General features: G+C 48.7%; 1 protein-coding gene across 4 annotated transcripts; it reads left to right on the plus strand.

Annotated features, from left to right (window-relative positions):
• Window positions 1–10736: 10736 nt before the first annotated feature.
• On the plus strand, window positions 10737–50741 carry LOC137434210 (aurora kinase C). Of its 4 annotated transcripts, none has more exons than XM_068126994.2 (9): window positions 10737–10794; window positions 12153–12218; window positions 12779–12911; window positions 24913–24952; window positions 27980–28171; window positions 29432–29570; window positions 29953–30101; window positions 38241–38415; window positions 49955–50741. In XM_068126994.2, exons 1-9 carry the CDS (start codon window positions 10741–10743, stop codon window positions 50156–50158), a joined length of 1152 nt encoding a protein of 383 aa, XP_067983095.2. In that variant the 5' UTR covers window positions 10737–10740; the 3' UTR covers window positions 50159–50741. The 4 variants fall into 4 exon arrangements, with proteins under 4 accessions (XP_067983095.2, XP_067983096.2, XP_067983097.2 ...); XM_068126995.2 differs by having other exon boundaries at window positions 10762–10926; window positions 12156–12218; XM_068126996.2 differs by having other exon boundaries at window positions 10775–10794; window positions 12156–12218.
• Window positions 50742–72089: the final 21348 nt, after the last annotated feature.

The following is a 72089-nucleotide window of genomic DNA, read 5'->3' on the forward strand; positions in this document are numbered from 1 at the left end:
GGTGCCAGACAGCATTCTTCATTTGCAACAGTTCAGCTGACGTCCCGTCTAGTCGTTTATGAATCTGTACATAATCAGCGTCCTGTAAAGTGGATCGCTCCTGTATTGTCTCTATCAAATGGCGGAATGACTCGACTTTTGCTTGCAACACCAAGGCTCCTTTCTGGGAAGAATCATCTTGGCACAGAACGCATTTTGACCAGTTCGTTGATTCTTTCACCTGGCAGGGATCCGCGCCACTCAGTGGTACCTCATCCATCCTGTCGTTGGTCCTACAAATATTATAAAAATTCATTAGCTCAAAACAGAAAATCCATGTTTCAGATTTGTACCCCAAAAGCGTTTTTACCACAAAACTACTGTTACCATGGCAACCAACAGTTAAAATGCAACATTTCATTATCTTATAAAATCCATTGTTAGCTATTTAAGTGTAATCCATCATCAGTTGGTTATCTTGTATTGTTTAAGAATTCTTTAAATTTAAATTTAGAAAAAAGTGATTTTCACCCCAAATCTGCTGTTTCCATGGCAACCAACAGATTGAAAAAATCTGAAACATCATTTTTTAATTTAAATAGATCCTAAACTTCTCAAAAATCTATAGGTTTGCTACTCTCCAAGAAATTCCGGCGAAATTACACAAGGAACATGACTACTTCCTTGCCTTCCTCTGCTGCTCTGTCTCATCAGCTCTAGTCTCTAGGCCATATAAATACGACACCATGCTGCATAGAAATACCACACCATTCTGCATAGAAATACCACACCATGCTGCATAGAAATACCACACCATGCTGCATAGAAATACCACACCATTCTGCATAGAAATACCACACCATGCTGCATAGAAATACCACACCATGCTGCATAGAAATACCACACCATGCTGCATAGGAATACAACACCATGCTGCATAGAAATACAACACCATGCTGCATAGAAATACCACACCATGCTGCATAGAAATACCACACCATGCTGCATAGAAATACCACACCATGCTGCATAGAAATACCACACCATGCTGCATAGAAATACAACACCATGCTGCATAGAAATACCACACCATGCTGCATAGAAATACAACACCATGCTGCATAGAATTACCACACCATGCTGCATAGAATTACCACACCATGCTGCATAGAAATACCACACCATGCTGCATCGAAATACCACACCTTGCTGCAGAGAAATACCACACCTTGCTGCATAGAAATACCACACCATGCTGCATAGAAATACCACACCTTGCTGCATAGAAATACCACACCATGCTGCATAGAAATACCACACCATGCTGCATTGAAATACCACACCATGCTGCATATAAATACCACACCATGCTGCATAGAAATACCACACCATGCTGCATAGAAATACCACACCATGCTGCATAGAAATACCACACCATGCTGCATAGAAATACCACACCATGCTGCATCGAAATACCACACCTTGCTGCAGAGAAATACCACACCTTGCTGCATAGAAATACCACACCATGCTGCATAGAAATACCACACCTTGCTGCATAGAAATACCACACCATGCTGCATAGAAATACCACACCATGCTGCATTGAAATACCACACCATGCTGCATATAAATACCACACCATGCTGCATAGAAATACCACACCATGCTGCATAGAAATACCACACCATGCTGCATAGAAATACCACACCATGCTGCATAGAAATACAACACCATGCTGCATAGAAATACCACACCATGCTGCATAGAAATACCACACCATGCTGCATAGAAATACCACACCATGCTGCATAGAAATACCACACTATGCTGCATAGAAATACCACACCATGCTGCATAGAAATACCACACCATGCTGCATAGAAATACCACACCATGCTGCATGCATGTTTGATGTAGTTTTTGTTAACGGCCTTGTGGCATACCTGCCTGCTGTACTGCTTCAGCACTAGTTTACCTTTCACCAAGCCCAGGTATGCTTGGACCAGGGCGGGGATTATACGTTCGTTTTATTATTGCCAAACGGTACGAATATTATTATTGTTGTTAATACTAGGGCATGCCCGTACTATATATATATCTAAAATTATATCCCCCCCCCTATTTACATGAAATGGTTTGGTCCAAAGCGAACGGCTTGCGAGTGGTGACAATCCCCCCCCTCTATTTACATGCAATGGTTCGGTCCAAAGCGAACGGCTTCCGGAGTTTGGTAAAGAAATCGCCATCGCGTACACAAACGCGCAGGAAAGCGAATGAATCGCAAATTCGTTTTTATTAGTTGTAAAACATAATGCCCAATTATTCAATTAGCGCCAACGTATTTTGGCTTTTTGCAATTTAATCGCAAGGAAAAGTAGAAAGAGAAGAGGGAAAAAAAGAAAAGCCTTGCCTTGCTGCAAACAGCTGCTGCAAACAACAACAACATGGAAGGCTGCACTGTCCGGAAGTTGGCATATCGCAGTTACGATTATTTTAGTGTTAATGGCCAATTATTCAATTAGCGCCAACGTATTTTGGCTGTTTGCAATTTAATCGCAAGGAAAAGTAGAAAGAGAAGAGGGAAAAAAAGAAAAGCCTTGCATTAACGCATTAACGCTTGCATTGCATTAACGGTTCGGCACACGTGATAGCTCGCTGCTCTCTGATTGGTTGAAGCGTTTTTTGGACATAGCTCGGTAGGTACTTGTCCGATTAATTTCAAACCTTGAAAAGGCACATCCTCGGGTCCCCAGCAATATACCTGGCAAGTTTCAAGTATATCGGACCCGTGGTTGTCGAGAAACAGCGGTCACAGACAAACACACAGACACACAGACACACAGACACACAGACACACAGACACACAGACACACAGACACACAGACACACAGACACACAGACACACAGAGATTGCTGGAATTATAGATAGATTATTCGTATGAATAAATGCTTTGTTACGTTATCATTGTTTTTGTTATTACCCTCGCCAGAGGAGAGGGTATTGCATTTGAGTCCGTTTGTCTCTTTGTCTGTTTGTTACTTGGCAAAATTTTTTTTGCATGCATGTTGATCATTCCAGTTTGTGTGTTTGTTTGTTTGTGTGTGTGTGTGTTTGTCTGTCCGCTCACTTATACTTGCCTACAGGTCACAATTTTAAACCGATGTTCACGAAACTTCACCAAATGGTAGAGTTCGTGGTCTCTCAAAATCCTATATATTTTTGGGGTCAAAAGGTCAAAAGGTCAACATAGGCCAAAGTTCAACCACTTTTTTCAAATTTCTAAAATCCTCAATTTTCATCCGATTCACTTGAACTTTGAATGGGATTTACATATCGGCAAACTGAATTCAATCACCAACTATTTTTGAGATCAGCATAGGCCAAAAGGTCAAAATAGGCCAAAGGTCAACCACTTTTTTCAAATTTCTAAAATCCTCAATTTTCTCCGATTCACTTGAACTTTGAATGGGATTTACACATCAGCAAACTGAATTCAACCACCAACTATTTTTGAGATCACCATAGGCCAAAAGAGCAACATAGGCCAAAGGTCAACAACAATTTCTAATTTCTAAAATCTTCAATTTTTATCCAATTGACTTGAAAATTTAATGGGATTTACATATCAGTTCACTGAATTCAAGCAACAACTCTTTTTCAAACCAACATAGGTCACAAGGTCAACATAGGCCAAAGGTCAACCACTTTTTCACATTTTTTAAATCCTCAATTTTCATCTGATTGATTTGAAATTTTTAATAGGATTTTCACATCAGTTAACTGAATTCAACCACCAACTATTTTTGAGATCAACATCGACCAAAAGGTCAACATAGGCCAAAAGGTCAACGAAGGCCAAATTTCAAAAATTGTCAGTTTTCATCCGATTAACTTAAACTTTGAAGACTATTTGCATACCAGGTCACTGAATTCAACCACTAATTATTTTTGAGGTCAAAAGGATGCTCTACCGAGTGCCATTCTACTTTGTCCTGTTTTGCCAAGTGTCACTCTATGAGTGATTTTTCATCTGTTTTTGTTTGTTTGTCCGCACAGAATATATGATTTTCTCTACAACCGTTGGTTCGATTGACGGGAAATTTTCACGATAGGTGCAACTCCTGTAGAATTTTTAAATTATAATTATGACGTCAAACGTCGCGAGGTTCGGCCGCCATCTTGGAAAAATCGAAAAACTTTGCACCTCTATATCTCGGAAAGCGATGAATAGAAAAAATTGAGACATGGCTCATTGTAAAGAACTCTCCATGGGGAATAAAATATGTAATGATGATGTCATAGGTGCCTCCATTATGACGTCATAAATCGACGAGTACAAAACTTCAACCGATCAAGATGAAATTTCTTGAGCATAATCTAGGAATAAATTCGTTTAGAAAAACAATAATGACGTCATCGGTCACGTAGTTTGGCCGCCATATTTGTTTTAACACAAAAGCCTTAAAACCCACTGAAAATACATCCTGGCGAGGGTTTGCAATCTCTGATTGCTCTTTTTCTTGTTGGTTCACGAGTTATCAAGTGACCACTATATTCGTCATGTGTGTGCGTCTGTCTGAGTGTGTGTCTGTCTGTCTGTCCGCAGCATAACTACCCGATGATATCATCCGATCTTGATTAAACTTGGGTGGAAGGTTGATATCATGATCTAGTTGTGTCCTGCCTAGAGTGGGCATATTGCGCCCATTGTGGGCGGAGCCACGCCCGAAAAAGATGTCTTTTTAGGGGGTAATCGAGTTCAAGCGACATCTTCTCCAAGGGAGTTGGTGGAATCTGACAGGGGTTTCAGTATTTGGTTAGGCCAATGTCATGTGTCTAGCCCCACGGAGCTCAATTTTTCATTTTCGCCCCAAGGTCAAGGTCACAAGGTCACGAAATTTAGAAAAGTCGATTTTTGATGGTTTTATTACACTGTTCGCTTCCTGATAGGGTGAAATGTCGTACATGATCTTATATTATCACATACATCATTAAATACAAGTTTTCCAACAAATTTCAGAATCCTGGACCTTTGACCTTTGAAGGTCACAAAGGTCAAATTTTCAAAGTTGTCGGAATCGAACCGAATTTTCGGTATTGTGTAGCTAACTAACCTCATAACTGATTATACTGTAGTGCGGTGCTATGCGCACGACTTGTTTTGCCAATAAAGGAAGCAACAACGATGTAACCACAAGTGTCTTTATTCCACGGATCAAACTATAGCACTGCCGTGCTTGGGGCTGTGAGCCCCGTGTATATCCCGAGGCCACGCCTACCCCTCGGGCGTGGCCGACACCCTCCTGGTGCGCGGAATGATGTCATCGCGCCAGCGAGCCATCGTGTCCGCCACACGTGCCCCCACAGAATTCCTGCACACCTGAAGGGTCAGTTTGCGGGGCAAACGGATGACCCGGCCGAAGCGCCCTCTGGCGGCTGGCGGCGTCTGGGATGCCGGGATGCCACCGGCTGCCCCTGGTATGGGTGCAGGGCCGGGGGGCGGCGTGCTGGCGGGGTTGGGCGGTGCCGGGGGGCGGCCCCGACGCGGGGGCTGAGCCACTGGCGGGGGGTGGTCCACGTCGAGGTGGGCCGGTTTGAGGCGGTCCACGGACACGCGGTCAGGAGTACCGCCGATGTCCAGGGTGAAGTGCTTCGCCCCGGTCTCCAGCACACGGAAGGGCCCGTCGTACGGGGGCCACAGCGGTGTCCGGTGGGCGTCGTGGCGGACGAACACATACTCCGCCGTGCGAAGCTCCGGGGCGACGTGCGTTGGCGGGCGCCCGTGGTGCGCCATCGGCACCGGGGCGAACCTCTGGGCGGTCTCCTGCAGCGCGCAGCGCTGCTGCGCCGTGGACCATGGTGCCGTGGAGTCGGGGAGGAACTCGCCCGGCACCCGCAGCGGTTGTCCGAAGACCAACTCCGCCGTGGATGTGTGCAGGTCGTCCTTGGGCACCGTCCGGAGGCCCAGCAGGACTCAGGGGAGCCTGTCGACCCAGCTGCCGTCGCGGAGGGTGGCCCGGAGCGCGGCCTTTAAGGAGCGGTGGAAACGCTCGCACAGGCCGTTGGCCTGGGGATGATAGGCCATGGTACGGTGCAGCTGGACACCGAGCCGCCGCGCGACCGCCCCCCAGAGCTCTGAGGTGAACTGGGGGCCGCGGTCGGACGAGATGTCCGAGGGGGCGCCGAACCGGGCAACCCAGGTGGCGATGAACGCCTGCGCGATGTCCGCCGCCGTCGTCGCCGCCAAAGGCACGGCCTCCGGCCACCGGGTGGTGCGGTCCACCATGGTGAGGACGTGGGTGAAACCCCGCAAGGGGGGCAGAGGTCCCACCAAGTCCACATGAACGTGGTCGAACCGACGTTCGGGCACCGTAAACGGGGCCAGCGGGGCCCGGTTGTGGCGGTGGACCTTCGCGCGCTGGCATGCGAGGCACGTCCTGGTCCAATCGCGGACGACCTTCCAGAGGCCATGCCAGACGAACTTGTCGGCGACCAGCCTCTGGGAGGCCTTCGTGCCCGGGTGGGACAGGCCGTGGATGGCGTCAAAAACCCGGCGCTGCCAGCCCGCGGGCACGATGGCGCGAGGCCGCCCGAGGGAGACGTCGCACAAGAGGGCCGTGCCCGCACCGTCGAATGGCACCTCGGTGACGCGGAGGCCCGTGACGGCGGTCCGCAAGGCCTGGATGTCGGGGTCGGCGGTCTGGTCCGCCGCCATCCGGGCATAGTCGATGCCGAGGTGGACCGCGTGGGCGACGGACCGGGAAAGGCAATCCGACACCTGGGTTGTCCTTCCCCGCGACATGCCGGATGTCCGTCGTGTACTCGGACACGGCCGAGAGGTGACGCTGCTGCCGGGCCGACCACGGCTCGGCGACCTTGGCCATCGCCAAGACCAGGGGCTTGTGGTCGACGAAGGCCGTGAACGAACGGCCCTCGAGCAGATGGCGAAAGTGCCTGACCGCCAGGTGAAGCCCGAGCAACTCGCGGTCGAAGGTACTGTACCGGCGTTCGTGCGGGCGAAGCTGCCGGCTGAAAAACGCCAGCGGTTGCCAAGCTCCACGCACCCATTGCTCGTGCACCGCGCCCCCCCGCGTAGTCCGATGCGTCGGTGGTGAGGGCGATCGGTGCATGGGGCGCCGGGTGCGCGAGCATGGTGGCGTTAACCAGGGCGAACTTCGCGCCCGCGAACGCCGCGTCCATCTGCTCGGTCCAAACAACGTCACCTTTGCCCGGCTTCCCCCGGAGGGCCTCGTGCAGGGGGCGCAGGAGCTGGGCGATGCGGGGCAGGAAACGGTGGTAAAAGTTTACCATGCCCAGGAACTCCTGGAGCCCCCTGATCATGCGGGGCGCAGAAACCCCTTGACCACCTCCACCTTTGCTGGTAAGGGGATGGCCCCGTGCCTGGTGACGCGGTGCCCCAAAAAGTCGATCTCGGCGACGCCGAACCGGCACTTGGGGGGGGTTCACGATCAGGCCATGCTGGCCCAGGCATTCGAAGAGCGTGCGGAGATGGCGGAGGTGCTCTTCACGGGACGCGCTTGCGATGAGGATGTCGTCCAGGTAGAGAGACGAAATCCAGGTCGCGCAAGACGCTGTCCATCAGACGTTGGAACGCCTGAGCCGCATTCTTCAAATCGAAGGGCATCCGAAGGAACTCGAAAAGGCCGAATGGCATAATGACGGCCATCTTCGGGATGTCCTCTGGCCTGACGGGGACCTGGTGGTAGCCGCGTATGAGGTCCACCTTAGAGAAGCAGGACATGTTCGCCAACCGGGCGGAAAAGTCCTGGATGTGAGGGACCGGGTAATGGTCGGGGGTGGTGGCATCGATGAGGCGGCGGTAGTCCCCGCACGGCCGCCATCCCCCGCCAGGCTTCGGCACGATGTGTAGCGGCGACGCCCAAGCACTCTTGGAGCGCCGCACGATGCCCAGCCGCTCCAGCGCAGCGAACTCCGCTCTCGCCACCGCGAGCTTCATCGGTTCGAGGCGGCGGGCCCGGGCGTAGACCGGTGGCCCGACGGTGGGTATGTGATGTTCCACACCGTGCTTTACGGCCACCGCCGAGAAGGTGGGCCACGTGAGGGCTGGGAAACTGGCGAGGAGGCGGGTGAACTCGTCCGCTGCCGGGAGCGTACAAACCAACCTCGCCGGGACCGAACCGCTCAGCAAGCCACTTGGCGAGCCGCTCGGTGAGCTGCTCAGTGAGCCGCTCAACGAGCTGCTCAGCACGCAAGCAAGCGAGCTGAACGTTTCAGCCTGGACGAGGCGTCTGTTCTTTACGTCTACCAACAACCCGTTTGCACAGAGGAAGTCCGCACCGAGCAATGCCATGGGCACTCCGGCGGTTACGATCGACCACTTGAAGCGTTGACCTCCGAACCGCAGGGAGAGGCAGCGCTTCCCGAACGTGCGTATGGGTGTTCCGTTGGCTGCAAGCAACGCGGGGCCCCGGCCCGCGGTTCGCTTGTCGGACGTAGAGGCAGGGATAATGCTCACCTGTGCACCCGTGTCGCATAGGAAACTGCGCCCGGACAAGGTGTCCGTTATAAAAAGAAGGCTGCCGGAATGGCCGACGCTCAGGGCCGCTACCGAGCGCTGGCTTGTCAGTTTCCCGACTTGCTGAACGAGCACGGCGGGCGACAACTCCTCGCCTTGTGGCCAAACCTGGCGTGGAAATAGCACCAGGTTTGCGGCGAAGGCGGAGGCCGTGGTTTTCACGGTGGTGGTGGGCGGGGCGTGGCGGCGGCCACGCGGTGTGCATCAGCCTCGAGATCCACGAGGTGTGGTGCATCAGCATCAGCGCCAGCCCCGGGATCCGCGACGGCCGCACCGAAGCTCGCCCGCGTGTCACATGCCGCGAAAAACTTGTCGGCCTCGACGGCCAGCGCGCGGGGCTCCTTTATCGTGGAACCGGCCAACGCGAGGCATACCTGTGCCGGCAGCTGGCGTAAAAAGAGCGCCCGGAATAAAAAATCCGGTGCTTTGTCCCCCAGTAGCGACAGCATGTGATCCATTCGGACCGATGGTCGTGTGTCACCGAGGTCGGGAAGGTCCAGGAGACGGTCGGCCCGTTCGTCCTCTGTGAGGCCGAATGTGGCGATGAGGCGACGCTTGAGCGCCTCGTACCTGTGGTCGGCCGGTGGGTTCCGCAGGACGGACACGACGCGGGCGGCTGTGCCGGGCCCGAGGGTGGCGATGACGTGGAAATAGCGCGTCTCGTCCGCCGTTATGCCACGAAGCCGAAACTGGGCTTCTGCCTGCATAAACCATATCTCCGCCTGAGCTTCCCAAAACTCGGGGAGTTTCACCGGTACCACGTTGCTGCTCATCATGGCGCGTTCTGTAGTTCAGCGTCGGTTGAACTAGTCGAGGTCACCAATGTAGTGCGGTGCTATGCGCACGACTTGTTTTGCCAATAAAGGAAGCAACAACGATGTAACCACAAGTGTCTTTATTCCACGGATCAAACTATAGCACTGCTGTGCTCAGGGCTGTGAGCCCCGTGTATATCCCGAGGCCACGCCTACCCCTCGGGCGTGGCCGACACCCTCCTGGTGCGCGGCATGATGTCATCGCGCCAGCGAGCCATAGTGTCTGCCACAATACCTTATTTTCTATCTCATTTCCAGGCCAGCACCACACAATTACGTACAGCTGGGTCTTAAAGGCCTGCGCACGCAGCGCATTGGGGCCCCTTGTAAATAGGCATGTACACCGCATGTCGAGGGCCGACACCTGCCACGTGGGCCCCCGACCCCCCAATCCGGGCCTGTTGTTACGGTTATAGTCCGTCCTTTGTCATTGAATACCGCTCGCTCGTGAACCATCGTCGTCTCCTGACTTGTTTATTTTGTAATAGGAATACCATGCCATAGAATGACCTATTAAACTGCTCTATACACCTTAACAAGGCACGTGTTTCCAAACATCAGAATTTTTTCCGGATTCTTTGTTGTTAATAAGCCAAATCATCTCAGGAGATCATATCTAAATCTATTCTCATTTTGAACAGGTTCCAGGGCTCTGCTGCTGAGCCCGCTGGGCCCCTCAATAGGAATTTCTGACTACGTCAGTGCCTGCAGGGGGCGAATTTTTGACCTTCGCCCCGAGCGCCACAAACCATCACTATGCCACTGCACTGCACACATTGATGAATATCCCTGCCTCTGAAACAGCGGGATGACAGACGACAGTTCGTAGCCGGGTTGAGATTCGAACCCAGGCTAGACAGCTTAGAAACAAGACGGACATCGAAAAACTCGCACTACTCTCCCATTAGTACTTACTACTTAGTAATATTATTAGGTAATTCACCAGATCCATATGCAACGGGACTATATGTATATTTATGTCGAAACTGGTCAAACACATTTTGGAGCTATCTATTTATAACGTACGCAAATACAGACCGAACGAGATGATCCATAGAAAACAACACCCCCCACTGCGCAAGAACCGAGCGTCGTACCTAATATATAGATGTCCTCTTCACCAATTCTTTCGAGAAATGAAATACAAATAATATTAGCTAAGAGATTTTACATGTGAGCTACAAATTGGCCTAATCTTGGGGACGACCATTTTCACAAAAAACACAAGTTCATTTAATGTAATATTTATACAGATCTTCAACTCCACCCTCTAATTTTAAATCTGAACAACCAATCACGTCGATCAATATTTCGTAAACTTCAAACGGATGGCTTTCATTTCAGCCAATCAGCGCATGGAATACGGCATTTCGCGATTTGAACCAATGAAAGGCGCGAATACTGTCGACTTAGGTTTAAAGAAGAGTGCGGCAGTTTGTGTGAGTGGGGCTGTTTTTGGTCAGCTTGAGAACGCGGTTACAAGTTATTTTCGGTGTTTTGACGTTCAGGCTCTGCATTTTACTTTGTGTTTTTAGTGCTTTGCCTTTTTGTTATTTTAATTTTCTAATCGGGTAAGTCATTATCGTAATCCAGTATGTTAACGGCATTTTTTTGAATTGCTCACCTCAGGTCCCGCTCTCATTCTCTCCAAACTTGTTAATGTTATTCTGTTGACGTTATTAAATGCTTTCCTCAATAAGCTGGTCAAGTATGGGGTAGTTGAGTTTAGAAGAATGGATCATTAATGTAAACACGCATTCGTTTAATATTAATGGGGTCCGTCGCACGCACTCATTTAAGTAAGTAAGGGCGTCCGTCGCACGCACTCATTTCAGGGGGTCCGTCGCACGCACTCATTTAAGGGCGTCCGTCGCACGCACTCTTAAGGGCGTCCGTCGCACGCACTCTTAAGGGCGTCCGTCGCACGTACTCATTTAAGGGCGTCCGTCGCACGCACTCATTTAAGCCAAAGGGGGTCCGTCGCACGCACTCATTTAAGCCAAAGGGGGTCCGTCGCACGCACTCATTTAAGCCAAAGGGGGTCCGTCGCACGCACTCATTTAAGGGGGTCCGTCGCACGCACTCATTTAAGGGGGTCCGTCGCACGCACTCATTTAAGCCAAAGGGGGTCCGTCGCACGCACTCATTTAAGGGGGTCCGTCGCACGCACTCATTTAAGGGGGTCCGTCGCACGCACTCATTTAAGGGGGTCCGTCGCACGCACTCATTTAAGGGGGTCCGTCGCACGCACTCATTTAAGGGGGTCCGTCGCACGCACTCATTTAAGGGGGTCCGTCGCACGCACTCATTTAAGGGGGTCCGTCGCACGCACTCATTTAAGGGGGTCCGTCGCACGCACTCATTTAAGGGGGTCCGTCGCACGCACTCATTTAAGGGGGTCCGGCGCACGCACTCATTTAAGGGGGTCTGTCGCACGCACTAATTTAAGGGGGTCTGTCGCATGCACTCATTTAAGGGGGTCCGTCGCACGCACTCATTTAAGTGGGTCTGTCGCACGCACTCATTTAAGTGGGTCTGTCGCACACACTCATTTAAGGGGGTCCGTCGCGCGCACTCATTTAAGGGGGTCTGTCGCGCGCACTCGATTAAGGGGGTCCGTCGCACACATTCGTTTATGTGGGTCCATTGCACGCACTCATTTAAGGGGGTCCGGCACACTCATTTAAGGGGGTCTGTCGTAGGCATTCATTTGAGTGGGGGAGGGGGCACAAAGCGAAAATGAAATACTATTCCCGGTGGATGTTTGTGATCTCATTTGTCTTTCCTGCTTTGACAGCAGGACCAGAACGGACGTCACATTGAGATGAGCAAGAAAGAGAACTTGGCGCCCCTTTCTGGTCCTGTGAGTGCAAATAGGCCTTTCACTTTGGCCTTGCTTGTTGCTTGTCCAACGACTTTTATTAACATCCATGTTGCATCTTGTATCTGATGTCATGTGTCACATCAAGAATGCCCGTGACGTGTCCCTGAACACACGATATTCTTAATGTGAAAGATCATTCACCACCAAGTCCAATCGGTTGAGAAAGCAATGCAAAGCAATCCCAGAACATTTTGTTGTGGATTGATCATTATCATTAGTTGTGGTGGTGCTAAAAGACACAACGGCAAGCTTGCCTTTGCTTCCAGTGGTTGGAAGAACATTGTTGGAGAGAAGAGGAGAGCAGGCCTGTGCTGAAATGGATAGATTTTTAAAAAGTGTGCTGATGAATGAAACGAGTGGAGGTTCGGTGGGGTGGACAAGGGTGGTCATTGCTGAGAAGTGTGCAAGATGTTCACTGTGGAGAATCATTATTAAGTAGAATTTGAAACTTGTTTTACCTTTACAAAAAATGACATTTGTTTCTGTAAAATGCAAACTTAGTTTCTCATAATATGTGTGCATCGACATGTTCCACACAGGGCACCGCAAACAATATCCAGAAGGTTGCGTGCGAGACGCGGGTAATGTTGGCACAACGCGAATGTCAAGTAAAAACTGCAGGGGAAAGAAATGTGGTTATCAAACCTCAAGCTCCTCCCACTGCACCACCAGGTTGTTATGAGTAGTTCATGGTTGTAATTTAAATTTTTTATTTATTTTATTGTTATTCCTGTTTTCAAGCAAATATACATGAGGGGGTAGTTCAAGGTTTTGTTGGACTTGTTATTTTCGAATGTGTAACGTTTAATCATTCAGTTGTTGAAAGTTTGCTCAGTGATGCTGTGTGCTGCCATAAAAGCAAGATGGCGACTGACATAGTCACGTGTTCTCAACGAAAGGTGTATTTATACCTTCCTTGTGAAGGGGAGCATCAAGTTACCTGTAATTCACTGGACCCAGTGTGCAAAATTCTGTGCTGCCCCATTTAAACAACTACATGAAACACGTGCAGCGGGTTTTAAAATGTCCTTCGATTGCTGATGAATCTTGAGCGTTCTCACGTGCGCCCATCTGCGAACGATGTTGAATGGAGAATTGCTTGGTTCCTGTGTGGGGGTTGAATAAAATGTGACTGTTAAAAGTATAGAAACTGTCGTTTATTTTTACTTTAAATTCAATAAGGTGCGTAATGAAGCAACTCTGCTCCTGCAGGCCTCAAACGGTTTGGATCATGGGGGGGGGGGGGGGGGGGGGAATGGATTGGGAAGTTTTAAATCATTCACCATGTAGTTGAAATTGTCACCTTGTAATTTTCATTTATTTATATCACTCAAAGAACATCTGTCTGGTATTAAGTTTACAATTGGTGGCTGCGTACCTGGCCTAAAGATTTCACAGGTTGCACCAACATGCTGCCCCTTGTGTAGGACGAGTGTATATTGAGGGAAATGCCTTGCTAAATGGGTTGTTTAAACTACTTCAATATCGCTGTCTATTTTCCATGAATCAGTAAGTTCACATCCTGGTGTTGGCTTAGTGGTTAGGGTGCCGGCTTGGGATCCTAGGATCCTGGGTTCGAATCCCGGTCGATCGCTGAATTAACGCCAGAGGGGTTGACTCAGCCTGTCATCCTTCCGAGGTCGGCAAATTGAGTACCAGCTTGCTGGGATGAATGATCCCGGTGTGTACCCCGGTTTAGAATAGGTACACCGTATCCCTGCGCATCGTAAGAGGCGACCAAGGGTTGGCGTCAGGAAGGGCATCCGGCCATAAAAACATTGCCTCAAACAGGGAACCATGATTGTCATGGGGCCCGCAAGGCTAACCCCCGCTCTAGCGGGGAAAATGGCCTTGAAACGATCATTCATTCATTTTCATTCAGTAAGTTCACATCAACCTTGAATTTCCTTTCCTGACATGAGATTTTAAATATATATATATATATATATATATATATATATATATATATATATATATATATATTGTTGCGAATATGGAATTTGACCTCCATATCCGCTTGTAAATATTCCCCTATCTTCTCCGATACTCCCCAACTCTCCCCTTACCCCATTCCCTAGTCCCATTGTCTGTAAACAACACCCATTAGAGCCGATCTTCCCCTTCATTCCCCCATTAAATGTCGTGCCCAGGTCCCCCGCACCACACGTAGACAATTATAGGACATCTTGCTAGTTATTCTTAATCTATGTCAGTTAAGGACTTGTTTCCATTAATTATGACTCTTCGTTGCACCAGAATGTGATGATATGGCACCAGTAGGAGTTTAGGACCTTCCCATACCTCCCCGCATCTCTTCCCATCATCTCAAGCTCCAACAACAACCACAACAACAGCGGCTTTGCGTCCTCACTCCGGCTCGGTTGGCCGCCATTGAACATGTGCTCGACGGGGTTACCCAGAAGGGGGCTCCCTGTCGGCCCCTCGTCAAGGGCGGAGCCGGTAACCCCCGCACCCAATGAGAAGCCATGGGCCGATGCCATATGGGGCGGAGCTAACGAGCGAGGGCGTGACTCCCCGCCGGATATACGCGGCCCCGCGCCGGACGTGACGTCAGATGCGCCCCGAGCTTGGAAGGACAAGACGCCACCCTCCCGAGCGCTGAGCGACCTCCCCGGCATCTCCACCAAAGTCGCGACCCACGAGCGCTGAGCGACCTCCCCGCATCTGCTGGACACCACCGTACGTGATTCTGTCCCTGAGCCAGGTGCACCTGAGCCATCGACTGCCGCTTTCCTTGCCATCAAATCCCGTGTGAGTCAGCGTTGTCCCGTTTATCTGTGGTCTGTCTAGGGTTAATATAAGAGTGTGTCTAAGTGCCTGTCTTCCTATGCTGTCCCTCTTGTAGTTGTAATCTAACCTTTTTCCGTACGAATATACTTGAGAACTGAACCCCTGGTGTCGTATTGTGTCATTATAACCCAGCCGGGTGTCTTCTTTTTCTTATTGAGCCAGCATAGCGCGATTAGTCAACCCCGGGTGCAATCGGGGTAACTTGTACGGATACGGCGGCCATCCCGCTCGGCCCACCATACCATCAAAGTCGTATCTGTAACAATTGGTGTCGGGAGTGAGATTCGAGGCCCGACCAAATTTTTGAAAAAAAAAAAAAAAAACGAATAGAGGAAAAAAAAAATTTGGTCAAAATTTGGAGCGGCCGAAATTTGTTTTGTTTTACGAAACTCGAATTTTGCAAGTCGCGCTATGGCGGATCAAGACGGCTGGGGTCCGGTAGGGGAGAGTGAAGTAGGGTCGATCCAGGACCAAAATGAGGGACAGGAGGAGAGCGAAGCAGTGAGGGCGGCAGGTTCGCAAAATAGCGCCGTCACGCACGAAGAAGCGGGCGCGCAAAATGGCGCCTCGCTGATCACCGCGCCAGCGACCGTGGCAGCGCCCCCGGTGGATTTGAACTTGTTTTTTATACAAATAAAGGCGCTCATGGTCCAGACAAGTGAAGACCTGAGGAATGACTTGGGAAACCAAATGGGGGTAATGGGAAACCAAATGGGGGTAATGAGGGACGAAGCGAGGGCTCGGAGTGAGCAATTGGGGGTAATGAGGGACGAAGCGAGGGGTACCGGTGAGAAGTTAGACAATAATTTTGAGGAGTTAGACAAGAAAATTGGGAAGTTAGACAATAATTTTGAGGAGTTAGACAAGAAAATTGGGAAGTTAGACAAAAATTTTGAGGGGTTAGACAATGGGATAAAAGAGGTGAGAAATGGGTTAGAGGGGGTAGAAAATAGAATGGCTGCCCAGGAGAATCAGATAGAGGGAGTGAAAACTGGGTTAACGGGGGTAGAAAACAGAATGGCCGCTCAAGAGAATCAAATGGAAGGGATGCAAAAAGGGTTAGAGGGGTTAGAAAACACCATGGAAGGCAAATTGAGGGACATGAGGGACCAAGCGGAAAGGGAAGTTAACCAAATGGGGCAGCAGATAGAGGGGGTCAGAATGGGGGTAGAAACCAAACTGGATGCTCACAGGGAGGAAATGGAGCAGATGAGGGTGGCATCTGGGCAGGAGATGCAAGAGATGGGAGAGGAGATCAGAGGAGGAGTGAGTGAGGAGGTCGGAGGAGTGCGCGAGGAGGTGAGGCACTGTAGGGAGCACATGGAGAAGGAGGTGAGAAAGGGGACTGTAAAGTTACAGGGGGGCATAGAGGTCCTGACGCAGGAGGTGGAACAGCTGACGGAGGGACAAAAAGAACTAACGGAGCAGGTTCAAAGGAACACTGCGGTATTAGGAGGGTTAAAAGTGACACAGAAAGAACTAAAAGACGACTTAATAGCGACAAAGAGGGAATGTCAGATGGTACGTGAGGGACTGACAACAAGGCTGGACGAGGTGATAGAGGTAATGGAGACGAAGGACCGACAGGTAAGGACGCACATGGAAACGGTCAAGGTAGCCTTGGAGGACGAGCTTGAGGAGACATACCAGGGAATAAAAGAAGTGAAGCACAAATTAGAAGAAGTGGAAGAAGGGATGAGCGAAATTAAGAAGCGACGGAGAGGGGATAAGAAAGAGATAAAAGAGGAGATAAAAGAATTGGTCCAAAGTCTGTGTTTGGATCGTGATGATGTGCTCATTAACCGGATGAGGGATTCGCAGGTGATGGAGGAGAAGCGAAGAGGAAGAGGACCCGGTGTAAGTGGTGACCAATATGGTCGTGCGTATGATGCGCCAGGGGATTTAAGGAGCTTGGGGGTCGAGATGGACCCGGGTGTTCGTGAGAGGCCGTTGGTGAAGTGTGCGACAGGTCTGGTGTGCGAAAGAGGAGGTGTGCGAGAAAGTCCGACGCTGGGGTGTGTGAGGAAAAAGTGCGTGCCAAGGAGTGAGGGTGCTGGCGAGAGTGAGTCGGTCGTAGCGCGTGTGCGAGGGGGCACATGGAAGCGCGGTGTGGTGAGTGTTACAGAGGGTGTAACGGGAGAGTGTGCGCGAGAAAGGTGTGTGACGGACAGGTGCATGGGGAAAGAGTGTGCTGTCAAGAGGAAGGGTGAGTGCGCTGTCAGGAATGGAGGTGGAAGTAGTGAGAGTGACATGGAGCGTGAGTTAGTTGTGACAGGTGAGCGAGGATGTACACCTGGGATGGAAGGATGCACACCTGGAATGGTAGAGCGTGAGTGGGAATGCACGCTGGAGTTGGTGGTGAGGCACGTGGTTGGGTGTGCGAATGAGAGCACACCTGTGATTGTCACAGAGGAGGTGACCGAGGAGGGGGCGCGAAGAGGTGTATTGGTGAGGTGTGCTACCAACGAGTGTGTGCCAAAGTGTTCGGTGGTCAGGTGTGTGACCAAGGCAGTGAGTGGAATGGGTGTACCTGGGTGTGTAAGGAACGGTACGAGGGGCATGGAAACGGCTGGATGTGTGAGCAAGGAACGGGCTGCGGGATGTAAGCATGCAGGTGAAGCATCGACGTTAGACGGGAAAGAGTTTAGAACGACTTATAGCCGAATCGGGCCCTCGGTGCGTGCCGGGCCTCGCTTTGAACGGCCGCGTCCGTGCTCCACTAGGCGGAGCGGGCGGCTGGATAGGAAGGGTCGTCATGGCGACCACGTTGTGTTGAGACGTGCCGGCAGGTCGAGATCGGGACATTGGATGGCTCCACGCCGAGGTGGTGTGTGGGATCTCGGCACGGGTAAGCCCCCGTCCCTGCACCGAGTGCCGGACGCATCCAGCCGCTGGCACAAAACAACCAGCATCCATTGCTTGGCTTTACGAAGCCGGGCTTTGGACAGGGATTGGCGCACCGAGAGGTATTAGTGAGTAGACTGGGTGATGAGGTTAGTGTTTTGGCCCCGAAATTAGAAAAAAAACAAAATTTGATGATTGGCAAAGGATTGGCAGTAGTGATTGGCAGATGATGGGCAGTGATTGGCAAATTTTTAATTTGTTGAAATTCGATGTGCAAAATTGGTAGTGAGAGACCCCCGATGTGGTGGGATGGCATCCCTGCCACCCTTCCCATGAGGGGGGCAAAGGAGCAATAGTTTATGGGGTGTATGGCAGTGAAAACTAGCCCGGGTGGGTTAGGTTATATCAATAGGGCCCTAGAAGATGACAGTAGGTAACGTTAAGTTTAGTTAGTGACTGATACCTGTAGTGGGGACGCAGGTAGATTAGTATGGATGATAATGACGAGGGAGCGCAATAGTTTAAAGGGACGACTGGGAAGCGCAAGTTTCAGAAGGGAGTAGTTAGCTGAGATGATGCCGTGTTTGTGAGAATTGGACAGGTGTGATTGCACAGGTGTGCAACTGGACAGGTGTGTGGAGCAGTGTATGAGTAGTGAGTGTTGTGGATCAGCGCGAATGCGCTTGGGGAGAGAAGGGTGCAGGTGGCACCAGGTGTGAGAGCACAGGGTGCAAGTACAGGTGTGTGGAGAGAGTTGGAGTAAGTGGTATGGAGTGGTGTGCGTGGTGCGAAGGTGTGGATGGGGGAAGAGTGGACCCCTTTCACGAGTACCCGGGGCGGGTAGTGTAAGTGTTAGGTAGAGGGTACAGGTAAATTGTGGTTGGATATTGGCATTTGTGGTGCGGTTGCAGAATGGTGTTGTGAATGGGTGCATTAGTGTTGTGGAAATGGCTGGGCGTGTAGCCTGTTAGTGTGTGTAGTTGGTTGGGCACTCCACCACTGTGAGGATGTCGGCCAGGTGAGGCCGCAGGTGGGCTCTGGGAGCCGGTAGTTGTGAGTGGGTGCCTGAGGGTCCCGGGTGTGGATCGGGCAGCCCAGTGCCAGAGAGGGCACGGAGTGGGGAGAGAGCCAGAGGGCCTTCCCCAGGTAGTTAGGTTAGGGTGAGGAGCAGGTAAGCTCGGAGGCAACTGCAGTGGTGGAGGTGTGCAGGTGGGTAGACCCACTGGGAGAGGTACACGCCGCAGCCCAGAAATTGTGCGAGGGCACCGGGAGATGAATCGGGGGAGTGAGACCCCAAATTGAAGAGCACCACAGTTTGGCCAATGGGAATTGGTTTTTAGAACCCATAGTGTAAGAGGGCCAATGGTTTGGCCGGAGGAAGACCCCGGGTAGTGTAAAGTTGTTAAAGTCATTTAGGAGATAGTTAGGATTGATGAACCTGCCGCACCATGCGCAGCCACTTGCCTGTGGTGATGATGATGACTCCACACCTGTGTTTTCTTTGTTTGTGTTGCAGAAATGAGATTGCTGTGAGGATTTGTGAGACGCATCACGACGTGGATGAGACATTGGGGTGATTCCATCTCTCCCTCCTTAGGAGGGACTGATGATGAATTGGTGATGGCAAATTTTGATGTGCAGTTGGAGATGGCAAATTTTGATGAGAGTTGAAAATGGCAAATTTGATTGGTTAGGAGGGAGAGAAGACGAATTTGGTTTATGGGAGGAACGGGGAAGACAGTAGGGATGTTGTCGATTTGTAAAGTGGATGTTTATGGGTAGTGTTGTGTTTTGTGGATACAGTAAGGGGTAAGGGAGGGGCCATGTAGGTTACCTGGTGGGGGGGGGGCGTACGATAGGAACGTACCTGTCTCACCTGGTTCCCATGTGCCCCCAATGTGCATCATCTTGTATTGCGTGCACTTTTGCGCCCTTACCACCTTACTCACTTGTCTGCTTCTTTTGTCTCCCACCTCCGAGGATCTGGCTTTGGGGTAGAGAGAGAGGAGAGAGAGGTGCTGGCTACGCAGTTGTGGGCCTGCACTTTCGCTGTTCGCTGCCTGGATCGATACACCATATGGACCGCAATGTTTGTGGCCACCCACAATGGACCGCAGCTCTTTTGCGGCCAAGCACCACCCGTGGAAGGACCTATGGGTCAACGTGGCACCTATGCCATACAGGTGAACCACTTTTAATTAACACCACTGAAGGCCACACGAAGAGCAAGAGACACCTGCAGGGTTAGGGGTTGTCGCATTTATTTTTAATCATTGAACAATGGTGACTGCACCGATTGGTGGTGGGGTGGTGCTGTTGATGCTCGGGAAAGGGTGCTCTGCACGTTATTAAAGGCCGTCGGCCACAGAGCACTCGTGGGTTGGTGTATCGATGTTGGCAAGCGCGCTCTCTCTATGCATAACATCTGCATGTGTTCCTCCAAAAACAGGTCCTGGATCGTAGTGTAAATAGCAGCGTAGTCTTGTAAATAATGCTCCCTACCGGCTGTATGTTTAGTTTGAGGATTCTTTCCGGATTCGGTTATCCTGTGGGTGTGTTTCTGAGAGGAGAAGGGTGCAACGTCGCAGGGGGACATATTTACTCATTTGTGAATATCTATAAAACTGTCGCACTCAGGGTAGAGTTAATAGTAGAGGGAACTACATTGCGTGCCACACTAAAGTAGGTAAAAATTTATCGGGTCGGGACGCCCCGAGGGTAGAGAAGGGTGCAATGTTGCGAATATGGAATTTGACCTCCATATCCGCTTGTAAATATTCCCCTATCTTCTCCGATACTCCCCAACTCTCCCCTTACCCCATTCCCTAGTCCCATTGTCTGTAAACAACACCCATTAGAGCCGATCTTCCCCTTCATTCCCCCATTAAATGTCGTGCCCAGGTCCCCCGCACCACACGTAGACAATTATAGGACATCTTGCTAGTTATTCTTAATCTATGTCAGTTAAGGACTTGTTTCCATTAATTATGACTCTTCGTTGCACCAGAATGTGATGATATGGCACCAGTAGGAGTTTAGGACCTTCCCATACCTCCCCGCATCTCTTCCCATCATCTCAAGCTCCAACAACAACCACAACAACAGCGGCTTTGCGTCCTCACTCCGGCTCGGTTGGCCGCCATTGAACATGTGCTCGACGGGGTTACCCAGAAGGGGGCTCCCTGTCGGCCCCTCGTCAAGGGCGGAGCCGGTAACCCCCGCACCCAATGAGAAGCCATGGGCCGATGCCATATGGGGCGGAGCTAACGAGCGAGGGCGTGACTCCCCGCCGGATATACGCGGCCCCGCGCCGGACGTGACGTCAGATGCGCCCCGAGCTTGGAAGGACAAGACGCCACCCTCCCGAGCGCTGAGCGACCTCCCCGGCATCTCCACCAAAGTCGCGACCCACGAGCGCTGAGCGACCTCCCCGCATCTGCTGGACACCACCGTACGTGATTCTGTCCCTGAGCCAGGTGCACCTGAGCCATCGACTGCCGCTTTCCTTGCCATCAAATCCCGTGTGAGTCAGCGTTGTCCCGTTTATCTGTGGTCTGTCTAGGGTTAATATAAGAGTGTGTCTAAGTGCCTGTCTTCCTATGCTGTCCCTCTTGTAGTTGTAATCTAACCTTTTTCCGTACGAATATACTTGAGAACTGAACCCCTGGTGTCGTATTGTGTCATTATAACCCAGCCGGGTGTCTTCTTTTTCTTATTGAGCCAGCATAGCGCGATTAGTCAACCCCGGGTGCAATCGGGGTAACTTGTACGGATACGGCGGCCATCCCGCTCGGCCCACCATACCATCAAAGTCGTATCTGTAACAATATATATATATTTATATATATATATATATATATATATATATATATATATATATATATATATATATATATATATATATATATATATATATATATATATATATATATATATATATATATATATATATATATATATATATATATATATATATGTCACCTTTTTGGATTGTGTCAAAATATGATATTGTTGAAGCATTGACATTTTAAACTATTGTTTAACATGAGTATGCACTAAGATGCTTGGACCAGTTAAGGATAGACCTCAATCCCAAGCAGTTTATCAATTGGTGGACTGCCTGAGCCACTCCTTTTTGTGGTTGAGATATATGGGTAAAGAATATTCACCTGAATGGTTCGGAAAGGCTGCGGACTCTTGCCTACCCTCTTGGGGTGCAGTAACACTCTGGTTTGTGTAAAGGATAGGTTCCTGAGAAAGTCGCACAACGGGGCTCCTAGAACATCGTGTTAATGAGGATACGTGGACCGGACACACTGGAGGTAGATGCTCTACCTCCTGGGACATAAGAATGGTGTATATTAATTGTGATAACTTGAATCATTTAATGAACACGAGACAAATAAATATTAGTAATTAGTAATAAACAAGAATGACTGCACTTATGGTCACAGCCTATGACAAAATTCGGTAATGGGCAGATTGGGAAACTTACATTTAAAGCACTTGTAAAAGATGAACAGCACAAATACAACAACAGGCATTTTAAGGCCATTTTCCCTTCAAGAGCGGGGGTTAGCTATGCGGTCCCCATGACAATCTTCTCCATTTTGCCCTATTTTCTGCATCTCCCCTTGTTAACCCCCTTGCCCGCATTTCTTCTTCGACCATCTTTAGCCAAGTCTTTCTCGGTCTTCCCCGTCCTCTACTTCCTTCTACATTCATTTCCATCACTCTTCTCAACCAGTCACCTTCATCCTTCCTCAACACATGACCAAACCATCTCAACCTGTTTCTCTTCACAGCATCAATCACAGGCTCCATTCCCATCATCTTTTGCAATTCATCATTTGTCTTCCCCTCTCTCTCTCAACGATACTCCACACATCCATCGAACCATTCGCATTTCCATGCTTTCCAGCCTTCGTTGCTGCTCTACGTTCATTACCCATGTCTCGCTCCCAGAAATCATAACACTTCTCACACATTCATCATACACCTTTCCCTTCAGCTTCAACGACACTCCCCTCCTAGTCAGCACGCCACTCAGTTCCCGAAACTTATTCCATGTACATCTCACTCTAGCAACCGTTGCCGAGTCTGATCCACCTTCTCCATTCAGCATGTCTCCTAGGTAACAAAATGTTTTCACACCTTCCAGCTTCACGCCGTCTCCAAGATCCAACTCAACATTTCCTCCATCTGCAGCTCCCTCTGTGCACACCTTACACTTGAATGTAGCTGCCACACTGGTTAATGACCCTCTCAAACCTCTACATTTTAGATGAACCCACTCAGCGCAGATTGTACATTGAATGGAATTCACTCCGACACCCTTCCTGCACACAGCACAGGGCCAATTCCCAGTTCTTTCCACCTCACCACATGCTTTACCACTTGCAATCACCTTTGTTTTTCCGATATTCACCTTCAGACCTTTTGTCTCCATACATTCCTTCCACTTGTTTATCTTCTCCTTCAGTCCATCCATACTTTCTGCAATCAACACCAGATCATCTGCATACAACAACTCCCACGGTAAACCCTCCTTGACGTTCCGAGCCAGCACCTCCATCACAGCTACAAATAGTAGTGGACTTAGTTCCGATCCCTGATGCACTGCCACCTTCACCTCAAACTCACCACTGTTCCCGTCCTTCATCCTTACAGCTGTGCGCGCTCTTTTGTACATTGCCATCACTACTCTGATCAACCATTCCTCCACTCCTAACTTCCTCAATGCCCATGTCACCACTTCACGTGGAACCCTATCGAATGCTTTCTTCAGAACAACAAACCCAAGAAACAACTTCTTCCTCTTCTCCATGTACTTCTCCTGCAACTGCCTCACAATAAAAAGCGCGTCTGTCGTTCCTCTTCCTGGTATAAATCCAAACTGCATTTCGTCGATCTTCACTTTCTTCCTTATCCTCCTCTCCAACACCCTTTCCAATACCTTCATTCCATGCTCCAATAACTTTATCCCACAGTCCAGAGGGTCACCTTTCCCCTTGTATAGAGGGATGAGAGTACTCGATTCCCAATTCACTGGAATGCGGCTTAAATGGGAAACGCATTTAATTTTAATTTTAATAAAACGCATTTAAGGCTGGGTAGACACGTAGGTACATGAGGGGGCTTTAACTTCATGTCTCGTGTGGCATTGCCACCAAGGGGTGTCAGGCAGTCGGTCTTTTGCTACCTTGAAGCCAGAGGCATGCTGCTCTTCCTTGGAAATGAACGTACGGGACGATATTCTCTTCCAAAAAGAGCCCCGTTTTGTCCACATTAAAAACATCTGGGGAGGTTAAGCTGTCCACAATGGCTTTAAACCTAGATGGGGATTCAGCTGCTGCCTTGCTCGTCTGCTTGCAACTTCACCAGTTCAACGAAGACTAGGGCAAGAGTTAATTAGAGTTGTGAAGGGAGGGATTATTAGGGTGAGGAAGGAGGACATTCAGTTATGGTCCGGTCCATGAGAGAAAGGGACATTAACCACCTTTAGAGGCCATTTTTCCCCGCAAAGCGGGTGTTGGCCTTTTTCGGGCACCGTGGTTGTTGTTGTTTTTGTTAGTCCCCTTTTTGAAGCAATGTTTTACGGCCGGATGCCCTTCCTGCCACCAACCCTTTTTGTCGCCTTTTACGACAAACAGGGAATTACCAGTGAACTGATACTCAATTAGCCGACCTCGGAAGGATGACAGGCTGAGTCGACCCCCCTGGCGTTAATTCAGCGATCGACCGGGATTCGAACCCAGGATCCTAGGATCCTAAGCTGGCCCAACACCGGACATTCTTTCAAAATAATTGTGAAAAGTTTTAAAAGTGTAGTCATAAATGTATGTTGTATTGATTCCATGTTTGATAACCTTTTTATAACCATGATTAGTTAAAACAAGTGCCGTTAATCACTTTTGCACAATATGCAGTACTACGTTGCACTAATTTAATGTAAATCGATATTAAAAATTTTTTGGAGGTATATTGCAACTAAATTTTATCTTCTGTTGTTTTTCAGGCAATCAAGCCTCTTCTAGCACTACTGCCACAACTGCAAAGTGAGTGGATGTCAAGTACATGAGATGTAGTTGAAAAGGACATTGTGCTTTTTTTTTTTGTGGTGATCAGCATGTCTGTGGTTGCCATCATGACTATGGCAATCCTTGGTCATTGCCATGACCGTCTGTGTTGCTGAAGCCTTTCCGGAGTGGTTTGTCATTGCCTTCCTTGGAGTCACGCCAGGAATTAGTAATTATCCTATGTGTGTGTGGTACAAAGCGGGGTTAAGCAATCGGTTCGTTTTGTCTGTCCATCAGTCTTTCTTTGATCGATAAATTACTTGATGTCCACCGACTAATGCAGGCAGATGGGACGCCCAGTTTAACATCAATCCGAGGGACGGCACACTCATTGATGCCTCGGCCTGCATGTGTGACACTAAGTTGTAGTTTATAACCATGTCGGGATCCCAACCCAGGCTGGACAGCTCTGAGGGGAGTGTGCGTACCTCCGAGCTATCCTACCATCCCTGTGCTCGCTTTGTGTTCATTAAAGGCTTCTTGGGGTTTTTTGTTGCAAATCTTCGTTGCAGTTTTTAATTTTAATAACGAATGGTAAGCCTAGTGTGGAATTTATAATAAACCGTGAATTTTCTTCACATTTGTTTCTATAATAATCGGAGCTTAGCTTTTTTTTTTTTTTTGATGGTTTAATTACAGGATTTGAAATAAGTGGTGTCCCAGTTGTGAAATGCCCGCAAAAACTGTTGGGCCACCAAAACCTTGGTTATTGATGGCCCGTGTGGTTACTTGTGTCAAGATCTTAGATATATCTTCTTTGTCTATGCATTCGGTCGTTGCTTATTATGCAATCTCGACCAACTAAACTTGCCAAGTGTACTGCAGGTCATACGGCAAAGGTTGTGGTAACTTCATTTGCCACCCTCACTTGGAATTCTAACGGTGGGATGACGCAAATTAACTTTGTAAATGTGTACCGTGTAGCGCCGCTTCTGGTGACGGTGGCAGAGGGTATTTTGAGTGATGCTTCAGAGCCCTCAATTGTATCACGAATAAGAGGATTCCATGTCGTTTTCACATTCTCTTAGCCCGTGTTGCTTTAGACGTCACTTGACTGCAAAAAGTCCGGAGGAATTCCCAAAGGTGGGCGGTCCGCTTCGAAAGTCCGCTTATCCGCTGCAGCGGACTAACGTTTTCGAAGCGGGTAAGCGAATCAGAACAACCCCCGGAAACCGAAGCGGATAAGCGTAAGCGGACTACCGAAAAATTAAAGCGCATCGCGATTCGCCAAATCAGCTGTTAGCCTGAGCCGTTACTCTAGAATTGTGAATATTTATTTAAGTGAATAATAAGTGAAAACTGAATATTTTATTGGACGCTAGAGCGGCAATAACGTCAAGATGGAGAGATTTCTGACTCTCCAGCCCAGCGGCAGCAGACGCGGCCGCCACAAGTCCTTCCAGGACATGGCCGGCGCCAGGTCTGTTGACTAGTAGACTCTCTTGTCAAAGAAAGGACGGGCAAATTGATTTTTCTTTAATGTAACTTGCATATATTAAAATTATATTTAAATTAACTGTAGAGTCGAGTGGAAAACTTTATTTCAATAAATTTTGAATAAATTTTATTTAAATAAAAATGTATATTTTTGATCTTAAAAGCTTTGTTTGTCTTTGTAGTAGTTAGAAATGGCTATTTAGGCTTAAAAAGCATTAAATACCCTTTAGAAACGTCAAAAATCGCTTTAAAAACGTCGAAGCGCTTTTTAAAAATCGAAGCGGATAAGCGGTAAGCGGACTAAGATTTTCGGCCGCTGAAGCGGATAAGCGAATCGGACTACACGGGCTGGCGGAGCGGATAAGCGGTAAGCGGACTTAAAATTTTCCGAATCGCGCCCACCTTTAGGAATTCCCATGTTGTATTGCCTTTTTCCTCAGTGTATAATATGTGGTAGTAGCTTGAGCATCGTTCCACCTGATGACATATTTCTAAGGCCACTTCAAATGGCAAAGGTAAGAATAATGATGACAGCATAATAATATTACAGTGCCGTCTTGCAAAATAATTTAAATAAAAAATAACAATTGTCAGAAAGAAGAATAACGAGACCCCCCCACCTCCCCCCTCCCCCCCTCCTGCTCCCATAGATATTTTGAATTATTTTATGCGATTTAGAATAACTGTCACCCCCGTAATCTCACCCGAATCGATCTGACAATGGAACCTGATAAAGTTAATATGCGCTCAATCCACTCATGCACTCACTTCATTTCATATGTGTTCTAATGCATTCATGCTTATCACACTAAGTTATGCCTGTACCTCCTCGCGTTCTAGCGGGGCAAGGGTATTCCAACATGGTGGCTGCTTGCCCTGCGAGCACTTGCTGCAGATGTGCTCCAGTTGTATCTACAGCTCGGTGAACACACCCCAACACGTGCTCGACCGAGCTTGGCTTGCATGCCCCTAACGCCACATTTGGATATAGAAGCAAGGCTGCGAGTGTGCAATATACACACATTACATTTGGTCGCATGCATAGTCACGTAAATTCACACTTAAACTGTTCCTTATTTTGACCTAATTTTTTTTTTTAACTGACCATCAAATAAATAAACTCAAGCTTCACAGTGACACGTGTTTTAGTACTATTTCAGATTTTATGACGAAAATTATCTCGTCGATAGCTGAAAGTTGTGCAGAGTTAACAATTGTTTTGGAAAACGCAATGAATGCGTCAATATGTGAAGAAATTTATTCAGCAAACATTAAAATTGCTGTAGTATTAGTTTGCTGCAAGTTAGTAGACAGATGACAGACCAGCTGATGAGAGTGTTGGAGTGTTGTTCACTGGCAGTTCTGTGAAGGTTCACCATTTTCTGTGGTCATGGAGGTACTTGTGTATTGCATTGATTATTGACATGAGATGCACAACAAATGTATGAAGGAACACTGGATTGCCCTTGCACAAGTTTTATTTCATTTCCTGGTCCGAGTATTCATATTCTTAACTACATTGGAGGGGGTGATGCATGTCAAGTTCAATTTTGCAATTATTGCCTGAAGGAAACGCTGGTCCTTGGATTGCTTTGATATCGGACGACCCCTGGGCAAAGGCAAGTTTGGCAATGTGTACCTGGCGCGAGAGAAGCAAACTCATTTCATCGTCGCTCTCAAGGTGCTCTTCAAATCACAGTTGGAGAAGTCCTGCGTGGAGCACCAGTTGCGTCGTGAAATTGAAATTCAGTCCCATCTCAGGTAACTGCTGACCTGTTCGCTCTGATATTGAAATGGTTGTACAAGTAATTGGGTGGCAAGCTGTGTTTAATTTGAGGAGGTTGAGAGGGGGAAAACTCGCAAACTTGATTTACTTCTGAATTATTATGAGAATGAAGGCCTCATGACCTATGGGAGTTTAATCTAATTTTTTATAACAATGCACTTTCATGAGCTCTACGTAGGCAGCTCTAGGTGTTGCCAGGCTTGTGCTTTACCACGAGGCGGAGAATGTTGGGCACTGGTGTTATCAGCTGTTTGGGCAGGCAACCCAAATGTGCTGTCCCACATGCTGTTTTTTTATGTGGCCCTCAATAACCCTCCATCTCACAGGGGTTGGTGATTATTCCACTTGCACTATTCACCTTTTCCAGGTGAAAATTGCAGATCTCCCCATTCTCGCAAAGGGGGCAAGGGTTGGAGTGGAGATTGGTGCAAATCGGTCCAGCTGATTGATTCCGTCATGAAATGTTCTGTAATGTTAGTGGCCTGCAAAAGTATTCATCACCTACCAATAATGCCACATTTGGTTGAATTGCAAATGATGCAGAAGCAATTTTTCAGTCTTTGGGTAGGTAGGTCTCTACCAGCTTTGCACAGTGAGATGGTGAAATCGTTGCTGATTCTTCTTGTGAAAATTTCTCTAGTTCTGCCAAGTTTGATGGGGATTATCGATGGACTGCAATCTTCAAGTCGTGCCAAAAATGTTCAATTGGGTACAAGTCAGGACTTTGACTGGGCCACTCAAGAACATTTATTTTCTTATTCAACCATTCCAGTGTGGCTTTAGCTTTGTCCTTTGGATCATTGTTCTGTGGAAATGTGAATCTCCTATGCAGTTTTGGATTCATGGCTGACTCACTCAGGTTTTCATCAAGGATTCTCCTGTACTTTGTAGCATCCATTGGCCCTACTATCTTGTCAGTCTTGCCAGTCCCTGCTGATGAAAAGCAGCACCATAACATGATGCTGCCACCACCATGCTTGACAGTAGGAATGGTGTTGACTGGGTGATGTGCAGTGTTAGGCTTGCACCAGATGTAACGCTTTGAATTTAGTTAATACTTGTGTAGGGCATTGTACATGAATACATGCAGAATTGCTTTATGTTAGTATGATTGCCCAATATGTTTATAAGTACATATGAGAAAAGTCTTCAGCACTTCTTCAGCATTGTTCTCTGGAAAATAAATAATGTTGACTTGCATTGTATCTGCAGTTTATTTATTATCTGGTCCTCAGGCACCCCAACATCCTGCGGCTATACGGCTATTTTCACGATGAGAAGCGAGTGTACCTTATACTGGAGTATGCGGCCAAGGGGGAACTTTACAAGGAGCTGAAACAGAACGGCTATTTTGATGACACTCGCACTGCAACGGTACACCACCCACTGTCTTGTGGTGGAGATTGTGTTTTGTACTGGGGAGGGAATGCAATGCTGTCTCTCTGACTGTTCAAACAAAATAGTACATTGTGTTAATTTTGTTAATGAAAGTGGCTTCTGACAGATTCCGAAGATATGAGGGGCTAAATTGATAAAGTGGAGAAAAGATGAGGATAGGAAAAGGGTATTCAAAAGAGAAATTGTTCATTATTGGGGGTGAGGGAATGAGGTGGGGTGCTTGGGGCTGCCCATGCTAAGATCGGCTGATTGGATCACATGCCATGACGAATAACCATTGTGGGGTTATATACGATTCTACAAAAGAATGTGAACCTGCTTAAAACACCCACCATCCTTCGCCTCCTCCTCCTTTCAGTACATAGCAGAGATGGCTCAGGCCCTTATGTACTGCCATTCTAAGAAGGTGATTCACCGTGACATAAAGCCAGAAAACCTGCTGCTCGGCCTCCAGGGGGAGCTGAAGATGGCAGATTTTGGATGGTCTGTGCATGCACCTTCCTCAAAGTAAGCCCTTGTTTTTTGTTTTTTTTAAAATGTCTTTTGTAAAAATAAATATAAACTTTTTTTTTCCTGATATTATTGCTGTAAATAAAAAAAAAATGGCAGGACTGTTCAATTGTTTCTTTGCATTACCGAAATCTCCATTGCTTCTGTGGCTTGAGCAGTTGCGCATTTTAAGTAGCTTAAAAAGGAAAAGTGAAATTAAGAGGTGATTGGTAACCTGGATCCCCCCCCTCTCATCCCCCCTCTCTCTCTTCCCCACTACCCCATCCTCCCTCTCTCTCTTTTCCCCACTACCCCATCCCCCCCCCCCTCTTCCGCACTACCCCTTTCCCCTCTTTATCTCGTCCTCCCCTCTCAATAACGATGTAATCAGAACAAGGTTTCCGGTTTCCGGTTCCTCGGGCGAGTGAAGCGTACTTCGAGCTCTCCACGGCATCGAAGTTTAAGTGTTTTCCCATTCTTGTCTTTGTCAAATTTCCACTGGTTATTTTGCTGTGTATGTGTTATTGTGTGTTTCTGGTTGGTATTGGTTTGTAATTCGTACAAACTTGTGTGTAGTTAATCGTTTTCTGGGTCGTACCACGTGCGCGGCCTGGTAACTTGGGGCTTCCCTCCCCCCGTCGGTGTTTTGTCGATTTGGGTTCTTTCCTTCGCTGTATTGCTTGTTTCTTTTATTTTATTTTCTCCCCCTCACCTCACCTCCCGAGACAAAGAATTCTATATTGATTCTTTCTCTCCTCCCGGACACGTTGCTTGTTCGCTCTCCTCCTCGTCTCGACTTATGCCCCGCCCCTGTATCTCGTTTTTCTTCCGCCTCTGCTCCTTCTTTCTCAAATCCACGTTCTCGCTTGGAGACTTTTCCCAGATTGTTTTTCATGGTTTTCATGGTTCTGTTTGGATATTGTTGGAATATGTTTAAACCGCAGCCGTGATACTGACGCCGCCCCCTCCCCCCCCCGAATTTCCATGTTTTAAACGTTTCCCAGTGTGTACCCTGGTCAGAATAGGTACACCGTGTCCCTGCGTGTCATAAGAGACGACTAAGAGGGTTGGCGTCGGGAAGGGCATCCGGCCATAAAAAAAACATTGCTTCAAAAAGAGAACCATGACAATTACAACTACATATGGGCAGGGTGCAGCCCGAAGTGGAGATCGGTTTCTGAGGTTTGGGACATGGAATGTAGGGACAATGACAGGGAGATCAGGAGAAGTGGTGGAAGTATTGATCAGAAGAAGAGTGGACATATGTTGTGTGCAAGAGACGAGATGGAAGGGAAGTGGTGTGAGAATGGTGAAGGGTAGGCAGGGACAGAAATACAAGTTTGTGTGGCGAGGGCAAGGGAGGGCGTGAATGGTGTTGGTGTCCTGTTTTCTGAGGAGTTTGTAGACGGTGTGGTGAGTGTGACTAGAGTGAGTGATAGGTTGATGATGGTGAAAATGATGATTGGAAAGCTCTTGTGAACGTCATCTCGGGATATGCTCCGCAGGTTGGTCGGAGCGATGAAGAGAAGGACAAGTTCTGGTGTGCGATAGAGAAGCTGATGGAAAACGTGAAAGATGAGGAAGTTGTTGTGGTGGGAGGAGACCTGAATGGACATGTGGGAAGGAGTATGGATGGTTTTGAGGGAGTTCATGGGGATTACGGATATGGTGTGAGAAATGGAGAAGGTGAAAGGATTTTGGAGTTTGCTGATGGAGCTGATTTGTTGATTTGTAATACTCAGTTCCAGAAAGAGGATAATAAGCTTGTTACATACACGTCAGGTGGGTCGACGACAACCGTTGACTACCTGATGGTGCGTAGGCGAGATAGGGGGCACCTCCGGGACACAAAGGTGATCCCGGGGGAGGCGGCTGTTTCACAGCACCACTTGGTTGTCTGCGACATAAGGGTGAAAGGTGCGAGGATAGCGCGGCGGGTGAAGTACCAACCAAGAATGAAGGTGTGGAGGTTGAAAGAGGTGACAGAAAGGGAGGCATTAAAAGAGAGGCTGAGTAGGGTAGAGGATGATGTGGTTGAGCTTGAAAGTGGTTGGATGTCAATGAAAGCTAGTCTGTTGGGAGCCGTTGGTGAGGTATGTGGATGGACAAAAGGACCACCGAGGCACTCGGAAACATGGTGGTGGGATGATGAAGTTGGAAAGAGGATTGACGAGAAGAGGAAGAAGTTCAAGGAGTGGCAGAAGGCGAAGGGTACGGGAGCAGTAACAGCAGAGCATGAAAGTTATAAGGCAGCCAGGAAGGCTGCAAAGAAAGAGGTAGCAAAGGCGCAGGAGGCATGTAGGAAAATGTTCGGAGAACGCTTGGATTCGGAAGAGGGTCAGAAAGCAGTATTCAGGATTGCAAAGCACATAGCGAAAGAGGTGTGATGTGATGGGGGTGAGTTGCTTGAAGGATGAAGTGGGACAAATCGTTGTCGACCCAGATGGAATTAAAGGCAGATGGAAAAGTGTTTTTTTTTTGTTTGTTTTTTGTATACAAAATCGAGGCTCGTGAAAGAGCTAACATTAATCACACAAAAAGACAAACCGACACACAAAACACAAAAAACAAGGGGAGCGGCAGACAAGATGGGGAGAGAGGGGGAAGGACACAAAAGAGGGGGGGGAAGAGGGGGAAGGACACAAACACAACATTTGAGAGCAGGGACATCGGGAGGACTTGGGGGGGAGGTGGGAGAGGATTAAAACATATGAACACTGCAAGGACTCTGGGGTGAATTACCGGGGGTAGAAAAGATCAAGGTTTTCGATGGGGGACGATAAGAGATGGTGGTGAACAGCTGTTTTAAAGACCTGGAGGGAGGAGTGGGATTGAAGGGAGTGGGGGAGTTTGTTCCAGAGGTGGGAGAAAAGGAGAATGAAAGAGTGAAGGTGAGCAGAGAGCCTAGACTTTGGCAGTTTAACCATAAGAGGGTTGCAGGCAGATCTTGTGTGACCTGAAGGAATATTGGGGGGACAGAGCACAGAGAGAGCTGGGGGAGCAAGGCCGGAGAGGAGTCGGTAGAAGACAGAAAGACCACCAACCTGCCTGCGGTGAGTGAGTGAGTGAAAGGCCCTCGGCGTTGACTACATCGCAGGAGATTCCAATGATTCTGAAAGCTTTGGCCTCAACAGCGTGAAGTCGAGCAAGGTGTGAGGCAGGAGCACCAGCCCAGAGGGGGGAACAGTATTCCATTGAGCTGCGGATGAAAGCCTTGTATGTGGTGAGGAGCTCAGGTTTGCCAAGGAATGGAAATGGAAATGCTGTTGGAAATGCTGGAAATGCTGTTGAATACACAATGAATGGGATGGCAACATAGAGAGTAACCCAGTTTTAGGACCGGCAGAGAAGATAACTGAGAAGGAAGTTGAGGAAGCGATAAAAGCAATGATGAGTGAAAAAGCGGGAGGGCCGACGGGAGTTGTGGGAGATATGTTGAAGGCAGCAGGAAGTTGGGGTGTGAAGAGAATGACAGAGATCTGTAATCTGGTGGTGAAAGAAGGCCGCATTCCAGTGGATTGGGAACTGAGTACCCTCGTCCCTCTATACAAGGGGAAAGGTGACCCTCTGGAGTGTGGCTCGTACCGAGCGATAAAGTTATTGGAGCATGGAATGAAGTTTTGGAAAGGGTGTTGGAGAGGAGGATAAGGAAGAAAGTGAAGATCGACGAAATGCAGTTTGGATTTATGCCAGGAAGAGGAACGACAGATGCGCTTTTCATTGTGAGGCAGTTGCAGGAGAAGTACATGGAGAAGAGGAAGAAGTTGTTTTTTGGGTTTGTTGATCTGGAGAAAGCATTCGATAGGGTTCCATGCAAAGTATTGACATGGGCATTGAGGAAGTTGGGAGTGGAGGAATGGTTGATCAGAGTCGTGATTGCAATGTACAAAAGAGCGCGCACAACTGTAAGGACCAAGGACGGGAACAGTGGTGAGTTTGAGGTGAAGGTGGGAGTGCATCAGGGGTCGGTACTAAGTCCACTACTATTTGTAGCTGTGATGGAGGTGCTGGCTCAGAACGTAAAGGAGGGTTTACCGTGGGAGTTGTTGTATGCAGATGATCTGGTGTTGATTGCGGAAAGTATGGATGGACAAGGAAAAGATGAACAAGTGGAAGGAATGTATGGAGACAAAAGGTCTGAAGGTGAATATCGGAAAGACGAAGGTGATGGCAAGTGGTAAAGCATGTGGTGAGGTGGAAAGAACTGGGAAGTGGCCGTGTGCTGTGTGCAGGAAGGGTGTCGGAGTGAACTCCATTCAATGTACAATGTGCGCTGAGTGGGTTCATCAAAAATGTAGTGGTCTGAGAGGGTCATTTACCAGTGTGGCAGCTACATTCAAATGTAAGGTATGCACAGAGGGAGCTGCAGATGGAGGAAATGTTGAGTTGGATCTTGGAGACGGCGTGAAGCTGGAAGGTGTGAAAACATTTTGCTACCTCGGAGACATACTGAATGGAGAAGGTGGATCAGACTCGGCAACGGTTGCTCGAGTGAGATGTGCATGGAAGAAGTTTCGGGAACTGAGTGGTGTGCTGATGAGGAGAGTGTCGCTGAAGCTGAAGGGAAAGGTGTATGCTGCATGTGTGAGAAGTGTTGTGATTTATGGGAGCGAGACATGGGTAATGAACGTAGAGCAGCAACGAAGGCTGGAAAGAGTGGAAATGCGAATGGTTCGATGGATGTGTGGAGTATCGTTGAGAGAGAGGAAGACAAATGATGAATTGCGAAAGGTGATAGGAATATTGCCTGTGATTGATGCTGTGAAGAGGAACAGGTTGAGATGGTTTGGTCATGTGTTGAGGAAGGATGAAAGTGACTGGTTGAGAAGAGTGATGGAAATTAATGTAGAAGGAAGTAGAAGACGGGGAAGACCGAGAAAGACTTGGCTAAAGATGGTGGAAGAAGAAATGCGGGGAAGGGGGTTAACAAGGAGAGATGCAGAAAATAGGGCAAAATGGAGAAGATTGTCATGGGGACCGCAAGGCTGACCCCCACTCTAGCAGGGAAAATGGCCTTAAAATGCATGTTGTATTGGTAACCTGGATCCTTGGCAGCATTTTCATTTTCATGAGACTTGTGTGATGAGTAGCTCAAAATCAAGGTTTGTATATTTACATTTATTCCACCAAATAGCTCTTGTCCAATTTCTAATTCGATGGCATCTGCATATTACATAGGCACAAGTGTACAAGTTCTTTTAACTCTTTAGTTTATTGTTGCTCTAATTATCCACAAAATGCTGGGAAATGCCCTGGCATTGTGTTACTGTATGGTGAAGTCATGCTGGTCATATGGGAGGGATAACTGTCCAAAATAGCGCAGAGACCATTCCACATTCATTAAAAAAATAAAATAAACCTTTATGTTCATGATTACCCAAATCAGATCCAACGTACGAGCAACTCCTAAAATCAGCAATGTACGAGCAACCAGACGGCATCAACCCATGGGTCCTAAAATCCTGCTCTGCCTCTTTCTCACCCTCTCTCGATGCTCTTCACCCTCTTTCGCTCAAGGTCATCTGCCATCAGTTTGGATTCAGCCAACATTACCGCTTCACACAAAAAGGTGCAAAAACAGATCCTTGCAACTACAGACCAATTGGCCTGCTCCCAATTATATCAGCAAAGTCATGGAATCCATCATTGGTTCGGATATCAAATTCTTACTCTTCTCCAATGGCTTGATGTCCGATCATCAATTTGTTTTCAGATCATGTCAATCTACTCTGGACATGCTTCTTGTTGTCTTGACAATCGATGGAGGGTCTTCAATGCCAAACAGGAAATCGGAGCTGTCTCCCTTGACATATCACGTGCCTTCGATACGGTCTGGTACCCCGCTCTGCTCACCAAACTCTCCTCCTATCGTATCCATGGAAATATCCACACATGGCTTGCGGACGTCCTCTCTGGTCGTAGTCAACGTGTGGCCCTGAATGGATTTCTCTCATCTCCCCTTGCTGTTCTGGCTGGAGATCCCCAAGGCAGTGTTCTGGGCCCTGTGCTTTTTTTGGTCTTCATCAATGATCTCTCCGACTCTCTGGAAAATCCTCTCTATCTCTTTGCTGATGACTCCACTCTCTGCCGCTCCATTCCTTATCCCTCAGATCGGCAATCTGCAGCCTCACACTCTGCAGACCTGGACAAAATCACAGACTCGTCAAACAAGTGGAACATGTCTTTGAATCCTGACAAATCTCACACTCTTACTATGTCTCTCCGAAAAGACCAACTGGAAAACCCTCCCATCTACTTTCTCAACAATCCTCTCAATGAAGATGTCACTCAAGCTTTTGGGTCTCACTAATTGCCATGATCTTTCCTGGGAAAACCACATTTCCAAGCTATACTCCAAAGCCAGTCGCTGACTGGGCATCCTGTCGTGTGAAGTCCTTCCTTGGCACACCTGAGCTCCTCACCACAGACAAGGCTTTCATTCGCAGCTGAATGGAATACTGTTCTCCCCTCTGGGCTGTTGCTCCTGCCTCACACAGAGCTTGGCTTCACACTTGAAACCAAAGCTTTCAGAATCATTGGCATCTCCTGTGATGAAGCTGATTGTGAGGGCCTTTCACTCGCTCAACGCAGGCAGGTAGGTGGTCTTTCTGTCTTCTACTGACTTATCTGGCCTAGCTCCCCCAGCTCTATCTGTGCTCTGTCCCCCAAATATTCCCACATGTCGCACAAGATCTGCCAACAACCCTCTTCTGTTGAAATTGCCAAAATCAAGACTCTCTGCTCACCTTCACTCGTTCATTTCTCTTTTCTCTCACCTCTGAAACAAACTCCCTTACTCTTCAATCCCACCCCTCCCTCCAGGTCTTTAAAACAGCTGTTCACCACCATCTCTTATCTTCCCCCATCCAAAACTTTGATCTTTTCTACCCCGGTTAATTCACCACAGATCCACTTTTTTGAAATACCAACTTCTTTCCTGGAAGTCCTAGCAGTGTCCAGGTGTTTTAGACCTCTCCCACCCCCTTCCCATGCCTCCTCCTCGCAAGCCCTCTCCCTCCCACAGATCTCCCGATGTCCCTGTTCTCTGCTGTTGTACTTGTGTGCTTCCCTCTCTCCCCAACTTGTCTCCCGTTCCCTTTATTGTATGTTTTGTGTCCGTGTTTTTTATTTTTTTTATTTTTATTTTTTTGTGTGATTAATGTGCACTCACATGAGCCTCGATCTTGTATACAAAAAAAACCAAAAACTCCGCCGGAAAGGGTTGTCCTCTGATCTTTAGTAAGATCATGGACTCAATAGCCTTCTGAGCCTTCCATGACAAACTATCAAGTGTCAATGTTCAATAAAGACCCTCGCAGATCCAAAATAAAGTTTTATTGTTCCATTCTGGATACACATAATCTATTGAGGCTTTAAATGCACAGCACTTTTTACACATTCTTGGTTCCAGCATGTGCAAAAATCAAATCGATGAGGGAAATGCTTTAGTATTTCTGGCAACATGGCTCTGCACATTGTAACTTGTCTGGAGTGGCTGAACATTAACTTTTTAAAAAATTATTCCTCTGGATAGGGGGTGGGAGGAGTCTGGGTTGTTGCCTTAGGTTGCACACATCTTGTCTGGGTTCAATCCCAGGCCCGACTATAAACCTACACGAGTACGCCACCAATCGGGTGGGATGTTAAGTTGTGGACGTGTCCATCATTTCCTGGTGGACGATATGGGCCCCATATTTTTTTTTTTTTCTTCTCTCCAAAGAGCAGGCTATTGTGTGCCGGTACCCTGGCTAAATTTCTCCTATGACTATCAGGGAATACTGCACTGGTCACAGCTTTGCTCCCAGAAGTGATGCAAGCAGCAGCCAGGTGCTGCACTTGAATGAAGGGATCCCATTTCCATTTCAGTTGTTCTATGTGTTTTAAACCTCTGCATTCATCGTTTACCCTTTTGTCCATTTCCTGCTCCCACCCCCACTCCCCCCACCAATGGTTCTTTGCATTTCTTGTGTTTGTTAATTGTCTGGGTTTTTTTTTTTTTTTTTTTTTTTTTAACTTTCAAATAAACACCCACACAATAATATTTGACTCCTTGCTTAAAGTGATGGTTGATGTGAAAGGTAGGAATTAAATTTTGGTTGATGCGATTGACAAATGTACTGTTCTGGGTCATTGAATTGTACTTCCTGATCGCCACAGGCGCACGACGTTGTGTGGCACATTGGATTACTTACCACCGGAGATGGTAGAAGGTAATACCCATGATGAGAAGGTGGACTTGTGGAGCCTGGGTGTGCTCTGCTACGAGTTTCTAAATGGCAAACCACCCTTTGAAAATGAACGGCAAGACGAAACCTACAAACTTATTCGCACGGTAGGATGCCCTTGGTATATTTAAAACCAACATTGTTATTTGGTCGACAATTTATTTATTATTTCTCTCCACTATCACAAAAGTCGTTTTGTGGTTCCTATTAAATCTCTCAAATGCTGTCATTAAAAACACATTATGTTGCTTCTTTTTTTTTCTTTTTTTTTTTCTTCTTCTTTTTTCTTCTTTTATTTTCTTTTTTTTTGTTGTATACAAGATCGAGGCTCGTGAAAGAGCTAACATTAATCACAAAGTCAAACCGACACATAAAACACAAAATAAGGGGAGTGGTAGACAAGATGGGGAGAGAGGGGGAAGGACACAAACACAACATTTGAGAGCAGGGACATCGGGAGAAATGTGGGAAGGGGGGAGGTGGGAGAGGTATAAAACGTATGAACACTACAAGGACTTCCAGGAAAGAAGTTGGAATTTCAAAAAAAGTGAATCTAGGGTGAATTAGCGGGGGTAGAAAAGATCAAGGTTTTGGATGGGGGAAGATAAAATATGGTGGTGAAGAGCTGTTTTAAAGACCTGGAGGGAGGAGTGGGATTGAAGGGAGTGGGGGAGTTTGTTCCAGAGGTGGGAGAAAAGGGGAATGAAAGAGTGAAGGTGAGAAGAGAGCCTAGATTTTGGCAGTTTAACCATAAGGGTTGCTGGCAGATCTTGTGTGACCTGCAGGAATATTAGGGGGACAAAGCACAGAGAGCTGGGGGAGCAAGGCCGGAGAGGAGTCGGTAGAAGACAAAGACCACCAACCTGCCTGCGGTGAGTGAGTGAAAGGCCCTCAGAGTTGGCTTCATCGCAGGAGATTCCAATGATTCTGAAAGCTTTGGTTTCAACAGCGTGAAGCCGAGCTAGGTGTGAGGCAGCAGCACCGGCCCAGAGGGGGGAACAGTATTCCATTGAGCTGCGGATGAAAGCCTTGTATGTGGTGAGGAGCTCAGGTGTGCCAAGGAAGGACTTCGCACGACGGAGGATGCCCAGTCGGCGACTGGCTTTGGAGGCCAGCTTGGAAATGTGGTTTTCCCAAGAAAGATCATGGCAGATAGTGAGACCCAAAAGCTTGAGCGACAGAACTTCTTCGAGAGGATTGTTGAGAAAGTAGATGGGAGGGTTTTCCAGTCGGTCTTTTTGGAGAGACATAGTAAGAGTGTGAGATTTGTCAGGATTGAAAGACATGTTCCACTTGTTTGACCAGTCTGATTTTGTCCAGGTCTGCAGAGAGTGAGGAGGCTGCAGACTGCCGATCTGAGGGATGAGGAATTGAGCGGCAGATAGTGGAGTCATCAGCAAAGAGATAGAGAGGATTTTCCAGAGAGTCGGAGAGATCATTGATGAAGACCAGAAATAGCATGGGGCCCAGAACACTACCTTGGAGAACTCCAGCCAGACCAGGAAGGGGAGATGAGAGAAATCCATTCAGGGCCACACGTTGCCTCCGACCAGTGGAAGTCCGCAAGCCATGAGTGGAGATTTCCTTGGATACCATAGGAGGAGAGTTTGGTGAGCAGAGCTGGGTGCCAGACCGTATCGAAGGCACGTGATATGTCAAGTGAGACGGCTCCGATTTCCTGTTTGGCATTGAGGACCTCCATCCATTGTTGAGACAGCAGAAGCAACATGTCCAGAGTAGAATGACCTGGTCTGAATCCAAATTGATGATCAGAGATCAAGCCATTGGAGAAGAGGAAGGATTTGATATCAGAAGCAATGATGGATTCCATGACTTTGCTGATAATTGAGAGCAGGCTGATTGGTCTGTAGTTGCAAGGATCTGTTTTTGCACATTATTTTGTGTAAATACTCGTGGGTGAAGTGGAAGTGGATATTGATGGGATACTAGTGGATGAAGCTTAATGTCTGTGTGTGTGTGGGCAGATAAGATGAACCATGCCCCCTTTTTTTTTCTTTTTTTCTTTTTTTGACCTATGCCACCGAAGGTGGATGGAGGTTATGTTTTCACCCCTGTTTGTCTGTGAACAAGATATCTCAAAAAGTTGTGGATGGATTTGAACGAAATTTGGTGGAGAGGTCGTGTGTGTAATATGGACGAAATTATTAGAAGTGGGTGAAGATCTGGATCCAGCTATGATAATTTTTAGTGGTTCTTCACAATTGAGAGATTAGCCCAAAAACGAGATATATATATATATATATATATATATATATATATATATATATATATATATATATATATATATATATATATATATATATATATATATGTATATATATATATATATATATATATATATATATGTATATATATATATATATATATATATATATATATTGTGAGAAACCACCGGTGAAACCACCTGTTCTCACCCAGATTTGGTGCCCCGCCCACCGCGTGACGTGGCCTCCTTGGAGCCTCACGCGATCGGGAGGCGATTCGGCACGTGATTGGTGGAGGGTCAGAGAGCGCGGTCGCCATCTTATGCAACGGACGCGACTCGAAGGCGCCGAGTGGGAAATAGAAAAAGGGATTTCCCTTAATCTTCACGACAGCCGCGTTGGGCTGATCGTTTACCGTTCTGTATTTTACGAGTGAGTAACTCCGGAAGAGAACGAGTGATTCCCGGATCTCGTGGATTGGAACCGTGAGTCAGATATTGCCTGCGTCGTGTTGGAGCTGCTGGCCGACCGTTCCTGCAGGCCTTGTGCGGTGTATTCCACTCTGTTACCCTCCGAGTCCCGGAGATCGTCGATTGGAACCGCGAGTGATCTTGCCTGCGTCCTGTTTGGAGCTTCTGGGGCCGACAGTTCCTGCAGGCTTTGTGCAGTGTATTCCATTCTGTTACCATTTATGGTTTTTGTGATCGAGCCAATAAAGCATCGTGCCTTACCCCTAGAAGGCCGATTAAAACACAATTGTGTTTATTGAGTTCTCTCTGTCCACTCCGTGGACTACTTGAAGCCCGGACATTAACGTCCGTATTCCGTGCTGGGAACCATTTCACAGCCGGGATCGCGACAAATGGGTTGCTCGTCCTAGGATCTTTCAAGTGAGAGACATTCGAATTGAGACGGGAATTCGGCATCTGCATCTTCTCTGCATCTTCTCACCAGCGGACGCCGTCTTGGAGGAACTTTCTCGCCGTAGGACGCTGTCTTGGGTGGTGCTTCACTGCAGAATAAGTGAGCCTCGGATCCCTCCAAACAACCGACAAAAAAAAAAAAAAAAAACGAGTATTTGTACGTGGTATTTTTCTCATTGGCAATTTGATGTGCGGGTGATATTGTGTAGTTCGTGTCGTATTTCCCCAACAGAGCGTTGTGTTTGAGCGTTGTGTTTTGTGCCTTGTCTTATGATAACTCGTAGCCAAGCTATGTCGACCAGAGAAGTGAGAGTTCAACCTGATCATGTTGACAGTCACGTGGGTGGCGATGTGAGCGACGCAAGCAGCCTTGACCCGGTCACTCAACCCGAGATGTTAGGAAGCGATTCCATCATGACTAAATGCATGCGTTCGCCCTTCTGGACCGGGCTGACTCCGGTTCAACAACTTGACATGTATAACAGGGAGAATGACAGGGCAGAGGCAGAGCGTGCTGCGGCAGCAGAGGGAGAGCGTGCAGCAGCAGAGAGAGCGCATGCGGCAGCAGAGACAGCAGCAGAGAGAGAGCGTGAGAGAGAGAGAGAGCGTGCGGCAGCAGCAGAAGCTGAACGCGTCAGAGAGCATGAGTTGCGAATGTTGACTGAACGACCGCGGGCAGAGGGGTCTGCTGCAAGAGTCCCGGAAACTGTTCATGTTCGTTTGCCGGACTGGACGGGAGATACGAAGCCAGAAGCGTATCTGGAGATGGCGGAGAAGTTGTTGGCTGCCGGTGGCATTGATGAGAGCTTGTGGGTCGGCCATCTTGTGAGCCATCTATCTGAGAGGGCGAGGGAGGTATATGCGAGGATGGCAACCGAGGACGCAAACAAATACAGGGCATTGAAGGCCGAGATTTTGAACGCCTATGCGGTGTCCGCATGTATTTATAGGAGAAATTTTTTCAGCTGGACTCGTGAGTCCAGTCAAACCTATGAGGAACATTCGCGGGCCTTGTTGGAACAGCTGCAGAGATGGTTCAAGGGGAGCAAGGTTGAGTTACCTCAAGCGGTTGCGGAACTCCTGGTGCGTTACCGTATCGATCAACAGCTTCCACCTGACTTAGCATTGTTTCTTGTCGACAAAGACACTGTTTCCTTGGCAGACTGCGTCAACCTTATTGATAAACATGTTTTGGCGTGCAAAATGCTGCAAGTCACGCAGTCGCGTCGTAAGACGGAGGAGTCTGCGATCAAGACCGCCCCCCGTCTGCCCGGCGGCTGGATCGAGGGGAGGGGTTCTCCGATGCCCTCCACTGGTGGCGGTCGCGAGCCGCAGACCAGGGCAGGGCCCTGGTGCGATTTCTGCAAACGCGTGGGGCACGGTGAAAACCGCTGCTTCTCTAATCCCGCTAGTCCGGCCTACCGAGGCAACCCTCCTGTTAAGTCGGAGGGAGATCAGTGGAGCTCATCCGCCGGGCCCTCGCACACGACGGTGGCATCGGTGACCGAGGTCACTGCCACCGAGGCTAATTCCATTCATCCACTGTACCAGGATTATTCAGGGACAGCCTTAGTGGGTGGCCCTGATTCGATGCTGAAGTTTGAGGCCCAATACCTTCGGGATACTGGGGCGACACGGTGTGTTCTCCGGGCGGGGGTAGTTCCGGCCTCTCAGATGCGTTATACCGGCGAGTATACCCTCCTTCGGGGCATTGACCGGGTTCTTGGCCGGTATCCCCTTGCCCTCCTCGAGGTCCGGAGTGACATTTTTAAGGGTCCAGTGACCTGTGTGGTGGTACCCTACTACCCGATACCCGGGGTCTCCTTGCTGATTGGCAATGATGCCATGGCCAGGGAGGAGTCATTGACTCTGACCTGTGGGGGGGTCACTAGATCCCAGAGTAAACAGGCGGAGAGAGTGGCGGAGTCAGACATATCTTCACTCTGGCCCGAGGAGCCTAGCGCCTCGACTCCAGTTCCCGACGGTGACGTTGCGTCAGCTGAAGTCCACCCGAGCCTCCCGTCAAGCCACCCTCAGGTGCCGTGCTCCTCAGGGACCGCTCCCGCCATGTCGCGATTCAGCAGGAACGCTAATGCTAAGGTATATGTGGGAAACCTGGGCAATGGAGCAGCGAAAGCCGAGCTAGGGAGGGTCTTCGAACATTACGGACCACTCCGCAACGTATGGGTTGCTCGAAACCCACCTGGATTTGCAGTTGTTGAGTTTGAAGAGCCACGAGATGCTGAAGATTCGGTCAGAGCCCTTGATGGAAGGTTAATTTGCGGATCGCGTGTGTGCGTCGAGATGTCGAATGGCATGTCGTGGCGGCCTCGTTTCAGACGCCCTTTGGTCCGCAGGCCTTTCGACCCGAACGATCGATGTTACCAGTACGGTGAAAGGGGTCATTACGCATATGACTGTTGTTCTCGACACCGGAGGAGTACCCGCCGCTCTAGGTCTCGGCCCGTTTCCTTCCTGTCAACGCTTCCCCCAACTTGAGTTTGGCCCCCTTGCCTCTCTATTGTGCTTTGTGTGAAGTGTAACTCTTGTAGGGTAGATATTAATGTGGTGTATGGTGTTAAAATTTGTGTGTGAAAAAAAAAAAAACCAAACTGGTTCATTGTTAACCTGTTAATTGCCTGTGCGTTAATAATTGCGTTATTGTTGCGCTATTGCGTTGCGTTGTATTGTTGCGTTGTTGCGTTATTGTTGTTAATAAGTGTTAATAATTGTTAATTGCGTTAATTGCCTGTTAGCGATTACCGCCATCATCTTGCCATGTGATTTGCACCTACTACAAATACTGGTTTTAAAAACGCCGTCTATTCGACGGGGTTTTTACTTAGGGGGGGAGGACTGTGAGAAACCACCGGTGAAACCACCTGTTCTCACCCAGATTTGGTGCCCCGCCCACCGCGTGACGTGGCCTCCTTGGAGCCTCACGCGATCGGGAGGCGATTCGGCACGTGATTGGTGGAGGGTCAGAGAGCGCGGTCGCCATCTTATGCAACGGACGCGACTCGAAGGCGCCGAGTGGGAAATAGAAAAAGGGATTTCCCTTAATCTTCACGACAGCCGCGTTGGGCTGATCGTTTACCGTTCTGTATTTTACGAGTGAGTAACTCCGGAAGAGAACGAGTGATTCCCGGATCTCGTGGATTGGAACCGTGAGTCAGATATTGCCTGCGTCGTGTTGGAGCTGCTGGCCGACCGTTCCTGCAGGCCTTGTGCGGTGTATTCCACTCTGTTACCCTCCGAGTCCCGGAGATCGTCGATTGGAACCGCGAGTGATCTTGCCTGCGTCCTGTTTGGAGCTTCTGGGGCCGACAGTTCCTGCAGGCTTTGTGCAGTGTATTCCATTCTGTTACCATTTATGGTTTTTGTGATCGAGCCAATAAAGCATCGTGCCTTACCCCTAGAAGGCCGATTAAAACACAATTGTGTTTATTGAGTTCTCTCTGTCCACTCCGTGGACTACTTGAAGCCCGGACATTAACGTCCGTATTCCGTGCTGGGAACCATTTCACAGCCGGGATCGCGACAAAAGTTGTGGATGGATTTGAACGAAATTTGGTGGAGAGGTCGTGTGTGTAATATGGACGAAATTATTAGAAGTGGGTGAAGATCTGGATCCAGCTATGATAATTTTTAGTGGTTCTTCACAATTGAGAGATTAGCCCAAAAACGAGATATATATATATATACATCGTCATAGCCTTAGAGGAGTCAGTGAGGCGTGCTTCGAGCTCTCCACGGCATCGAAGTTTGAGTGTTTTCCCATTCTTGTCTTTGTCAAATTTCCACTGGTTATTTTGCTGTGTACGTGTTATTGTGTGTTTCGTGTTGGTTTGTGGTTCGTGCAAACTTGTGTGTAGTTAATCGTTTTCTGAGTCGTACCTCGTGCGCGGCCTGGTGACTTGGGGCTTCCCTCCCCCCGTCGGTGTTTTGTCGGTTTGGGTTATTTCCTTCGCTGTATTGCTTGTTTCTTTTATTTTGTTTTCTCCCCCTCACCTCACCTCCTGAGACAAAGAATTATATATTGATTCTTTCTCTCCTCCCGGACACGTGCTTGTTCGCTCTCCTCCTCGTCTCGGCTTGTGCCCCGCCCCCTGTATCTCGTTTTCTTCCGCCTCTGCTCCTTCTTTCTCAAATCGACGTTCTCGCTTGGAGACTTTTCCCGGATTGTTTTTTTTTTCATCGTCTGTTTGGATATTGTTGGAATATGTTTAAACCGCAGCCGTGATGCTGACGCCTCCCCCCCCCCCCCCCACCCCCAGAATTTACATGTTTTAAACGTTTCCCAGTGTGTACCCTGGTCAGAATAGGTACACCGTATCCCTGCATGTCGTAAGAGACGACTAAGAGGGTTGGCGTCAGGAAGGGCATCCGGCCATAAAAACATTGCCTCAAAAAGAGAACCATGACAATCACAAGTACATATGGGCAGGGTGCAGCCTGAAGTGGAGATCGGTTTTTGAGGTTTGGGACATGGAATGTGGGGACAATGACAGGGAGATCAGGAGAAGTGGTGGAAGTATTGGTCAGAAGAAGAGTGGACATATGTTGTGTGCAAGAGACGAGATGGAAGGGAAGTGGTGTGAGAATGGTGAAGGGTAGGCAGGGACAGAAATACAAGTTTGTGTGGCAAGGGTGCCCGGAGGGCGTGAATGGTGTTGGTGTCCTGTTTTCTGAGGAGTTTGTAGACAGTGTGGTGAGTGTGACTAGAGTGAGTGATAGGTTGATGATGGTGAAAATGATGATTGGAAAGCTCTTGGTGAACGTCATCTCGGGATATGCTCCATAGGTTGGTCGAAGCGATGAAGAGAAGGACAAGTTCTGGTGTGCGATAGAGAAGCTGATGGAAAACGTGAAAGATGAGGAAGTTGTTGTGGTGGGAGGAGACCTGAATGGACATGTGGGAAGGAGTATGGATGGTTTTGAGGGAGTTCATGGGGGTTACGGATATGGTGTGAGAAATGGAGAAGGTGAAAGGATTTTGGAGTTTGCTGATGGAGCTGATTTGTTGATTTGTAATACTCAGTTCCAGAAAGAGGACAATAAGCTTGTTACATACACGTCAGGTGGGTCGACGACAATCGTTGACTACCTGATGGTGCGTCGGCGAGATAGGGGGCACCTCCGGGACACAAAGGTGATCCCGGGGGAGGAGGCTGTTTCACAGCACCACTTGGTTGTCTGCGACATAAGGGTGAAAGGTGCGAGGAGAGCTCGGCGGGTGAAGTACCAACCGAGAATGAAGGTGTGGAGGTTGAAAGAGGTGACAGTAAGGGAGGCATTAAAAGAGAGGCTGAGTAGGGTAGAGGATGATGTGGTTGAGCTTGAAAGTGGTTGGATGTCAATGAAAGCTAGTCTGTTGGGAGCCGTTGGTGAGGTATGTGGATGGACAAAAGGACCACCGAGGCACTCGGAAACATGGTGGTGGGATGTTGAGGTTGGAAAGAGGATTGACGAGAAGAGGAAGAAGTTCAAAGAGTGGCAGAAGGCGAAGGGTACGGGAGCAGAAACAGCAGAGCATGAAAGTTATAAGGCAGCCAGGAAGGCTGCAAAGAAAGAGGTAGCAAAGGCGCAGGAGGCATGTAGGAAAATGTTCGGAGAACGCTTGGATTCGGAAGAGGGTCAGAAAGCAGTATTCAGGATTGCAAAGCAGATAGCGAAAGAGAGGTGTGATGTGATGGGGGTGAGTTGCTTGAAGGATGAAGTGGGACAAATCGTTGTCGACCCAGATGGAATTAAAGGAAGATGGAAAAGATGTATGGAAATGCTGTTGAATACAGAGAATGAATGGGATGGCAACATAGAGAGTAACCCAGTTTTAGGACCGGCAGAGAAGATAACTGAGAAGGAAGTTGAGGAAGCGATAAAAGCAATGAAGAGTGGAAAAGCGGGAGGGCCGACGGGAGTTGTGGGAGATATGTTGAAGGCAGCAGGAAGTTGGGGTGTGAAGAGAATGACAGAGATCTGTAATTTGGTGGTGAAAGAAGGCCGCATTCCAGTGGATTGGGAACTGAGTACCCTCGTCCCTCTATACAAGGGGAAAGGTGACCCTCTGGAGTGTGGCTCGTACCGAGCGATAAAGTTATTGGAGCATGGAATGAAAGTATTGGAAAGGGTGTTGGAGAGGAGGATAAGGAAGAAAGTGAAGATCAACGAAATGCAGTTTGGATTTATGCCAGGAAGAGGAACGACAGATGCGCTTTTCATTGTGAGGCAGTTGCAGGTGAAGTACATGGATAAGAGGAAGAAGTTGTTTTTTGGGTTTGTTGATCTGGAGAAAGCATTCGATAGGGTTCCACGCAAAGTATTGACATGGGCATTGAGGAAGTTAGGAGTGGAGTAATGGTTGATCAGAGTAGTGATGGCAATGTACAAAAGAGCACGCACAGCTGTAAGGACGAAGGACGGGAACAGTGGTGAGTTTGAGGTGAAGGTGGGAGTGCATCAGGGGTCGGTACTAAGTCCACTACTATTTGTAGCTGTGATGGAGGTGCTGGCTCAGACCGTAAAGGAGGGTTTACCGTGGGAGTTGTTGTATGCAGATGATCTGGTGTTGATTGCGGAAAGTATGGATGGACTGAAGGAAAAGATGAACAAGTGGAAGGAATGTATGGAGACAAAAGGTCTGAAGGTGAATATCGGAAAGACAAAGGTGATGGCAAGTGGTAAAGCATGTGGTGAGGTGGAAAGAACTGGGAAGTGGCCGTGTGCTGTGTGTAGGAAGGGTGTCGGGGTGAACTCCATTCAATGTACAATGTGTGCTGAGTGGGTTCATCAAAAATGTAGTGGTCTGAGAGGGTCATTAACCAGTGTGGCAGCTACATTCAAATGTAAGGTGTGCACAGAGGGAGCTGCAGATGGAGGAAATGTTGAGTTGGATCTTGGAGACGGCGTGAAGCTGGAAGGTGTGAAAACATTTTGCTACCTCGGAGACATGCTGAATGGAGAAGGTGGATCAGACTCGGCAACGGTTGCTCGAGTGAGATGTGCATGGAAGAAGTTTCGGGAACTGAGTGGCGTGCTGATGAGGAGGAGAGTGTCGCTGAAGCTGAAGGGAAAGGTGTATGCTGCATCTGTGAGAAGTGTTATGATTTATGGGAGCGAGACATGGGTAATGAACGTAGAGCAGCAACGAAGGCTGGAAAGGGTGGAAATGCGAATGGTTCGATGGATGTGCGGAGTATCGTTGAGAGAGAGGAAGACAAATGATGAATTGCGAAAGATGATGGGAATATTGCCTGTGATTGATGCTGTGAAGAGGAACAGGTTGAGATGGTTTGGTCATGTGTTGAGGAAGGATGAAAGTGACTGGTTGAGAAGAGTGATGGAAGTTAATGTAGAAGGAAGTAGAGGACGGGGAAGACCGAGAAAGACTTGGCTAAAGATGGTGGAAGAAGAAATGCGGGCAAGGGGGTTAACAAGGAGATGCAGAAAATAGGGCAAAATGGAGAAGATTGTCATAGGGACCGCAAGGCTAACCCCTGCTCTAGCAGGGAACATGGCCTTAAAATGTATGTTGTTGTTGTTGTTGTTGTTGTTGTTGTTGTTGTTGTTGTTGTTGTTGTTGTTGTTGTTGTTGTTGTTGTTGTTGTTTGTTGTTGTTGTTGTGTATATATATATATATATATATATATATATATATACATGAATTTTGGGGTAGTGATATATAAACCAGGTAGATCTGTGTAGGTATCATGCCCTGACTGTCGTGAAGAAGAAGAATCACCCCACGTGATAAGCAGGGACCTGTCTTGCCCGGATGTCGGATTAAGTGTATCTTTGTGGTCATACGAGGATGGCCTTGTGTTAAATCGGGTTTATGCTACTTCCCCTGTTAGTGAGACCTGTGATCTATCCGTTGTCCCATATAGCACTACACCATCGACACTAGGTAGGCCCAATAGCAGCACACACACTAATTAAATTGCGAAATTTGCATTTATGTATATTTAAAGTATACAATGGACTACAACATGTAAATGTTTCATCATATTTGTTATATTATATCACCTTTATCTATCAATATTGTTGAAATGAAGATCAAATAGCTGTATGTTGAAAAAGTCCAAACTTTACATGGGGTGTACTTACTTTTTCACATGATTGTATGTTCTCCACCAAATGCCAATGTAATTGATTAACTTTTTTCTGTCCAAAGTAAAAATACAATACAAGACATGTCGCTTTGTCGACGGATAGATTTATGTATGCACGTGAACAATTTTTGACGTCATGTGAGTCTTCTCTGTCAAGCACCATGTCACATCAGTCCACCACCCCTCAAGTATGGAGAATACAATGCAGTGGGGAAGAGGGAAGTTCTGCCATTTCTGCTTGCATAATAAATAGATGGTATAGTGTTTTACTTGACAGGTGCCATACATGTAATCGCCACCATGTTGTGCCAATTGCAGTGGAATGTTATCTTATTGTGAAATGACAGGACGCAATGAAGATGTAACCCGTAACAAAATGTTTTTCAGGTGCGGATACATTACCCTTCGTCAATGAGTGAGGGTTCCAAGGACTTGATTTCGCGTCTCTTGAAATACAAACCTGCGGCTCGTCTTTCTCTGGAAGAAGTGCTCAACCATCCATGGATCAAGAAAAACGCCAAGGTCATCATTCCTCCTAGCGTTATACCTGCAGGCATATTGAACAAAATTGAAGACAAACAAAAGCATTGACTAGCTGAACTCGCTTTAACCAATTTGCTTTGTTTATGTTGAGGTCGTTTTTCTTCAGTTTATTCTATCCTTGTCACACTTCTTCCCTCTGATTTATCCATGGTCGCACCGAGTGCATTTTCTCGCCGCGTTTTGCAAGCGTTCTTTCCAACTTGTCGATGTTACCCATTTTGTTGAGCAAATGTGTTCTCTGACCCGAGGGTTTCCTGATCCCTCTCTGATTGTGTTGTGCTTTTATTTAATGTGGGCAAGTTGTCGATTTCCAGTTTTATTGAATATAATGCATTTCGGTGTAAAATGTTTGAATTCTCCCCGGATGTCTCGGTCTTTCTTACTTTCGGAAAAATCTCTGCTGTACATTTGCACAATATTACTGTACAGTGTTTGGGGACGTTGCTCAAAGTTCATACTTGTATCCTTTCATGATTTTCTGTGTGAACCTTTTTTCTTTTCTTTTTTCTTATTAATACAGTTTTTGATTTTTTTTTTTATTTTTTTTTCGGGGGGGGGGGGGGGGGGGGGTAAAGGAGATTCCCATTTTATTTCCTTGATGAATTAAATATTTCCTGGAGCTCCATGCAAATTGTTTTTGCTTTTCTTTTCGAGGCTTCTCATTCTACGTCTCGCTTTGATTTTCAAGTTGCAGCAGTTCATTTATTAGTCCCCTACATGGAGGGGACTATAGGTTTGTCCGTCCATCCCATCTGTGGTTTTCTGCACTTTTAACGGCCTAGCTTATCGGGTGAAGCCGTCTGGAACGGTGTTTCTGTCTGTATGTATGTCCCCTCAAACGTATACCAATCAGAGCTGAGGATATGGTCACATGACAGGGTGATGTGATTACGTCTGTCATTACGGCGCACGTGGCTGACTCTCCACACTCAGGTTCGACGATAAATCAAAATGGCTGTCATATATCACAATCGCCATGCTCTACCTTTACGTTTTTCATTGTGTGAAACACAAACAAACCGATTGTTAAAATGATCATTAAATATCGAAAGCATAGACGTTACGGGTCTTCCAACAATCCGGTACGGTACGTCTAGGCCTTGGGCGTTATGACTCGTCTTTCGGACCGCTTTGGAAAAATTAAGCCCAAGTTTCTTAATACAGTATATCTTTTCAGTAGTATCGTTTTCGTAAAATAGTAAATATAACACTAATCTAAATGTCGAGAATGGAAAGTTTTTAGATTGAAGCGGTGTATGGTTCATGATCAATGATCTAAGAGTTGTTCGGCACAAATATTAATAACTGAGGAAGTAGGGAATTAGCCTCGGTTTTTTGATAGGAATATCATTTTCGAAATAACGATATCGTCTGGTGTGAACAGCCAAGGCGACGTGCCACCTCACGGTAGCTCAGTCCGCCTTGCAGCATGCCCAGGGTACGCTGCCGTTGATCCCTTGACAATCGTGGCATGTTGATTGAAATGCCCATTTTGCACTGGCCTTTTTAAAGCCAATATCAAGACCACGTGCAGCTCATTAAAATCATCCCGTACCCCTTGGCTAATCACTGACAGTCAAAACGGCTGTTCAACAGCTGTAATGAAGTGACCATTGAAGGTTCAAGTGACCATCCGTGACCGTTTTGTCTGACAGTGAGGACACTATTGTCCACAAATAAGTTCACACATTTACTACACGCAGTGTTATTGTTGATATTTAAAGGTTTCAAAGGTGGTGAGTTTGTTTTGCGTTTCAGTATATATATGTATATATGTATGTATATATGTATGTATGTATATATGTATATATGTATGTATGTATATATGTATGTATGTATGTATGTATGTATATATGTATGTCGGATTGGGACTTAGGACTTGGGACTCAGAAGAACTCAGAAGAAAGGAGCAACGGATATATTTATTGGAACTCGAGTACTCAAGCTTGAGGACAGCAAAGTTGCATTGAAACTCACAAGGAATGACCAACAGTACAACAAGATGCTCTGAAATAATTCAATTAACATTGCTTTATATAAAGGAAAGTCAGGGGTGGAGTTAGCTCACAAGACACAGAGACAGAATGGGCTCATTGGGTCCCCCACCATAGTCCCATCCTGTTGTTCAGTTAATTAAAGGAAGTTCATCCAAGGCCAGTCATGGGTTAGCTTCTGATAAGGAGATGGTCAGCATTATGTGACAACATGTTTACAACTTTCTGTATAGCAGCTGGCTTGGGAAAGTACAAAGGGGAGTGGACACTCGTAAAACTGTCAACTTGCAAGATAATGGCAAAATCAGGAAAAAGGCAAAGAGAGATAAGAGTGGCCTCCAAGGCCTGGAAAGGGGAACTAGAGATTGTGCCCACGCAGGCCAGAGCACACAGGCAGAGAACTCCTTATTAGGATATTACACATCCTCAATGCAGTAGAAAGAACTCAGTATCATAAAAGAGTACAGTAGCAAGTCAAAACAAAACATATAATTGGTTATACTTGGTAATTGGTAAAGCAGCAAGGATATACAAAGGGGGAGGGGCATTACAGCTCCCTACATACCGCCCTTTTGGATCTAAGATACAAAGTTATCTACGAGCCAATCAAAGGCCTTTATTTCAAACAAAAACAGAAAAATCATTCAACATATCACGCGAAGGCAGCCCCGTAAGCATGTCCCGTACCAAAGCACCACACAAACTCAGTAGGATGATTCGCGTCTGTATGTGAGTATGCAATGTAAGGCCGTAAAAGCAGAGTGATCAAATGGCACACAAAATCCACCAAAAGAGGTGGGAGAGAGAGAGAGTGTAACTAAACGTAACGTACCACACGAATGCAGCCCAGTGAGCATGTCCCGTACCCAGTACCGCACAACGAACCCAGCAGGCTGATCCGCGGGTGTGTGGGTGCAAGTGGGTGTAAGTGGATGTATGATGTAAGTCGGGTGTAGATGGGTGTATGAGGTGAGACCGTAGAGACATGAAGATCGAATAGCGCGCCAAATCCACAACGAAGACCTCTGGTTCCACCGGGGTCCACACCCAGGAAGATCTCCGACCCACCCTTGGTCCACAGAGGTGCAGCCGGACTCCTCCCCAACTGGAGCTCGCCCAGGCTTCCCCAAGTGAAATCCTTGTCGATCTTCAGCGCTCAATCGATATTCATGTTCATGAGGTCTCTTACGTGCTGGTGATCTGGGGAAGACACAACATCGTCAGTATCAGGTGGCTCAAACCTATGGCCATGAAATAAAGCATAACGATCCAAAGGTGGGAGAGAAACTTCCTTTGGGTCAAAGTCGAGATCGTCCGAGGCGATGCTGCTTGCTTCGCTGTTATTCAAGGGCGAATCTCCAAAACAATCAGACTCGGAACTCAGAGTATTTTCACGATCGAGTTCCTCTCCATCCGGGCTTGGGTTCACAGCTGGGTCCAAATCCCGAACTGGGTCAGTGGCGTTTGACTCACTGTGGGCTTGTGAGACATAAAGGTGAGCACGTGAAACATGGAGAGGCAGAGCCTGCATTGAAACATAAACATCAGCCGGGGACCCTCGCAAGTGGCCCACATCATCATTGGTAACATCATCAGTAACATTATTTTCAGGTGGCGTAGGCCTGCGGAGTGGACGGCCCATAGTCATAGCCACGGCATGGCATATCGTGAAGAAACGAGAGGAATCCTTCAGGAAATCGTCGATTTCTTCTTCCGACGTGTCGGGGCCCAGTTTAAACGGCCTCCTGGTAGCCTGAAATGCTTCGAGGTCCGCATAAGTGTACTCGACGTCATTATCGGTAATATCAACAATGGAAGAACAATCTTCGGAAGCGGAGATCTCATTGTCGCGGCCCAGTGGCTCGTCCGGGTCGTCGTTCCAGGATCCGCGGTCTGCAGTCACGTCGACGGCCAGTGTGTCCTCTGGACCCACGGTCAGCTTTTCAAGCATCACCATGGCCCTTTCTGTTGTCGTCTTCAGTGTCCATCCTGTGGAAAACTTCCTCACACACGCAAGGACTAAAGCCTTGATTATTACACAACAAACCACGATTCCAAGGACTATTGCCAAGGCGGTTAGTACCCACTTTACAATTGTGCCTGTCCACCCCTTGAACCAGTCGGTAAGCCACTGGTGGGAGGCTTCCCGATCCAATTGATCCCTTGTCAATGAGTGAGCGCTTTCCCTTAACGTTATAATAGCAGCACTGACACCCTGTGAGGGGTCAGGAATAAAAGTGCAACATTTACCCTCAATTATCCCACATACCCCTCCTCGTTCTGCCAATAGCATATCTAATGCAACCCTATTTTGCATAACCATTGTACGCAGATGGACAACTGTGTCCAACATTTCGTCGTGTGCTGTAGCGGTGGCGTTGGCCACAGTTTCTAAGATTAACGCAATTTTGTCAATGCGGTAACTGTTCATGACCGTCCCAGCCCATGGGAAGAAGAAGCTAACGGCTTTCTCCCAATCAGCGCCGTGTAAAGTAGTGGTGTCGTCGTCGTGCCAATAGGTGCTTCGTTGTGTCCTTATGAGTGTGGTGGTATTATGCAAGTGCTGTCGCATTTCCATCTCTGGGAAAACTGATCCTAAATAGCAAATTCCTCCCCAATTATCAGGTAAATACGGGTAAGCTTTATTCCCGCATACAAACATGGTCCCGTGCGGGGCCACTAAATGGGTGGTCATGCAAGTGAGAAGACCTGGGATAGTGTTTGTCCCGTTTTCCCCTTTCCATGCCAACTGGAGGTGTGTGAGGTTATGCAAGGGCGAGCTTGTAACGTTCACTAGGAGCGTGTGTTTCCCTTTTCTCGGGTCCGCGGGAAGGGTATCTCTACACACGGATTTGCCTACCATTACTTGGCCCTTTCCTTCTAAGCAGAGGGCCCCCCATGCCGGCTTGACCCAAACCGGCGCCGGACGTTCCTCAAAGTGTCGGGACAGGATGGGAGGGGAGTACTGGAAAACTCGTTTACACGCGGTTTCATCAGAACCTTGGCTTGTCAGAGTTGTACTAATGCATTTGGTATCTAGTGGCTTCGAGCACAAATCATTGAGTGATAGGGGTAACACTACCATTGGTATGCCTGCTGTGCTGGTGCGGGGAAGGTGCATACACATCCAACACTGTGTCCTATTCTGTACTGTGGCCATATGCCGTGCGACCTTCCAGTATGTGTTCTCCTCTGGCTTCCTTCTTACTTCCTGGGCAGGAGGGGGTTTAATGACGTAGGCGGCACAACTAGGCCGGAATTGGTGTTGGGTCTCTCCCCTCTTTTTGTTCCTTCTAATCAGCGTGCGCGGGGGCCATATTCCACATTCAAGTATTATCGTGGTGTGTGGGCCGACGAGGGCATGCGACAGTAGGAGAGTAGTATTGTCGATGCCCGTGCCCCATTGATATCCTGCGGCGGCGTGACTATTCACGGTCCCAGTAAACCTTCCATTTTCCACCTGTCTAACTTTAGTTAAGACTATGCGTGGGGTTGTCATGCGTGCCTGTGGTGTCCCATTGTGTACCACCATGGCTTCCATCCATCTTACAGATAACCACTTGAAATGTGTCTCCAACTCACAGCAATGTACTACTATCCCCTGTCCCCGGGGAGCCGTTATGTATTTGACGGAGTAAAGTTTAAATAACGTGTAGTTGTCGTGTCCTGGGTATTTGGGGAGATCCTCTCTCAGTGGGTTAAACTGCAGAAGCCTATCCTTGGCGGGGTTTGTTAGGCAGCTGCACAGAATTCCCATCATCATGACCGTCATCGCCGCCCTTAGGAGACTGTGGTGCCCTAGACGGTGCATTGTCTTCAGCGGTGTGAGGTGTGGTGTCTGCAGCAATGTGAGGTGCGGTGTCTTGTGTGGCTTGTGGTGCGGGGAAGGACAACTTACAATGGGTGGCGTGGATCCACGAAGGTTTACCCTCGCAGAAGACTGCCGTCGGTGTGACCAGTAGCACCTGGAATGGTCCCTTCCACCGTGGCTCCAAAGCAGCCTTGCGGGTGAAGTGCTTCACGAGCACCCAGTCGCCGGCCTGAAAGTTGTGGATGGCGTGGCCTATTGGTTCAGGCAGCGCCTCTCGTACTCGAGCATGGATGCTGCGTGCCACATTCGACAAGCCTATGCAAAATCTCAAAAGCATGTCATCCATTACTGGCAAAGCAAGGGTGGACATGTCTGTTGGTGCTGAAACGGGCAAGCTCATAGGTCGTCCCATTAATATTTCGTGGGGGGAAAGGCCCGTAGTGCGACCCGGGGTGGAACGAATGCTCATCAATGCAAGCGGAAGAGCCTCTGGCCACCTCAAGCCTGTGTCTGCGCAAAGTTTCGCTAGTTTATTCTTTAAAGTCTTGTTCGTTCGTTCCACAAGTCCTGAGGACTGTGGGTGGTAGACGCAATGGAAGGATTGTTTAACGCCCAACGCCTTCAGGATGCCCTTAACCACCTGCGCCGTGAAATGGCCTCCTTGATCTGACGAAATTATCTGGGGAATGCCAAATCTGCACATAAAATCCCGCACGAGGCGCTTCACTACTGTCGGAGCATCGGATTTGACGCATGGGTATGCTTCGACCCATTTGGTGAACGTATCTACGATTACCAACACATAGCGAAACGACAAGCTTGGTTCCAATTCTGTAAAATCGAACTCAATAGTTGCGAACGGCCCACTTGGCGGGGGCCGTCCCCCATCATGTGCATGTCTCGGCGGCGCCCCTCTATTGTGTTGCTGGCAGACCACACACGATCGGCACACTTCGGATACAATCCGTGACAGTCCTGGCGCTGCCCAAGTGTAGTCTATCTGTCCCATCACCCCCCTCTGGCACACATGACCATTCTGATGAGCCATGCGTGCCAGCCAAGGCAGTAAAGCCTGGGGTGCTATAGGTTTTTCATCAAGGGTCCACATTTCCCCTGGCCCAGGGCGTATCGCTCCTCGTTTGAGCCAGACCTCGTGTTCGGCCGTCGGTGCAGCATTTTGCAAATTTATGATATCGTCCTTAGTTGGTGTGGCGGGTGGTCCCGCAGTCGGTATGTCAGCAATCTGTGCGGCTGTCTTCTGTGCTCGTGTCACCATCGGCATGTTGCGTTCTATCTGTTGGTTGGCGGCCTTTCCTGCCGCCTCGTCCGCCCTTGCGTTGCCCCGGGCAACGTCAGTGTCCGCCCTTTGGTGGCCACGACACTTAATTACCGCGATAGCGCGGGGAAGTAAAATGCTTCGGAGGAGCCCTTCTACCAGCGCGCCGTTCTTTATCACTGAACCGGCAGATGTGAGAAAACCTCTCATCTTCCAGATGGCTCCTTTATCGTGGACTACGCCGTGAGCGTAGGCCGAATCTGTGTAAATGTTGACGGCAAGGCCTTCCGCCAAGCTGCACGCTCTGGTCAAGGCGCACAGCTCCGCCTGCTGTGCGGAAAATGTAGGTGGAAGACGCCCGCTCTCTACCGTTTCGCTATCCGAGCACACGGCGTACCCGGACAACAGAGACCCGTCCCATGCGCGCCTAGCTGATCCATCGACATAATATATACAGTCGGGGTATTCTAAGGGATTGTCCTTTAAATCCGATCGCACCGTGGAGACTAGCTGCACAACGTCGGAGCACACATGAGGTTCGCCCTCCTCAGGAGTGGGCATCAGTGAGGCTGGGTTGAGCGTCGTGCAACGTTCGATCGTGATGATGGCTGCAGTGATCAGTGCGGATTCGTATTGCATTAATCTAGTGTTAGACAAATGCTGTGTGCTTCGCTGTAACAACAGCGAAGTGACGCAATGTGGTACCCGTAGCGTTACTGGGTGTCCCATAACAATGTCCGCTGTTCTTTCTACTGCGTACCTGGCCGCTGCCACGGCTTGCAAGCACACCGGAAACCCTTGTTCGACCGGGTCTAACTTTTTACTAAAGTAGGCCACCGGCCGCTCCTTATCCCCATGGGTCTGTGTCAAAACTGACTGGGCGAAACCTCCCACGGCGTGAGTGTAAAGGGTAAATGGTTTCGCATAATCCGGGAGTCCTAATGACGGTGCCGTAACCAGCGCCTGTTTCAGCCCGTCAAAACATCGCCTCAATTCATCCGTCCATATCAATAGGTCCGGGGCATTTGATTTGGTCGCCTCGTACAGTGGTTTAGCCAGCAGCGCAAAATCAAGTATCCAAGTGCGGCAATATCCCGTCATACCTAGGAAGCGCAGCATTTGTCGTTGCCAGCGAGGGCGAGGCAGCTCCATGATAGCGGTCACCCGTCCAGCATCCAATTCTCGTTTTCCATGCGAAATGGCGTGTCCCAAGTAAGTTACAACCTGCCGCACAAACTGAAGTTTTGGTCTGCCTACTTTGTGGCCTTTGGCCGCCAAGGCCTTTAATAGGGCCAAAGAATCCATTTCGCACGCCTCCTTTGAAGGGGAGCAAATCAACAAATCGTCAACGTATTGCAGCAACACTGACCCTCCCTTCAATTCCACATCCGCCAGGTCGCGGTGCAGCGCCCGGGAAAACAGAGTGGGGCTATCTGAAAACCCCTGAGGTAGTACTGTCCAAGTATACTGGCGCCCCCTATGGGTGAAAGCGAATAAGTATTGTGACTCAGGCGCGATGGGCACAGAGAAAAACGCAGAACAAAGGTCGATGACCGTGAAGTATGTTGCGTCCGGTGGAATTGACATCATGAGGGTTTCTCCGTTTGGAACTAGTGGGTGTATGCCCTGTATCACCTTGTTCACCTCCCTTAAATCCTGTACAAACCTCCATTTGTCCTTTGACGGCTTTTTAACTGGCAAAATTGGTGTATTACATGGGCTGTTAGTTTCCACGATAATCTTCTGTTCCACTAGGGATTGAATCACTGGTGCTATGCCTACGTCGGCCTCAGGTCGTAGCTTATACTGTTTTACATTTGGCAAGCGCATCCCCGGCTGCACTGCTATCACTAGAGGTTCGGCGTCTCGCATCCGTCCAACCTCACCGTCGCTTTTGGGCCATAAATTGTCTGGCACCTCCGCTAGGAGGTAATCTGACTCACCCGGGTCCGTCAGCACTGCCCTCATGGCATAGGTGCCCTTAGGAGGCAACTCTGTTGCTTCGAACGTTCCATCCCTCCGTTGTGTCTTGAAGTCAATTGAGAACCCTTCGCCATTTTGGAGCCGTTTCAAAGTCCAACGGCCCTTCTTACTCCGATAACCTTGTAGGGGAACTTCACGTAACCTCCCTACCATCCAACCTACACTTTCCGGCGGCCACCCCTTGGCAGTAGTGAGGGTAACATGGGCGGCCGCTCCTTCGGGGTATCGGGTCAATGCACGCTGACTCGAGGTTAGGACTGCCTCGATTCCTATTCCCTCGCGGCCGATCCACATCCGTGACAAGTGTAGAGGCGTGCGCTCGCCCAGCTTTTCCTTAACCTTTTCTCGATAATTCTCGTCGTCGCCCGTTGCATCATAGTACGCAGTGCAATGGGGTGGACTATCCTTTAAGGTTTTTATCGAAATTTCGTGCAGTTGTAGCCAATCTCGCAGAACTGCGTTGTCCAAACACACATTATCTATGATATGCGTCCAGGTAGCCAGAGCCCCTTCATCCATGCGCCACCAATACACGGTGGGGCCGGGCCGAGACAATGCCGTCATTACCAAGTCGCGTTTAGATTCCGCGACGTCTACGAAAACTCCCTCCTCGGTACATGAGATCTGACAGCCCAAACGGCACAATAAATCCCGTCCCAGCAAATTCGTCGGGGCGGTAGTGGTCATCAAAAAAGCATGTTTAGCCTCCAGCGGGCCGCATGTTACTCGCACTTCCTCCGAAATAGGAAGCGCTTGGGGTAAACCCGAAACACCCAGTATTTGAACGTTCCTGGCCGTAGGGCGCAAAGAGGGCAATTGCCCCTTGTTAATTGTGCTGCGAGTCGCGCCCGTATCTACGAGAAATTCTAATTGTCTTCCCTCCACGTCCAACATCATGGTTGGTTCCTCTGCCGGTGTCATGGTCAAGAGAGGACACTCCTTGGGCGACTCGCCAGCGTCCCGTCAATAGGCCCCTCTATTGTATTGGGGCTGAAACCCCTTACGAGCCTTTGGGCAATCACGTATCCAGTGTCCCATCTGCTTGCAATAATGGCACGGTTCCTGCGGAACCGGTGGTGCGGAGGGCATAGGTCGTCCCTCTACAGCGCCCCTTCCGCCCTGCCGGCGTTCTGGCGGCCCCCAATGTGACTGGTTCACTGGTTGCCACTGCGGCGGACCCCGAGGCGGGGCCCAGTTCCCCCTTGGTCCGTTCTGCATCCCACTATTGGGGGGTGGTCCGGGGTTTTGGAGAAGGGGTCTTGGTGGATACCAATTTTGGGGAGGGGGCCCTTGCACAGTCCAAGTTTGAGGGTTTTGAGGAGGAGGGGGAAGAGGGGGTGGTATTGTCCATTGTTGTTTCACCTCGTTCATATTAATTAGTCCAAAATCTTCCTCAGTACAACCGTCGCAGTTCTCATTTTCGTTGTGGATCCACTCTCCGTTGGGGAATTGGCCCTTATAGAAAAGAGGATAACAACTCCTCCTATGTTCCTCTGGACCTCGAACAGGTCCCCACTTCTGGCACTGTTCGTGTATGTAGTTCTGACTCTGATCCCCCTTTTTATTCTGATTAAATTGAGCCCGTTTCTCTTGGACAAACATTTGCAATATTTCCTCCTTAATATCCTTCTTCTCCTCTAGGGAGGAGCCCGGGCATTGTTCCAGTTTGTCGCATAATTCGTTGGTTGTCATTCCCTTCCAGCCGAAGAGGACGGTCTGTACCTGTTTCTTTAACACCGGCCGAAGCCCCTCGATTAGATATTGATTTACCAATGGTTGGGGTAGCCCTCCCAGCTGCATCGGACCCAGTCCTCCCCAGCGCGCAATGGCCTTTTCCAACCTTTCTCGGTACTCTCCAATTGGTTCTCCTGCCTTTTGTTTTATGGCCCCGATCTTTCCCCAATCCGGACCTCCTGCTGGCAACAGCGCCTGCTCAATAGAATCTAGCAGCAGGACCTTTAGAGCATCCCATTGCGCTTGTGTTAACGGGGGGTTTGCACCAGCCCTTGGGTCTGCCACCGGCCAGTGTGCTCTTTGTCTAGCCCTTTCCCATACCTTGGGTGGGAGCACGGACACTCCCATATGGGTTATGTCTCGATAGTCGCACTCGCCATCCAAAACCCAATTCGACATGGTCGGCACTATCTGCCGTGGATCCTCAATAAGCAAATGTTGAATCCTTGCCCGCATTACAGTTAAAGAGGATTCTTTCCATGGTACTCTTTCCCAAACCCCATGACCTGCTGCGTCAACCCCGATAACTTGTACAGGGCACAATGTTTTCCTTTCCTCTATTTCCTGACATTCCGATGGGGTAGTTTGTGAGGTCCTTTTCCCCTTACAACCTACCAGTGAGGGGTATAACCCATCCGGTCCTATCGGTGGCGGGAACCCTGCGATGTCGGTCCCGTCATCTATTCCGTTAGCCCCGAGTTGTGCAAACGGCCTTCCCTGGCTCGGGTGGTTCTGGGGTATCTGGGGCGCGATGGTAGCGGGGTTATAGGGAGGTGGTAGCGGGGGCGCAGAAAGGATAGGTGGTGCCTGAAACCCCGGGACAGAGCTTAGGACTGGGGCTGGGGAGGGTAGATTGGTCACTGCCTCCCCTCTCGCGGGGTCTGGGTTTTCAACGAGCGGCATCAGTCGCGCGTTGGCCTGCCTCTCTATTTCCTTAAGCGCTTCATCCTGCTCTTTATTCGCCTGTTTCCTCAGACCCTTGAGTTTTGTTACCTCACCGGCCAAGCTGGCCTGTTTCGACTTTGCGTGTCGCTTCATCGCTTCTTCCTTCCACCAGCCAAAGACTTTCCAATAGTCAGGCGGAAAGTGTTTCGTGGCCTGTTCGAACTTTTCTAATGTCTCATACAATACGTCCAATTTTTCCAGCGCAAAAGACCCTCCTTCGGGCCACGGTTCTCCTAAATCCTTCGTCAATGCAACCCATGACTTCCCTGGTCTCACAGCAGCATAGCCATACCTCTTAAACATAAAAAATGCTGGGGTATGTCTAAGCGGTTCACCTGCCTTTACTGTCTTATTACCCATACTGTTACCCATCCTAGGAAAATTTAGTTTACCGACGTAGCCTTGTACTCGTGAGGATCGCCCGCCTCGCGTTTACAGCCGTCTACCTAACTCTGAGAGGCTCGCAGTCTTGTACTCGTGAGGTTCGCCCGCCTCGCGTGGTACGGCCGCGCTACCTACTCTCCTGAGAGGCTCGCCCGCCTACACAGCCGTCTATCCTACCCTTACTGCACTTTCCTGGCGTCCTACGCCCGTATAATAGTTCTGATCTTACTTAAAATCCCAACGTCTCCCGGGTAGGCCTCGGATCGGGACGCCGCCCTTATCCTTACCCTTACAACCCAGAGATCTATTACCCCTTAACCTCAGGCGCCCAACGTGGGGCACTTCTCCTTACGTAACGTTACCCTAACGAGTCCATAAACAATCAGTTGCTCCAGGACCCAAGCGGTCCGTAATTAAATTTAGGTTCGTGGAACAGGTATGAGCAGGGAACGGAACGTACGGCGACCGAGCAAGAGAGAGTGGGTTACAATTTGGACTGACCCCCGGGCTAAAAAGGAAAAAACAAAAGAAAACCACAGCTCACCTGACCCGGATCAATTGCCAGCTGGTCTCTCACCACTCCCTTGCCTGGGACCGCGTCCCGGACTGCCCAGACTGATCCCACCGCTGCCACCAGTTGTCGGATTGGGACTTAGGACTTGGGACTCAGAAGAACTCAGAAGAAAGGAGCAACGGATATATTTATTGGAACTCGAGTACTCAAGCTTGAGGACAGCAAAGTTGCATTGAAACTCACAAGGAATGACCAACAGTACAACAAGATGCTCTGAAATAATTCAATTAACATTGCTTTATATAAAGGAAAGTCAGGGGTGGAGTTAGCTCACAAGACACAGAGACAGAATGGGCTCATTGGGTCCCCCACCATAGTCCCATCCTGTTGTTCAGTTAATTAAAGGAAGTTCATCCAAGGCCAGTCATGGGTTAGCTTCTGATAAGGAGATGGTCAGCATTATGTGACAACATGTTTACAACTTTCTGTATAGCAGCTGGCTTGGGAAAGTACAAAGGGGAGTGGACACTCGTAAAACTGTCAACTTGCAAGATAATGGCAAAATCAGGAAAAAGGCAAAGAGAGATAAGAGTGGCCTCCAAGGCCTGGAAAGGGGAACTAGAGATTGTGCCCACGCAGGCCAGAGCACACAGGCAGAGAACTCCTTATTAGGATATTACACATCCTCAATGCAGTAGAAAGAACTCAGTATCATAAAAGAGTACAGTAGCAAGTCAAAACAAAACATATAATTGGTTATACTTGGTAATTGGTAAAGCAGCAAGGATATACAAAGGGGGAGGGGCATTACAGCTCCCTACATGTATGTATATATGTATATATATGTATATATATATATGTATATATATATACACAAAGAATTAAGTTAAGCACCCCCCCCGTTTTTTTACAACCTCGCACATTACAAGTTTGTTGTCGTCAAAACAGTGTAATATACCCATGTTATTGCTATATTTTCTGGAGAAGTGATATTATGGTCACATAAAAACATAACAATCATGCCGTTTTCAATATTTTATTCTGAATAATTTAAGGTGAAAATTTTTGGGAATTTTAGGCATATTTTCACCTCAATTTAAGTATGGAGCTATAGGTCCATCACGGACAGTGTGGATGACGTTTATGTTTTCTAACGTACAGTCATTGTTCTGAGAAGACCTCTAGCGATCTTTGCGTCAATAACGTGTGTAGGACCCACGTGATCGGATCACTGACTCAACCCTACGTCTCATAGACCCTGTAAGCCGTCGTATGCGTTGCTGTGGCAGGTTGTTCCATTCCCGATGTAATGCACGTTCCAATTCATCCAGATTGGCTATTGGAGGGACCATCTTCGCAATTTGTCGTCCCAACATGTCCCGAACGTGCATTACATCGGGAATGGAACAACCTGCCACAGCAACGCATACGACGGCTTACAGGGTCTATGAGACGTAGGGTTGAGTCAGTGATCCGATCACGTGGGTCCTACACACGTTATTGACGCAAAGATCGCTAGAGGTCTTCTCAGAACAATGACTGTACATTAGAAAACATAAACGTCATCCACACTGTCCGTGATGGACCTATAGCTCCATACTTAAATTGAGGTGAAAATATGCCTAAAATTCCCAAAAAATTTCACCTTAAATTATTCAGAATAAAATATTGAAAACGGCATGATTGTTATGTTTTTATGTGACCATAATATCACTTCTCCAGAAAATATAGCAATAACATGGGTATATTACACTGTTTTGACGACAACAAACTTGTAATGTGCGAGGTTGTAAAATAACGGGGGGGGTGCTTAACTTAATTCTTTGTGTATATATGTATATATATATATGTATATATATATATATATGTATATATATATATGTATATATATATGTATATATTGTTGCGAATATGGAATTTGGCCTCCATATCCGCTTGTAAATATTCCCCTATTTTCTCCAATACTCCCCAACTTTCCCCAATCCCCCATTCCCTAGTCCCATTGCATGTAAATAACAATCAGTAGAGCCGACCTTCCCCTTATTCCCCCATTAAATGTCGTGCCCAGGTCCACCGCACCACACGTAGCCAACTTTCGGACATCTTCCTAGTTATTCTTAATCTATGTCAGTTAAGGCCTCGTTTCCATTAATTATGACTCTTCGTTGCACCAGAATGTGATTATATGGCATCAGTAGTGAGTTCAGGACCTTTCCCATACCTCCTCCCATCTTCTTCCCCAAACAACAACAATAACAACAACTACAACAACAATTACAACTACAACTACGACTACAACAACAGAGGGGCGGGGAGTGTGCGTCCTCACACCGGCTCGGTTACCCGCCATGACCATACGCTCCACGGCGTTACCCCGAAGGGGCTGGCTGTCAGCTCCTCGTCAGGGGCGGAGCCAGTAACCCCCCCACGCACCCAATGAGAAGCAACGTGCCGATTCCACGAGGCGGAGCTAACGAGCCGAGGGCGTGTCACTCCCCGCCGGATATACGCGGCCCCGCGCCGGATGTGACGTCAGATGCGCACCCAGCCTGGAGAGAGAAGTCGCCACCCCTCGAGCGCTGCAATACCTCCACCGCATCTCTTAAACTGGACCGTACGTGATCCTGCCCTGAGCCCAGGTGCACCTGGAGCGATCGCTACCCGCCTGTCCTTTGCATCAAACCCCGTGTGAGTGAGCCTTGTCCCGTTTATCTGTCGTCTGTTGGGAATAATATAAGATTGTGTTTAAGTGCCCACCTTCCTATGTTTCCCTCTTGTCCCTGTAATCTAAACCTTCCGCATTATTGTAATAACAACCTTTGAGAACCGTATCCCTGGTGTCGTGTCGTATTAATTCCAGCCGTGTGTCTTCTTTTTCCTTCATTGGTCTAGCATAGCGCGATTAGTCAACGTTCGGGCACAATCGGGTAACTTGTGCAGACGTGGTCATACCATAAAACCGCTCGGTAAATAACATCCAAGCCACGTCTGTAACAATTGGTGTCGAGGAGTGGAATTCGAACCCGGGACTAAATTAGTTAGGCCCAAATTTTGGGAGGGAAAATCGATTCGGAGCGCGTTTCCCGCGCGAAATTATAACGGCGAAATTTGAATTTGTTTTACGAAAATAAAAAATAAAAACCGAATTTTGAAAGTCGCGCTATGGCGGATCAAGACAGCTGGGGTCCGGTAAAGGAGAGTGAGGTAGGGTCGATCCAGGACCAAAATGAGGGACAGGAGGAGAGCGAAGCAGTGAGGGCGGCAGGTTCGCAAAATAGCGCCGTCACGCACGAAGAAGCGGGCGCGCAAAATGGCGCCTCGCTGGTCACCGTGCCCGCGACCGAAGTAGCGCCGCTGGGAAGATTGGAACTTTTTTTTATACAAGTGACGGCCCTTATGGAAAAGAATAGTGAGCGATTGGAAAACCAAATGGGGGTAATGGGGAACCGGATGGATGCTCAGAGTGAGCAATTGGGAGTAATGAGGACGAAGCGAGGGGTACTGGTGAGGGGTTAGACAAGAAATTTGGGAAGTTAGACAATAATTTTGAGGGGTTAGACAACGGGATAAAAGAAGTGAAAAATGGGTTAACGGGGGTAGAAAACAGAATGGCCGCTCAAGAGAATCAGATAGAGGGAGTGAAAAATGGGTTAACGGGGGTAGAAAACAGAATGGCTGCCCAGGAGAATCAGATAGAGGGAGTGAAAAATGGGTTAGAGGGGTTAGAAAACAGTATGGAAGGCAAATTGAGGGACATGAGGGACCAAGCGGAAAGGGAAGTTAAACAAATGGAGCAGCAGATAGAGGGGGTCAGAATGGGGGTAGAAACCAAACTGGATGCTCACAGGGAGGAAATGGAGCAGATGAGGGTGGCATCTGGGCAGGAGATGCAAGTGATGGGAGAGGAGATTAGAAGAGGTGTGAGTGAGGAGGTCGGAGGAGTGCGCGAGGAGGTGAGGCACTGTAAGGAGCACATGGAGAAGGAGGTGAGAAAGGGGACTGTAAAGTTACAGGGGGGCATAGAGGTCCTGACGCAGGAGGTGGAGCAGCTGACGGTGGGACAGACGGAGTTAGTGGAGCAGGTTCAAAGGAACACTGCGGTATTAGGAGGGTTGAAAGCGACACAGAAGGAACTAAAGGATGACTTGGTAGCGACGAAGAGGGAATGTCAGATGGTACGTGAGGGACTGACAACGAGGTTGGACGAGGTGATAGAGGTAATGGAGACGAAGGACCGGCAGGTGAGGACGCACATGGAAACGGTCAAGGTAGCCTTGGAGGACGAGCTTGAGGAGACGTACCGGGGAATAAAAGAGGTGAAGCAGAAATTAGAAGAAGTGGAAGAAGGGATGAGCGAAATTAAGAAGCGACGGAGAGGGGATAAGAAAGAGATAAAAGAGGAGATACAAGAATTGGTCCAAAGTCTGTGTTTGGATCGTGATGTGCTCATTAACCGGATGAGGGATTCGCAGGTGATGGAGGGGAAGCGAAGAGGAAGAGGACCCGGTGTAAGTGGTGACCAATATGGTCGTGCGTATGATGCGCCAGGGGATTTAAGGAGCTTGGGGTCGAGATGGACCCGGGTGTTCGTGAGAGGCCGTTGGTGAAGTGTGCGACAGGTCTGGTGTGCGAAAAAGGAGGTGAGCGAGAAAGTCCGACTCTGGGGTGTGTGAGGAAAAAGTGCGTGCCAAGGAGTGAGTGTGCTGGCGAGAGTGAGTCGGTCGTAGCGTGTGTGCGAGGGAGCACATGGAAGCGCGGTGTGGTGAGTGTTACAGAGGGTGTGACGGGAGAGTGTGTGCAGGAGTGTGCGCGAGAAAGGTGTGTGACGGACAGGTGCATGGGGAAAGAGTGCGCTGTCAAAGGCAAGGAAGAATGCACGCCTGTGGTGAGTGTTGCAGAGGGTGTGACGGGAGAGTGTGCGCAAGAGTGTGCGCGAGAAAGGTGTGTGACGGACAGGTGCATGAGGAAAGAGTGCGCTGTCAGAAGTAAGGAAGAGTGTCCACCTGTGGTGAGTGTTACAGAGGGTGTAACGGGAGAGTGTGCGCGAGAAAGGTGTGTAACGGACAGGTGCCTGAGGAAAGAGTGCGCTGTCAAGAGTAAGGGTGAGTGCGCTGTCAAGAATGGTGGTGAGAGTAGTGAGAGTGACATGGAGCGTGAGTTAGTTGTGACAGGTGAGCGAGGATGTACACCTGGGATGGAAGGATGCACACCTGGAATGGTGGAGCGTGAGTGGGAATGCACGCTGGAGCTGGTGGTGAGGCACGTGGTTGGGTGTGCGAATGAGGGCACACCTGTGATTGTCACAGAGGAGGTGACAGAGGAGGGGGCGCGAAGCGGTGTATTGGTGAGGTGTGCGAGCAACGAATGTGTGCCAAAGTGTTCGGTGGTCAGGTGTGTGACCAAGGCGGTGAGTGGAATGGGTGTACCTGGGTGTGTAAGGAACGGTACGAGGGGCATGGAAACGGCTGGATGTGTGAGCAAGGAACGGGCTGCGGGGTGTAAGCAAGCAGGTGAAGCATCGACGGTGACCGGGTTAAAGGTTAGGTCGACTTTTAGCCGAAGCGGGCCCTCGGTGCGTGCCGGGTTTCGCGTGCCGCGAGAACCAGCGGGGATCCGAGCCACGGCGGGTTCGAAAGGACCGCCGTGCGCGATCCGTGCCGGGCCTCGCTTTGAACGGCCGCGTCCAGGCTCCACTAGGCGGAGCTGGCAGCCCGATAGGAAGGGTCGTTATGGCGACCACGTTTTGTTGAGACGTGCCGGCAGGTCGAGATCGGGACATTGGATGGCTCCACGCCGAGGTGATGCGTGGGATCTCGGCCCGGGTAAGCCCCCGTCCCTGCCCCGAATGCCGGACGCACCCAGCCGCTGGCACAAAACAACCAGCATCCATTGCTTGGCTTCACGAAGCCGGGCTTTGGACAGGGAGTGGCGCACCGAGAGGTATTAGTGAGTCGACTGGGTGATGAGGTTAGTGTTTTGGACCCAAAATTAGAGAAAAACAAAATTTGATGATTGGCAAGGGATTGGCAGTAGTGATTGGCAGATGATGGGCAGTGATTGGCAAATTTTTAATTTGTTGAAATTTGATGTGCAAAATTGGTAGTGAGAGACCCCCGATGTGGTGGGATGGCAAATCCACCATCCCTCACAGGTGGGGGGCAAAGGAGCAATAGCTTATGGGGTGTATGGCAGTGAAAACTAGCCCGGGTGGGTTAGGATATTGTGTGTAGGGATCTAGAGAAGATGACCTTAGGTAACGTTAAGGTTAGTTAGTGACTGATACCTGTAGTGGAGACGCAGGTAGATTAGTATGGATGATAATGACGAGGGAGCGCAATAGTTTAAAGGGACGACTGGGAAGCGCAAGTTTCAGAAGGGAGTAGTTAGCTGAGATGATGCCGTGTGTGTGAGGATGGAACAGGTGTGATTGCACAGGTGTGCAATTGGACAGGTGTGTGGAGCAGTGTATGAGTAGTGAGTGAGTGGATCAGCGCGAATGCGCTTGGGGAGAGAAGGGTGCAGGTGGCACCAGGTGTGAGAGCACAGGTGTGCAGGTACAGGTGTGTGGAGAGAGTTGGAGTAAGTGGTACGGAGTGGTGTGCATGGTGCGAAGGTGTGGATGGGGGAAGAGTGGACCCCTTTCACGAGTACCCGGGGCGGGTAGTGTAAGTGTTAGGTAGAGGGTACAGGTAAATTGTGGTTGGATATTGGCATTTGTGGTGCGGTGGCAGAATGGTGTTGTGGATGGGTGCATTAGTGTTGTGGAAATGGCTGGGCGTGTAGCCTGTTAGTGTGTGTAGTTGGTTGGGCACTCCACCACTGTGAGGATGTCGGCCAGGTGAGGCCGCAGGTGGGCTCTGGGAGCCGGTAGAGTTGTGGATGGGGCCCGAGGATCCGGAGGACGGACCCGGGTAGCCCAGTGCCAGAGAGGGCACCGAGTGGGGAGAGAGCCAGAGGGCCTTCCCCTGGTAGTTAGGTTAGGGTAAGGAGCAGGTAAGCTCGGAGGTAACTGCAGTGGTGGAGGGGTGCAGGTGGGTAGACCCACTGGGAGAGGTACACGCCACAGCCCAGAAATTGTACGAGGGCACCGGGAGATGAATCGGGGGAGTGAGACCCCAAATTGAAGAGCACCACAGTTTGGCCAATGGGAATTGGTTTTTAGAACCCATAGTGTAAGAGGGCCGATGGTTTGGCCGGAGAAAGACCCCGGGTAGTGTAAAGTTGTTAAAGTCATTTAGGAAATAGTTAGGATTGATGAACCTGTCGCACCATACGCAGCCACTTACCTGTGGTGATGATGATGACTCCACACCTGTGTTTTCTTTGTTTGTGTTGCAGAAATGAGAATTGCTGTTGGATTTGTGAGACGCATCACGACGTGGATGAGACATTGGGGTGATTCCATCTCTCCCTCCCTAGGAGGGACTGATGATGAATTGGTAATGGCAAATTTTGATGTTGAGTTGAAAATGGCAAATTTTGATGAGAGTTGAAAATGGCAAATTTGATTGGTTAGGAGGGAGAGAAGACGAATTTGGTTTATGGGAGGAACGGGGAAGACAGTAGGGATGTTTGTTGATTTGTAAAGTAGATGTTTATGGGTAGTGTTGTGTTGTGTGGATACAGTAAGGGGTAAGGGAGGGGCCATGTAGGTTACCTGGTGGGGGGGGGGGGCGTACGATAGGAACGTACCTGTCTCACCTGGTTCCCATGTGCCCCCAGTGTGCATCACCTTACATTGCGTGCACTTTTGCGCCCTTACCACCTTACTCACTTGTCTGCTTCTTTTGTCTCCCACCTCCGAGGATCTGGCTTTGGGGTAGAGAGAGAGGAGAGAGAGGTGCTGGCTGCGCAGTTGTGGGCCTGCACTTTCGCTGTTTGCTGCCGGGATCGATACACCATATGGACCGCAATGTTTGTGGCCACCCACAATGGACCGCAGTTCGTTTGCGGCCAAGCACCACCCGGGGATGGACCTATGGGTCAACGTGGCACCTATGCCATACAGGTGAACCACTAATAGTTAACACCACCAAGTGCACCACAAGAAGAGCAAGAGACACCTGCAGGGTTAGGGGTTGTCGAATTTATTTTTATTCCAATGAACAATGGTGACTGCACCGATTGGTGGTGGGGTGGTGCTGTTGATGCTCGGGAAGGGTGCTCTGCACGTTATTAAAGGCCGTCGGCCACAGAGCACTCGTGGGTTGGTGTATCGATGTTGGCAAGCGCGCTCTCTCTATGCATAACATCTGCATGTGTTCCTCCAAAAACAGGTCCTGGATCGTAGTGTAAATAGCAGCGTAGTCTTGTAAATAATGCTCCCTACCGGCTGTATGTTTAGTTTGAGAATTCTTTCCGGATTCGGTTATCCTGTGGGTGTGTTTCTGTGAGGAGAAGGGTGCAACGTCGCAGGGGGACATATTTACTCATTTGTGAATATCTGTAAAACTGTCGCACTCAGGGTAGAGTTAATAGTAGAGGGAACTACATTGCGTGCCACACTAAAGTAGGTAAAAATTTATCGGGTCGGGACGCCCCGAGGGTAGAGAAGGGTGCAATGTTGCGAATATGGAATTTGGCCTCCATATCCGCTTGTAAATATTCCCCTATTTTCTCCAATACTCCCCAACTTTCCCCAATCCCCCATTCCCTAGTCCCATTGCATGTAAATAACAATCAGTAGAGCCGACCTTCCCCTTATTCCCCCATTAAATGTCGTGCCCAGGTCCACCGCACCACACGTAGCCAACTTTCGGACATCTTCCTAGTTATTCTTAATCTATGTCAGTTAAGGCCTCGTTTCCATTAATTATGACTCTTCGTTGCACCAGAATGTGATTATATGGCATCAGTAGTGAGTTTAGGACCTTTCCCATACCTCCTCCCATCTTCTTCCCCAAACAACAACAATAACAACAACTACAACAACAATTACAACTACAACTACGACTACAACAACAGAGGGGCGGGGAGTGTGCGTCCTCACACCGGCTCGGTTACCCGCCATGACCATACGCTCCACGGCGTTACCCCGAAGGGGCTGGCTGTCAGCTCCTCGTCAGGGGCGGAGCCAGTAACCCCCCCACGCACCCAATGAGAAGCAACGTGCCGATTCCACGAGGCGGAGCTAACAAGCCGAGGGCGTGTCACTCCCCGCCGGATATACGCGGCCACGCGCCGGATGTGACGTGAGATGCGCCCCCAGCCTGGAGAGAGAAGTCGCCACCCCTCGAGCGCTGCAATACCTCCACCGCATCTCTTAAACTGGACCGTACGTGATCCTGCCCTGAGCCCAGGTGCACCTGGAGCCATCGCTACCCGCCTGTCCTTTCCAT

The sequence above is a fragment of the Myxine glutinosa genome, chromosome 10, assembly GCF_964187855.1.
Source record: "Myxine glutinosa chromosome 10, kmMyxGlut1.1, whole genome shotgun sequence".
Classification (NCBI taxonomy): domain Eukaryota; kingdom Metazoa; phylum Chordata; class Myxini; order Myxiniformes; family Myxinidae; genus Myxine; species Myxine glutinosa.

Coding starts and splice junctions, on each gene's coding strand:
- LOC137434210 (XM_068126994.2), top strand. CDS start 10,741: ATGAAAGGCGCGAATACTGTCGACTTAGGTTTAAAGAAGAGTGCGGCA. Junction 10,795..12,152: donor AGAAGAGTGCGGCAGTTTGT/GTGAGTGGGGCT, acceptor CTGCTTTGACAG/CAGGACCAGAACGGACGTCA. Junction 28,172..29,431: donor GAAATTCAGTCCCATCTCAG/GTAACTGCTGAC, acceptor TCTGGTCCTCAG/GCACCCCAACATCCTGCGGC.